The 70,764-nt window shown below is 49.7% G+C and overlaps 2 protein-coding genes and 1 long non-coding RNA gene across 3 annotated transcripts; all 3 read left to right on the plus strand.

Annotated features, from left to right (window-relative positions):
* Window positions 1-29,341: 29,341 nt before the first annotated feature.
* LOC309679127 lies at window positions 29,342-32,550 on the plus strand. Its single transcript, XR_014269811.1, has 3 exons — window positions 29,342-29,358; window positions 30,752-31,054; window positions 32,529-32,550. It is a non-coding gene; the product is annotated as an uncharacterized lncRNA (long non-coding RNA).
* A 675-nt stretch (window positions 32,551-33,225) lies between these two features.
* On the plus strand, window positions 33,226-45,615 carry LOC309679050 (NACHT, LRR and PYD domains-containing protein 12-like; the record flags this gene model as incomplete). Its single annotated transcript, XM_082492280.1, has 5 exons — window positions 33,226-34,874; window positions 39,415-39,507; window positions 40,554-40,724; window positions 41,294-41,467; window positions 45,594-45,615. Coding segments are annotated over 5 exons (2,088 nt in total). The 3' UTR covers window positions 45,595-45,615.
* A 20-nt stretch (window positions 45,616-45,635) lies between these two features.
* Window positions 45,636-56,076, plus strand: LOC309679052 (NACHT, LRR and PYD domains-containing protein 12-like; the record flags this gene model as incomplete). The annotated part of the gene is made up of 7 exons (XM_082492283.1): window positions 45,636-45,763; window positions 46,160-46,330; window positions 46,700-46,870; window positions 49,510-49,680; window positions 52,245-52,415; window positions 53,752-53,922; window positions 55,902-56,076. 7 exons carry the CDS (start codon window positions 45,636-45,638, stop codon window positions 56,074-56,076), a joined length of 1,158 nt encoding a protein of 385 aa, XP_082348409.1.
* Window positions 56,077-70,764: the final 14,688 nt, after the last annotated feature.

The raw sequence follows: 70,764 nt of genomic DNA on the forward strand, positions 1-70,764 counted from the left end.
GAGGCTCAGCCCGTCGACTGATCCCAGAAGTCAGGGGTGGTCAGCGATGGTATTTCCCTGACTGTTTTGGTATCTTCCCTGACATCCCTCCTCTCTTAAGCTACTTTTATACTATTTTTTACCTTTCAGGTGGAGCTTGAGGGACTCTTGTCATACCTACTTTTGTTATGATTGGTGTAAAATTCTCCCACTTCGCTTTTAAAGGTATAGACTACAAAAAATTCAGAGCACAGACTCAAGGAGGAGTGGTCGCACCTTGGAGGCCGGGAGCTTTTGGGATGGAGGTGTGTTTTGGTATTATAATGACATTACAATGAGCAAAGTTCACCCAAAGGATAGTGTTTTGTCAAAAAATGACAGATCGTTGGCTCAGGGTAACAATTAGACAGGTTATCAATTCCACAAGACCTTCAAGGGTTCTATTTGACCCTCAAGTTTCCATTGTACCACAGAGTTTGGCCATGGTGTCTCCACTCCGCTCCATCCTCCACACCATTTTTCTTAGAGTTAGCGCACCGGACTCCCCCAACATCATTAACATCTAAGGTTGCTTAGGGAACCTTTGTGAAATGTATCCTTTGCACACCAGCTGCACTCTGTCCCTGGAAGATTCATTAATGCTGTATTTATCTTCAAAATGTGAATATAACAATTTCTAAGTCACCTCCAGCAATTATCCCACATAATCCACCCTGTGACTATAGTCATTCAAGCTTCATGATATTTCGAAGGAATTGGGGGTATCCCATATGTTAATGGGGTGAGGACTTTCGAGTACATACACATGTTGTGGGGATATCAAATGAGTTAAGCATTTCACCATAATCCAAAGCATTTCATCCAATCCAAAGTACAGTGTGATTGTCAAGATAAAGCACAAGATAGTGAGGGTTAGTAAGACAACAACAGGGTGAAGTGTTCTGTTGATGATTCCCGTATCAGCTGGTGACCATCCAAAGAAGGTGTCCCATCATTCATGTCCTCTGTCTTTCTTTACTCTTTCCAACACGCAATGTATCTCCTCTACATTGTGATGGACAGTAATTAAGAGTTTTTTGTCCATTTTTCTTGAACTTCCTTCAACAATCGCTTCAGGTCTTTGTGCCGTAAGAGTTTTCCCACCAAGGTGAGATTCATCCCAATGGGGGTATGCAATAAATTTTTGCTCAAGGTGTAATTAGATCATAACAATTGATAAGATGTTAACAGGAGCTAAGTAAGTAAAGTCACATCCCATAATTCTAGTAAAGTTACAAACACAAATATTTGAGTGATTACTTGTATCTACGGTGAAATTGTACCAGCAATCTAAATTTGGTTCAGTTATTCTGTAAATGTATTGTAGTCTTTTAGTCTGGAAGAGTCAGCATAAATTGTTTTAATTTCAGTTGGCCTTTGGTAGGTAGATCCATTAATTACTCGGCAGCTGATTTGTGTTTTCTGCCCCAGAATGGCTTGGAGTTTAGTCATCTGAAGGGAGTCACTCCAACTCTTTTTCTCTTGAATATACTTCATTCCCATGTATAACTAGAATGGAGAGGTTTAAGCCTTTTTTGTGTTGTGGTGTTCCAACAATTGCAGTGTATCTTGACAACGCATGTTCCCAAGGATCACCACCAGGTGTTGTGGCAAAAATGGGCACATTCCTAACCTTACGTGGTAGTATGTTTTCTGTGTGGGCACCAATAGGTGTTTCAGATGGAGTGTGTGGGACTAGGTTATACCATGTAGTTGGGTCAGGCCTAATCGCATCTATTTTGAACTTAAATGACAGCCCTATACTGTGTTGTCGCCAATCACAAGCGACAATAGTGGGCTGCACTAGGATGAAGTTATGCCAACAATCCCACTAGTCAGTGACACAATGCTTTGTTACTATTGGGTCGGAGAAAATGTTGGCTGTTATAATTCCATTGATCATTCTGCACCCTATTTGGATTTCTTCTCCTGTTTTCCCCCTCAGGAGTGGAAGCCATCTGTTATCATTGTTCCACTCATGTCTTGGAAACACCTCAGCTCCATGCATAACCACAGTAGCTAAATTCAGGTTTTCTTTGAAGGCGTGTGTTCTCAGAATTTCAGTGTACTTATAAGCTTGGGATCATGGCCATTCTGGGTCTTTCTGGCTACAAGTCAAAGGAAGTTGTATTAGGATTAAGGCAAAACACTGCATCATCAATTCGACTTGATCACAATTTAAATGTACAATGACTCAGCAGCATCCTGAGTGTAATTCTTTAATTATGCTTTAAGATTATCTTCAAAGGTCTTTTAATTCATCTGTTCATGTGCAGTTCTTTCAGGATTCCTGTGAACACAGAAAAAGAAAAAAAAAATATGCTCGGCCATATGCAACATAAGGTTAGAAGGTAGGTACCACCCCATCAATGCCTGACTGCGTGTTTGCCAGCAGTGGGTATTGTCTCACATTGGTAAATTCTGATTAGAGGGCCACTGCATAGATAACACCCTCTGGGCAGGATGGCTCACTGTACTCCCCGGGGGCCTAGGTTTTTTGGCAGTGTATCTTTCATGTCAATCAAATCCCTCTGTGGCACTGAGGGTGTGGGTTTGTCAGGGGCTAAAGGCCTCCCTGGTGACTAATTGTGACTACACACAAAACAAGAAGCAAAATCACAACCTTAGACTTCAGGAGGGCTAACTTTGATCTCTTCAAGAAACTGCTTGGGGAGATCTCGTGGACTAGAGCTCTGGAAGGCAAAGGGGCTGGTTGGTATTCAAAGACCACTTCCTCCAAGCTCAGGATTAGTGCATCCCGAAGAGCAAGGAATTGGCCAAGGGACGCAGGAGGCCTTCCTGGTTGAGCAGGGAGCTTCTGAACAAGCTCAAGTGAAAGAAAGAAGTTTACACTCAGTGGAAGAATGGCCTAACCCCTTGGGAAGATTACAAGAATGCTGCCAGAATGCACAGGGATGAAACAAGGAAAGCCAAGGCCGCCTTGGAACTAAACCTGGCAAGGGATGTCAAGCTCAACAGGAAGGGCTTCTTCAGGTATATTGGAGTCAAAAGGAAGACCAGAGAAGCTGTGGGCCCACTGTTGAATGAGACAGGAGCCATGGTGACAGAGGATGCGGAGAAGGCGGAGTTATCGAATACCTTCTTTGCGTCGGTCTTTACTACCCGGCCGAGCCCTCAGGAGTCCCAGGCCTTGGAGAAAGTAACGGGGAAAGAGGAAGACTTCCCCTGGGATGAGGAGGATCAAGTGAGGGACCAGTTAGGTCAATTAGATATTCACAAGTCCATGGGCCCTGATGGGATGCACCCGAGAGTGCTGAGGGAGCTGGCAGAGGTCATTGCTGGGCCACTCTCCACCATCTTTGAAAGGTCCTGGAGAACAGGCGAGGTGCCTGAGGACTGGAGGAAAGCCAATGTCACTCCGGTCTTCAAAAAGGGCAAGAAGGAGGACCCGGGGAACTACAGGCCGGTCAGCCTCACCTCCATCCCTGGAAAGATGATGGAACAGCTTGTTCTGGGCGTCATCTTAAGGCACGTGGAGGAAGAGAAGGCTATCAGAAGTACTCAGCATGGATTCACCAAGGGGAAATCATGCCTGACTAATCCGATAGCCTTCTATGACGGTGTGACTGGATGGATAGAAGAGGGAAGAGCTGTAGATGTGGTCTACCTTGACTTCAGCAAGGCGTTCGACACAGTCTCCCACAGCATCCTCATAGGGAAGCTTAGGAAGAGTGGGTTAGATGAATGGACAGTAAGGTGGATAGAAAACTGGTTGCAAGACAGAGCTCAGAGGGTTGTGGTTAGGGGCGCAGAGTCTAGTTGGAGGTCAGTGACGAGTGGTGTTCCCCAGGGGTCAGTACTGGGTCCAGTCCTGTTCAATATATTCATCAACGACTTGGATGAGGGGATAGAGTGCACCCTCAGCAAATCTGCTGATGAGACAAAGCTGGGAGGGGTGGCTGACACACCAGAAGGCTGTGCTGCCCTACAGAGAGACCTGGACAGGCTGGAGAGTTGGGCGGAGAGGAATCTTATGAAATTCAATAAGGGCAAGTGTAGGGTGCTGCACCTGGGGAGGAATAACCCCATGCAGCAGTACAGGTTGGGGGCTGACCTGCTGGAGAGCAGCTCTGTAGAAAGAGACCTGGGAGTCCTGGTGGACAACAGGATGACCATGCGCCAGCAATGTGCCCTTGTGGCCAAGAAGGCCAATGGCATCCTGGGGTGCATCAAGAAGAGTGTGGCCAGCAGGTCGAGGGAGGTCATCCTCCCCCTCTACTCTGCCTTGGTGAGGCCGCACCTGGAGTACTGTGTCCAGTTCTGGGCTCCCCAGCTCAAGAAGGACAGGGAACTGCTGGAGAGGGTGCAGCATTGGGCTACCAAGATGATTAGGGGACTGGGACACCTCTCATGAAGAAAGACTGAGGGAATTGGGTCTCTTTAGTCTGGAAAAAAGACGGGTGAGGGGGGACCTGATCCATGCTTATAAATACTTAAAGGGTGGGTGCCAGGAGGATGGGGCCAGGCTCTTTTCGGTGGTGCCCAGTGACAGGACAAGAGGTAACGGGCACAAACTTGAGTATAGGAAGTTCCACCTAAACATGAGGAGGAACTTCTTTACCTTGAGGGTGGTAGAGCACTGGAACAGGCTGCCCAGGGAGGTGGTGGAGTCTCCATCTCTGGAGACATTCAAAACCCGCCTGGACGCGTTCCTGTGCAACCTGCTCTAAGGTGTCCCTGCTCTGGCAGGGGGGTCGGACTAGATGATCTCCAGAGGTCCCTTCCAACCCTATGATTCTATGATTCTATGATTCTATGATTCTATGATTCTATGATTCTATGATTCTATGATTCTAATCTCCCTTTAGCAAGTCAGTTCTCCTGGTCAGCAATTTTACCAGAGCTCAGAGATCAGCAGTGGATGAGCCGTGTAACAACCAGCGAGGCACTCCCATCGCAACAGCCCGTCCCCAGAGGTCATCGTGCTCCGTATCAAATTTAGGTTTGACCTCGGGTTTTTGGACTTGACAGACTCAGTGCTGGGGGTGGTTGTGCGGTCTCTCAACGGTCGAACCAACCCAGCCAATCCTGTGTCTATAATCTACCAATTCCTGCACAAAATCCCCCCAAGTAGTTACACAAGCCTGAACAAGCCTGTTCTTTCTGTTGTGCACCCCTCTGTTGCACAGCATTGTGGGTGGCTTGTATGTGATCTTGAACATTTGCCACATACATCTTTAGACTATCTTGGAGTCCACAGATAAGGGGAATTGATCTAGCTGGGTCGATAGGGGCTAACATCGGCGATGTCCTTAACAAGGTCCACTCATACATTGCCTGTATACAGGCTGCTTTTTCCACAGACACAGACAAGTCAGCGAACACTTGAGGTCTTTATCACACGGGGGTCTCCCCTATCTTGTGGGTCTCCCCGAACTTGTGGGTCAATACCACTGGCCCAATAAGCAGCCCGTGTGGTCAATGAATAATTACGATCACCCAGCATGGTGGTTAAAAATACTCCAGGAACCCAATAACCTCCTGCTTCTTCCTCACTTAACAAAATGTTATCCCCTCCTGTCAGGGAGACACGCTGCACATATTCAGTCTCAGACTCCCCTGGATGCCAAGAGTATTTTTCCTACAGCTTTGCTAAGTCAGTAGGAGACCATGAGATAGTCTGCATAGTAGTACAAACATCATCCCCCCCTCATTTGTGACCTTGGTTTTCACAGAATCACAGAATAGTCAGTGTTGGAAGGGACCTCTGAAGATTATCTAGTCCAAACCCCCTGCCAGAGCAGGGGCACCTACAGCAAGTTGCACAGGACGGCGTCCAGGCAGGTTTTAAATGTCTCCAGAGTGGGAGATTCCACAACCTCTCTGGGCAGCCTGTTTCAGTGCTCTGCCACCCTCAAAGGAAAGAAGTTCCTCCTCATGTTAAGATGGAAATTCCTATATTCAAGTGCGTGTCCATTACCTCTTGTCCTGTCACTGGGCACCACTGAAAAAAAGACTGTTCCCATCCCCCTGGCACCCTCCTTTTAAGTATTCATAAGCATTAATAAGATCTCCCCTAAGTCTTCTTTTCTCTAGACTAAAAAGACCCAAGTCCCTCAGCCTTAATGAGTGGCTGTACAGATACAGGCTCTGGGGTATAATCATAACTGAAACCCCTCTCCGGTTCACCATAGTTGTTTTCATCATACCAGATATCTCCATCCCACATTTCAGGGTTAGTATGCTGAGTGATTTTGCAGATCTGTACTGTGGAATCACTCACTACCTGTCAGCACTGATTCCAGCACACAGTGCAACTTTTCCCAATACCGATTTTCTATTGATTTTTCAGCAACAGCCAACAATAGTGTCTTAAGCAACTCATTTTCCTTTTTTAAATTTGCATTTTTCTGTAACAATTCATTGTATGACTTTAAAGCAACATGTTCCACATCTGGAATTCACTCAGGAGACGGGGATTCCTTAGCATCCCTCTGCGTGAATGACAAACAAGCTTTTAAAATCACACCAACAATTCCTTCACCCTTGCCAACTTTAACCTTCTGCTCACTCCTGCATTGCTCAATGCGTTCTACCACTTTTTCTTCATCCTTCCAAAACTTGGAAAACTTGGCTGTCAGGACGTGCCCCAGAAACAGAAGTTCAGTGCGAGAAGATCCCCATCACCTAATCTCATAGAAATAATTCTAGCTCAATGAAATGATTCTTGAAAACGAAACACACAGAACAGCATCCACCATCAAAACTTTTTCAGTGGTAGTTTTAACTGCAGCAGAGCTGCAGGGTGATGACCTTACTATCACAGGACCCCCCAAAAAATAATAACTAGCAAACAGGGACTCTTCCCATAGCCCATATCTGTCTTGTCTTTACAGGCAGAATAGTTCAGCCTACAACTCTGGAGGTATAGACCAGCCTAGACTCACATCCTGTGTCTACCTACTCAATGATCTGTCTAGAAAGTCAAATCATAATTAATTACCTTTGAAAGAGGATGGCACTGGGGGAGTAAGGGGTGGAGAAAGAAAGAAATTAGAATCATAGAATCATAGAATTGTCTAGGTTGGAAGAGACCCTTGGGATCATCGAGTCCAACCATCTACCCTACTCTACAAAGTTCTCCCCTACACCATATCCCCCAGCACCACATCTAAACGTCTTTTAAACACATCCAGGGATGGTGACTCAACCACCTCCCTGGGCAGTCTATTCCAATGCCCGACCACCCTTTCTGTGAAAAATTCTTTCCTAATGTTCAGTCTAAACCTACCCTGTTGGAGCTTGAAGCCATTCCCTCTTGTTCTGTCATTAATTACCTGCGAGAAGAGACCAACACCAACGTCTCTACAGTATCCTTTCAAATAGTTGTAGAGGGTGATGAGGTCTCCCCTCAGCCTCCTTCTCCTCAAACTAAACAGTCCCAGCTCCTTCAACTGCTCTTCATATGATTTGTCTGCTAGGCCCTTCACCAGTTTCGTTGCCCTCCTCCGCACTCGCTCCAGCACCTCGATACCTCTCTTGTATTGAGGTGCCCAAAACTGGACACAATACTCACCAGTGGTCTCACCAGTGCTGAGTACAGGGGCACAATCACCTCCCTACTTCTGCTGGCCACGCTATTTCTAATACAAGCCAGGATGCCGCTGGCTTTCTTGGCCACCTGGGCAGACTGCTGGCTCATATTCAGCCGCTTGTCAATTAGAACCCCCAGGTCGCTTTCTGCCAGGCAGCTTTCCAGCCACACCTCCCCAAGCCTGTAGCACTGCATGGGTTTATTGTGGCCCAAGTGCAGGACCTGGCACTTGCCCTTGTTGAAACTCATACCATTGATGTTGGCCCAGTGATCCAATCTATCTAAGTCTCTCTGTAGAGCTTAAAATTGCTAGAAAAAGGGAAAGTGTAGCCACACAATTTATAAAGAAAGGAGACAAGTTATCCTCAACTAAGTTTCAAATTATGGGTTTCCTTCTTACACTAAAATATGCTTCCATTTTCTCATAGGAAACAGCCCGAAAGACAGAAGCTGAAGCAGCATGGTTATTATAGTTTTCAATTTTTTCAACTGTGGTCTAGCCGAACACTTAGTTTTAAATGGTTCAAGCGAGCTGAACCACTGGCTATTTTTCATCCCTGCACAATTCTGTGTTGCTATGACTTTACCAGCTGTCATCATGGACTCTGGGCCTGTCCTGTAGTGAGGTCAAAGCAGGTATTCAGAACAAAAAAGAGTGCTTTCTCAAAACGTTTAAGAGACAGAAGGCAACAGCTGGTTGTGGACAGGTGGGAATATAAAGAACCGGGTAGCGTCACTCAGAATGAGAATAGTGATCTGGGTACAGACATAGTGTGGCAGTTTTCATTGCCTTGAGCAGCCCAGCAGGCAGCAAGGATGGATGCCAGGTGTACGTTAACAGCTCCTCCTGAGTTTGAAGATGGGTAGAAGAGGGGACAGTGCTGTTCCTCTTGGTGTATAGCAGGGCACCATTGTGGAAGCTGCTCTCCAGACATTTGATTAAGAGCTGTCATCTTGGTACACCCGGAGGGTGACGATTCCCAGGGAGTGGAGCTGTAAGGTGAAGCACCTGAACTCCCAGTATGCTGCAGGGATGACAAGCTCAACTCAAGCTGTTGGCTGGAAAAGCAAAAGCTGGCAGGTGGAGTCGCACCCTGCACCATCTGCAGCCAGAAGTCTGCAGAGGAATACGGTGAGGTGAATGCCAGGGCCAGGAGCAAAGGGCAGGAATCACTCTTCTCAGGGAGCCTCTTCTGCTGGCACCAAAGCCAGACCTCTTCTCCGCACTCCTTGGAGGCCTCTCTTCCCCTTGTGTTGCTGAGAGATGACCTGCACTGTGCAGGCTTCCAGCTGAGCAGGTATGCTTTGAATGCAAATGGCATTGACACCACTGAAACTTGTCTTTTACTCAGAGAGTACAAGGGAGCAGAGGCTTGGCACAAGCACCAGTCTGGGAGACACAGCCCCTTCCCATCTGATCTGGACAGAGTGGGAGTCTCCGCCAGCCAGCACAAACAGGGCAGATCCAGACCTTCCCTTTACAGCTTCAGTGTGGTTTGAAGTGGTTTTGGAAACAGAGATGTAAAGCAAGGAAACAGTCATGCGACTGATTTCTTCTAATGAACAAATTTACCAATCCCTTGGGCATTTTTAATACTACAAGATAAGAGAGAGCACAAATCAGTGGGACCACCCTTTTCCAGTCCAATATCAAGGTCTGTATCATTGAAGAATCAGAGGTGTCACAGATGAACAAAACCCTTTGGCTGATGAGGTTTGATCCCTCCTTTGATCCCGCCAGGGTGCGGCTTCGCTGATGTTGGGGAGCACTCGGGGTCTGCCTGACTTCAGCAGCCCGTCAAACAGGCAGTACAGTCAGGGCAACAGGTTTCTTGTCCTGCTTCAGGCTGCACTGGGCAGGTACAGGGCTGCTGGGCTGGGACCCCCAGGCATCCCTGGCTCATTTTCAGCTGCACCTTCTATCCTGTCTTTCCCTCTTTTTCCTGATGCTCTGCTTTCATCTCTTTTGTCTGGTAGTTTTCCCCCTTATGTCTTGCTAGTTTAACCCCATGCCAACTAGATTTCTCTTTTCCTGGTTGTCCTGGTTTGAGGTAAAACAGAACCAGTTTTCTTTTCAGTAATTTTGCTCTGCAGCTAAGCTTCTTACTAACTAACCTGGGTAACTATAGACCGGTCAGCCTCACCTCCATCCCTGGGAAACTGATGGAACAGCTTATCCTTGGTGCCCTCTCAAGGCATATCAAGGATAAGAGGGTTATTAGGGGCAGTCAGCATGGCTTTTCCAAGGGGAAGTCATGCTTGACCAACCTCATAGCCTTTTATGAGGAAATAACGAGGTGGATGGATGATGGCAGAGCGGTAGATGTGGTCTACCTTGACTTCAGTAAAGCATTTGACACGGTCTCCCACAGCATCCTCATGGCTAAACTGAGGAAGTGTGGACTGGATGACCGGATAATTAGGTGGACTGCGAACTGGCTGAAGGAGAGAAGCCAGAGAGTCGTAGTCAATGGGGCAGAGTCCAGTTGGAGGCCGGTAACCAGTGGAGTGCCTCAAGGGTCGGTACTGGGGCCCATATTATTCAATATATTCATCAATGATTTAGATGAGGGAATTGAGTGTACTATCAGCAAGTTTGCTGATGACACTAAGCTGGGAGGAGTGGCTGACACGCCAGAGGGCTGAGCTGCCATCCAGAGAGACTTGGACAGGCTGGAGATTTGGGCAGGGAATAACTTAATGAAATACAACAAGGGAAAGTGTAGGGTCCTACATCTGGGCAGAAACAACCCCAGGTTCCAGTATAGGATGGGGAGCTACCTGTTAGAGAGCAGTGTAGAGGAAAGGGACCTGGGGGTCCTGGTGGACAGCAGGATGACCATGAGCCAGCACTGTGCCCTTGTGGCCAAGAAGGCCAATGGCATCCTGGGCTGTATTAGAAGGGGGGTGGTTAGCAGATAGAGAGAGGTCCTCCTTCCCCTCTACTCTGCCCTGGTGAGACCGCATCTGGAGTATCGTGTCCAGTTCTGGGCCCCTCAGTTCAAGAGGGACAGAGAGCTGCTGGAGAGAGTCCAGCGTAGGGCAACCAAGATGATTAAGGGAGTGGAGCATCTCCCTTATGAGGAAAGACTGAGGGAGCTGGGTCTCTTTAGTTTGGAGAAGAGGAGACTGAGGGGTGATCTTATTAGCGTTTATAAATATATAAAGGGGGAATGTCATGAGGATGGAGCCAGGCTCTTCTCAGTAGCAACCAATGATAGGACAAGGGGTAATGGATTCAAGCTGGAACACAAGAGGTTCCACTTAAATTTGAGAAGAAACTTCTTCTCAGTGAGGGTGACAGAGCACTGGAACAGGCTGCCCAGGGAGGTTGTGGAGTCTCCTTCTCTGGAGACTTTCAAAACTCGCCTGGACGCCTTCCTGTGCAACCTCATCTAGGTGTTCCTGCTCTGACAGGGGGATTGGACTAGATGATCTTTTGAGGTCCCTTCCAATCCCTAGCATACTGTGATACTGTGATACTGTGATACTCTAACTGAATTGTCTGAAATTAACATCGTATTTTTCAGATGATATCCACTCCCAGAGTGATGAGGTCTGATGTTTAGAGTTGATGTCAAGGAATGGTATGCAAAGAGGATCTTGCTTATACTTATTGCTGTAAAAACCAAGCCCAGCCAACTTTGTTAGTTGCCCCATTGGAGGGTCAGAAGCAGAAAAGCATAGAGGGGTCGCACCTGCGGGGAGGAGCGGACAGGATGGGTGACCCAAAACTACCAACAGGTTATTCCATCCCGTCTGCCTCATGCTCAGTATAAAGCCATACGATCAAAGGGTCAGTTCTCTTTCTTCAGTGGCCAGCATCCAAGGTGGACTCTGTCTATCTGCCTTTGATCCAAATCCAAGCATTCCCAAATCCACATCTGGAATCCAGTTGCCGTCCGTTGCTGAGTCAGGTCTGGGACTTTCCCAGTGCCTGCCAGTGATGTGATCGTCATCCTGGGAGCTGCATACAGGTTTTGTATTGAAGAGCATGGGACTGGTGAGAAGACCGCAGGTGTAGACCACGTCTTTCCCCGCTGCTCCCGGCAGCCTCGTGGCACTGAGGCGTTTCCCTGAGGCTTCTCCCTCTGTTGCGTTAAAGGGCAAAGTAGTTTTGGCAGAAAATAAACCCCCTTGCATTCTAACAGTCCTCACCAAGGTGGGAGTGTAGGTGCGGGCTAGGTTTAAATTCTGGGTAATGCCCAATTCACCACTATCAGCACAGGCGTGTTTAATACATATTAAACTGTTACAGTTCTGAATACACTAATAGTGGATTACACCTTCAGCCCAGTCATGCTCATGAACTAGCACGGCCATTCTTTGGTCGCGTTCAATGAGAAACCCAAATGACTAGCTGCCTACACGGTACAGTTTATTTAAGCAACAGATACACAGGTTCTTTTGGATTGCTGGTGATAGTAACTGTCTGCAAAGCACCAGCGAATACTAAAGATGTTAGTAATACAGCTCGGTTACAAATGCGCTAAGCTATAAAACCACTCTGTAGAGATCTCTAAGTGTCCCGGGGAAGCACTTGGTATAGCCAAGTGTTTGCATCTTACCCACAAGCGTCCTTATGGGGGGGAAGAGAGGCTCAGCCCGTCGACTGGTCCCAGAAGTCCACGATGTTGTCTTCCCTCATATCCCCCCTTTCTTGGGCTATTTTTATACTTTTTTTTTATCTTCAAGGTGGAGTTTGAGTGACTCTAGTCATAAATACTTTCATTATGATTGGTGTAAAATTTTCTCACCTCACACTTAAAGGTAGAGTTTACGAAAAATTCAGGGTGTAGACTCAAGGAGGAGTGGTCGCACCTTGGAGGCAGGTAGCTTTTGGGATGGAGGTGTGTTTTGGTATTATAATGACATTATAATGAGCAAAGTTCACCAAAGGACAGCATTTCATCAAAAAAATGACAGATCGTTGGCTCAGGGTAACAAGTAGGCAGTTTATCAGTTCCGTAAGACCTTCGAGGGCTCCATTTGGTCCTCAAGTTCCCAGTTTATCACAGTTTTAGCCGTGGTGTCTCCACTCCGTTCCATCCTCCACACTGTTTTTCTTCCATGGTGCCATCTCATTCCCATGTTTGCTGGATTATCACAGGGTTTGGCCTTGGAGTCTCCACCCGACTCCACTCCCCGTGTTGCTTTGCAAGCAATATTGTACAGGGAATCGCAAATGTAGCAGATTCTTCACATACCAGCTGCGGCTGTATTCTACCCCAGAAACCTTTTGATTTTATATCTTTCCTTAATGTGTGACCGATGCTGTATTATTGATCATTTTAGTAATTATTCCACGCCCTCCCCACCCCAACCCTTTCCTCAATCCCATAACATGGCGCAGAGACCTCCCACCCACCCCAGCATTTCCTTGGAGGAGATGGGGGCTCTCCAGGAGAGTGGCTTTCCACTGGAGCCCTACGAGGTGTGCATGGTCCCGCCAACTGCAGACTGGTGAGCGAGTGGCCTCCGGGCTGGGAGTGGGTCGGGGCCAGTTAGCGCACCCATTTCGACGCCAGGTTCCCATTTCTCCAGCATGCCGGCAGTGAGGGTCCAGTGGCCATGAGGCACGGTGGAATGTTGGGTCAGCTCAGGGATGGGCACCAGCCCCAGCACAGCCTCACGCAGGGTATGAGAGAACTTCTGCTCTGGGGCATGGGCAGTGAGAGGCAGCTGGGCTGCCAGGAGGTGGCCATGCTGTGAGACAGGGACCCCGCCAGTCTGTAAGGACATTCCTCAGGGCTTTCCCCACCACGTCATGCTCCAGCATCGCAGCCCTTTTGCTGGTCAGCCTCGAGCCAGGACACCTCCAGGGCTGCCTACTCCTGGCTGGATGGAGGGCAGAGCTCCTTCTTTTGCTCTCTTCTGCCTTGGGGCCCTCTCTACAGCCCTTCCTGCTCTCGTCCTTGACTACATGGCAGCTGATTAGCTGTCTGTGAAGAGGAAGAGGATACCATGCACTGCATCCAGGCTTTTCTCAAGAGCACAGCAAAGGTAACTGCAGCCATTTCCCTGGCAGTTGTGCCTGCATCTCCTGATGGCCCCTGGCTCTGCTGCCTGCTGCCAGTTGGGCAGAGTAGCTCCCCCCAGGTCTGCCACAAGGCACTGCACCCCCAGTGCTCTGGTCATGCTGGACACGTGTTTTCCCCTCTCACGCTCCCACTTTGGCTTCCTGTCCTCAGGCTGCCAGGAGGAGGCCCAGAGATGCATTTTCTCAAGAGCATCAGCATGCTGTGCAGAACCAGCAGGCACAAGGTCTTGTCACATGGCCTGGATGTCTTCTGCCACAAAGACGATCTGGCAGAGAATGTAAGGGTGGGGGGGACACCCAGCGGGTCTGGGGAAGGGGGCAAGGCCCCCGGGCACTGGCACACTGTGAAGACAGCGCTTAAGTGGGGAGAGGGCAGTGGCAACCATGTAGGGACACCAAGCCGCCCTTAAGGGGAAGCGGGTGCTGTGAGGGACCTCTGTCAGCAGAGACCCCAGCACTAGGGGTGGAAAGGGGTCATTCTGGGGGCTGGCACCAGGGTGAGGGAAGAGGAGCTCCGCCAGCCCCACCAATCAGTGTCACATCTGCTGGCACTGGGTGTGGGCAGCTGAAAGCTCCCATCCCGGTTGTGCTCTGCAAGCGCTGCTGCAAGAGGAGCCCAGGGATCATGTGAGCAAGGCTCGCCAGTGCTGCCTTGAGGTGCCTGCCCAGCCCCTGCTTTGGATGGCACCTCTCCACAGCCAGCGGCCCTGGGCCAGGCTGCGGGGCACCCCCCATCTGGGCAGAGTCAGATGGTACCGTTTGCAGGGCCTCTGCTCTCCCCTGCTCAGGGCTTGTCTGGAGGGTGGGAGACGTCAGGACTGTCCTCTGGCTCACACCAGTGTAAAGGAGGGAGGAGGTGCCTCCAGAGAGGGCTCCCCCCACAGCCACCATCCTTCCCAGGGACCAGTTCCCCGGAGGTGCCTCGAGGCACCACTTCCAGCACCTCCCAGGACCCTCTCTCTGCAGCTCAGTGGAGACGATGCCAGAGGGCACAAAGAAGCACCTCTTACACACCTGCTTCAGCAGTGTCTTCTGGCTTCCTCCAAAAGAGGACATGCAGGACCTGGACACTTCCCTCTACTGCAAGGTAAGTGTTGGAGCTCTGAGGTCCCTAGGGTCCCCCTGGTCGCCCTGTGCCAAGGGACAACTGGACATGTATGACAGGGCAGGCTCTCGGCTTTGCTTTCCCACCCTTGTTCTTCGCCCCCTTCCCATGGACCTGGCCATATCCAGTGCTCCAATCTGTGCTCCCCACAGCAGCTTTGCTGGCCTGAGGCCTCTCCCAGGCACCGTGAGGCAGAGTAGGTGTCCTCCCTTTGCACAGGGAGTTCAGATCTGTCTCCTGGGGGTGAGAGGGACTGCTGAAAGATTGCCACCACCCTTTGTCCTCCTTGCAGGCCCTGCATGCCATGGACATCATGCTGCAGATGTTGGTACTCAGCTCTCCTGCCTCCAGCCTCAGCAAGGAGCTGCAGAATATCTTGCAGGTCTGGCACAGGCAAAGAGCTGGGTGGGCAGGGGCTGTTCTCCACACTGGAGGGCAGAGTGTCCACTCTTGAGCAGACAGACCCCACCCCAGTGCCATGCACAGACCATGATGCAGGGAGGGTGCCCACCTCCTGGGCGGGGGGGAGGGGGGTAGGGGGGTGGGGGGTGGGGTGCGAGGGGCTGCTCACCATGCTTTTCTGGAGCCCGGTGTAACCTGGCTGCAGTCAAAGTCCCTTTCCCCTCTACAGACTCCTCATGTCACAGCAAAGCCTTGTCCATGGCACTTCTGGGACAGCTATGCCCCACCAAGATCCCCTTGCACCAAAGAGTGGTAGGAGTTTGACCCCTTTGATATAAGCATCACTATGTTGACAGCTAGTCCCTGCTGTCCTCCTTCCTGACAGTCCCTCGTGCTTTCCTTCCCAGGCTTGAATGGGTCAGAGACCCACTGGAGATTCCCTGCTCTGCATGGGGAGACTGGCCCTGAAGCTCTCTTCTGGCTTCCCAGGGGGCCATATCCCCATCCCCCATTACAGACACCCAGGGAGGCCCCTGCCTGCGTGGAGAGTGACACAGGGCTGTGTCTGGGATAGGGCATGGAAAGGAACAGAGGCAGTACTGGAGGTGGTATCTGCTGACTTGCCTGGCCCCCAAGGTTTGTGCCAAACCTGCCAGGGACGCTTGGGGCAGGAACCTCACGACAGGCTTTGCTCAAGCTCAGAGGAAGCCTGGAAATGAAAACGAAATGAGTTCAGCCAGGAGTTGCTTCTGTGTTGCTTCTGCTGGCCCAGGCCTCATCTCCCAGGGTGCACCAGCAGCTTCTCTCCTCCCAGATGCTGCTGACCTTCACCAAGTCCCAGAGCACAGCAGTGCATGAGATAGCCATAGGGAGGATTGGGATGTTGAGCTATTTTCTGGCAAGCTATTCCTCATGGAAGTAGGAGCCAGGCCCCCTCCAGCCAGGCCATCTCCCCTTCCATGCACTCCGGAGCAGCCAGCAGCTCAGGGTTGCCTGTCAGGCAAGCTAGGGCACAGGTTAGGGCACTCAGCAAGGCCCTGCTCTGAAGTGGGGTCTTGGTCCCTCCTTTCCCCATGGTCTTCTCTCCCCAGTCCCCTCTCTGCCAGGAGCTAGCTCTGCCCCCAGTCCTGCACAAGACAGGAGCACGGTGGGAGCCCAGGCCTGGCAGCTCTCCCTGCGCAGGGATGCTGCCCCACTTTAGCCGCTTTGGGACCCAGGGCCAGCAGGGCCCTGCAAAGCTCTGACTCCCTAGGCATACAGCTGGTCCTGCACAGACATATGGTGTGGGCGAAGTGCTGGAGTGATGACATACAGGCATGCTGAAAACAGATCCCATCCCACTTTCTGTAAGTCCCTACAATGTGATTTCCCTTCCCTTGTGTTCAGTGAGCATGAGCTGGGGAGAAAAAGGGCACTCATGAGCACAAACCACGACACAGGTGAAAGAGGAGCACTGTCAAAGGGTCTTGAGTTTGTGACCCACTGCAAACCTCTTGGCTTCATGGCTTTGGCCCAAGCTGCTGCCCCTCAGCCCTTCTGATCTTCTGCTTCCCTCACCCAGGCCTGGAACTCCTTTGAAAGAGGGGAGAACAGCCCTCCCTGCTAGAGAGGCATCCATATCCCCGTCAGCTACTGGGATGTCTCGTCCTTCTCGGCTCTTGCAAGGACAAAGAGACCCACTGTGCAGCTTTGGATGCTTTTTACCACCTCTGCAGATTCTCGCTGCAGAAAAGATGTAAAAGAAGCTGTGGTGGGCTGTGTCCCTCCACATGCACGTATTTCTTGATATGCCTGCTTGTCTTAGTGAGCATTGCAATGGACTGTTCTTGTGCTTACTGGAGGCCGTCCATGAAAGTCAGCCAGCTTCCCTGACCACCTTTGCCCTTCACAGCTGCTTTCTGTAGGATCCCAACTCTATCATTCTCCTGCAGAAGCTGGATGCTTACCTGAAGTCCAAGATCTGTTCTCTGCTTCTCTCCTTCCTCACCCCTTTCAGGATCTCAAACCTGGCTGTTTCATGGGCCCCGCAGCCAGAGGTACCATTGATGACCATGTTCCAAAACCACTTTTCCCCTTTGAGTGAAGAGCAGTTCCAGCTGGGCATCATGCCAGCTGGTCCGTCCAGTGCCTGTAGCAAGAAGCTGTCCCTTCTCCTAATCCTTTTCCATCATTCCTGAGGAATGTTTCCATCTTGTTCCCATTGCCCACCACCCTTTGTTTTACACACCTGCCCACCACCTCCCTCCTCTGCCGTTCCCAGTCCAGTTTTTGGCAAAGATGCTGTGTCCTAATGAATCTTCAGCCTTTCTCCTCTGTTTCAGCATTGCATGGCTAGAGGATAACTCACAATGCCAAAGGATTCTGGAAGATGCCAGCACCTCCTGTCTTTCTTTGCCCAGCACCAGTGACATGACTGGGGTAATGAGTCCCTTGCTGGGACTCTTGTCCATGGCATCAGCAGGGGACTTGTGTGAGCAAAGGGACCCAGAGTCAGTGGGGCTGGCATGGCCTCAATGTCCCTGGTGAGAGTGTTCCTGTTGTCCCTGAGCAGGGGCTATGCAAGGGCAGCACTCTAATGTCCCAGCAGCAGCTCCAGCCCTCCTGGCCACCAGCAAGCCCTCACTGTCTGTTGGGCCAACACACCGTCCCTATAACCCCAGCCCTCCTCCTTCACCCTGAGGGCCCTCTCTTCTCATCCTCCCCGGCACAGTGACTGCAGCCCCTGCCTCCAGCTTTCCTGCGGGCACTGCCACAAACACTGTCAGGCATCTCTCACCAGGGCTGCTCGTGCTGCCCAGCTGAGCAGCACCATCAGGGCACTCAGTGTGATATGTCTTTCCTCCCTTCCTTGCTTCCATAGGGGTTTGGAAACCTGGGGTGTGGAGAGCACTGGGAAGGGAGATGCAGCTGGCACTGGACTGGCCCTGCATACCAGGATCAAAGTTCAGCCCACCTGGAGCCTGGGCTTGAAGGAGCTGGGGCAGCCCCAGCTGCGGAGCCAAGCGTCCTGCTGGTCCATGGGAGGTGGTGCTGGCCCTGTCCTGCCCTGGTGTCACTGGGACTACAGCCCTTGCTGCCTACAGCCATGGGCCCAAAGCTTCTTTGCCTTTCACTCTGCCGCCATCCCTGGTGGCAGCTCAGCAGCTCCTGTGGATGTCTGTTTTGCTGGCTGGCAGCATGAGATACCTGAGGTGGTGGCTAATCCGTGACCCTGCCCTGGGCACTGAACCCAGTTCAGACTCAGGTCCCTCACTGCCTCTTCCCAGAACACGCTGGGAACAGCTCGGAGCCTGGCCAAGAGGAAGCAGACACTAGGGCTCCTTCATAGGGCTGTGGTGACATCTCCAAGCCTCTGCTGTTCTGCAGGCCTCTGGGGTAGCCTTCCTTGCTGTAGCAGAGCTCCTCAAGTGCAAACAGCTCAAACACCTCACCCAGATGGAGAAGGCATGGAGGATTGGAGACCACTTGGGGAGGACAACCCCCAAGCCCCAGGGCCAGGCTGGACGACAGCTGCCCCACGTGCCCATACTGAGGGCTGTGCAGCTCTGCCTCACCTTCCCTGCTCCAGCCCACAGCCTGGAGCTGCATCCTCCTTCCCTGCCCTCAAGCACAGAGCCCACAAGGGCGCTTCTCCAGGCCCCTCTCCCCTCCCTACCCCCAGGGTACTGAAGGAGACCCTGGCCCATCTGGGGCCTAGCAGCAGGGTGGAGGGGTCTCAGTATCTCCAGGCCCCCTCTGCGTGTGGCTCTCTCTGGACCTCAGCCCCAACAGGCTCCAGGCTGGGTCACAGGAAAAACCTGGGGGGAAGGGGATGCTAGGAGGAGGGACTGGTCTGGATGACTGGGGAGGGTCTGTGCCAGCCCTGTGCCCTTGTGCTGTTTCCAGCTGGTGCAGGACAGGAGCAGGGTGGAAGAATACTGTCATCAGAGCATGCCATACTAGAAGAACTCTCAGGCCACCTTGCAAGAGGTGGCCGTCAGGTTCATCGGTGAGCCACAGACCCCGGGGTCCCTCCGCTGGCAGCCTGGCCCCCGTCCCCACCACTGCACGGGCAGCGAGAGGCAGCCCTGTGGCTGCCAGAGCCTCGGTGCCCCATGTGGGGCCCACCACGCAGGTGGGCTTGCTGAGAGCCTTGCTCAATCTCAGTGCCCTCAGGTACTATCCTTCCCTGGGGTCAGCTCTGCTAAGGGAAGGAGGGTGTGTGGGCCTGCTGGCAGAGCCAGGGGCTGTGCTGCCAGGAGCATGCTGGGGAGCAGAGGTCTGACAGGAGCTCTGTGCCTAGGGCTTGCCATGCAGCATCTGAGGGATCAAAGTGAGAAGAAGCTGCATAAAGTCTGTGAGAGTGAGTGGGGGCGGTGCTGGTGGGGATGGGAACAGAACTGGGCAGGGTGCTGCCATGCCTGGCCCTGCTGCAGAAAAACACTTCAGGGACAGGGGAACATGAAGTTCAACAAAGCCAAGTGCAAGGTCCTGCATGTGGGCCAAGGTAATCCCAAGTACAAATACAGGCTGGGCAGAGAATGGATTGAGGGTATCCCTGAGGAGAACGACTTGGGGGTGTTGGTGGATGAGAAGCTCAACATGAGCCAGCAATGTGCACTCAGAGCCCAGAAAGCCAACCGCATCCTGGGCTGCATCAAATGAAGCGTGGCCAGTAGGTCGAGGGAGGGGATTCTGCCCCTCTACTCTGCTCTCAAGAGACCCCACCTGGGAGTACTGCATCCAGCTCTGGGACCCCCAACATAAGAAGGACATGGACCTGTTAGAGCAAGTCCGGAGGAGTCACACCTCTGCTGTGAGGACAGGCTGGGAGAGTTGGGGTTGTTCAGCCTGGAGAAGAAAAGGCTCCGGGGAGACCTTAGAGCCCCTTCCAGTCCCTAAAGGGGCTACAGGAAAGCTGGGGAGGGACCCTTGATCAGGGAGTGGAGCGATAGGATGAGGGGAAACTGAAAGAGGGGAGATTTAGATTAGATCTTAGTAAGACGTTCTTTGCTGTGAGGGTGGTGAGACACTGTCCTAGGTTGCCCAGAGAAGCTGTGGCTGCCCCATCCCTGGAAGTGTTCAAGGCCAGGCTGGATGGGGCTTTGAGCAACCTGGTCTAGTCGGAGGTGTCTGCGCCCATTGCAGGGGGGTTGGAACTCAATGATCTTTAAAGTCCCTTCCAACCCAAACCATTCTGTAATTCTGATTCTGTGAACATCTCACAGTCAGGGAAAGAGACGGGTGGGTCTGGCATGTTCTGGAGAGGATGCCTAGGGATCTCTGCAGACATGGGGGGTTTCATCTCTGCTCTATTTCTTTCTGTCGCAGCCCTCAAGCCCTTGGAGGAAGACATTGAGCCCTTGGTCTGTTCGCTGGCAGCTCAGACCATGTTGATCATCAGTTCTCCGGGGAAGCGGCCAGCATCAGGATGGACCAGGGCCCTGTGCTGCTGGCACTGCAAAGTTAGGGAGAGGTGAAGCTTTCCTTGGGAAAATGGAAAATTAAAGCTGCATCAGCCAACCTAGTGCCGTGGTGTCCTTGACACAGGGAGCGCCCTGAGCATGCAGAGCAGGCAGCACCATTCCTGCTCTCTCCCACTGTCAGCGGGACAGCTCATCCCTCAGCACACCGTGGCCACAGCCTTGTTTGATGAGTTTTCCCCTTGGCCAGGGTTTCTTCCAAAAGCAGCTGTTTTTTCACCCCTGTGGAAGTCTTTTCTTTAGGGGGGCAGATGGCAAAGGGGTAATGGCAGCACCCGGAGGAATCAGGGTTCACAAAAACCTGGAGCAGAGATGCAGTAGGCAACCTGCCTCCTTCTGAGACAGCCCCGGGCATGAAAAGGCACCCATGCCCTGCCAGGCTGGTGAGTCGTCATTCGTCCTGGTGTGCAGAGGTGGCCACCTCCTGCCTGCTCTGGGCTGGCACAGCCTGGCCTATGACCGGGGAAAGTGTCCCTATCCTTGAGTCCAGAGTCCCGCCCCATACGCTGCACCCTGGGGCAAAGGGTAGCAGAACTAGTAGGTTCCCCTCCTTTGCATGGTCCAAAGTGTCATTTGTAGCATCTTGCCCAGCCTTTTGAATGCCCAGAGCCTCATGTATAGGGCCAAATTCCTCATTTTAGGGTAAAAATCTGTCTTACATGACCCATAGCCTTTTTTTAGGGCCCACGGTTTCATTTTTAGGGTCTAAACCCTTCTTTTGTCAGGCAGAAAGCCTTAGTTTAGGGCCCAAAGCTACAGTTAGTGTCCAAAGCCTCACTTTTACTTTCCAAAGTTGTAGTTTGGGCTTCAAAAGCCTCACTGTAGGCTCTAAACTACCATTTTCATGCTCCAAAGGCTCAGTTTCAGTTTGCAAAGTCTCCCTTTTAGAGTCCAAAGCTGCATCTTGACTGTCCAAAGCCTCGTTTTCAGGCTCCAAAGCATGTTTTTTGTGATCCAGCCAGTCGTTTTTAGGGTGCAAGATGCATTGTAAGTGTCCAAAGCCTCATTGTTATGGGCCAAAGCACTCTTTCATGGCTCAAAGCCTAATTTTTAAGTGCAAAAGCCTCTTTTTTGGACTCCAAAACTTTGATTCTAGGGTTGAAGACCTCATTTTTAGGGTTCAAACCCTCACTTTTAGGGTCCAAGACCTCATTTATAAGTTCCAAGCCCCACTTTTAAGGTCTAATGACTCATCTGAAGAGCCAGAGCATCTTTTTGAAGGCTCAAATTCATACTTTGGATGTCCAAAGCCTCAGTTTTAAAGTCCAAAGCCTTATTTATAGAGTCCAAAGGTTCATTTTCAGGTGTAAATCTGCATTTTTACCTTCCAAAGCCTCTTTTTTGAGGTCTAAAGCCTCCTTTTTAGGATTCAATATACAGTTTGGAGGGCCCAAAATCTCATTTTGAGCCTCATTTTGAGCCTCCAAAGCCCCATTTTTAGCATGTAAAGCCTCAGTTTTTGGTACTAAACCATCATTTGAAGGCATATAACCTAATTTCAGGGTTCAAAGCTTCAATTTCCTTTCCAAAGCCTCAGTTTTAGGGCCCAAATCCTCAATTTTAGGGCCCAAACACATCTTTTATGACTCATAGCCCTTCTTTAGGGCCCACAGTTCCAATCCAAGAGTCCAAACCCTGAAGGTGGAGGTTGCTGCCTGGTAACATCCACCTGCCCATCTGCAGGGACTCCGTGGACCCTAGACAGCCAGTCGCATTTGAGGAGACGGGGGCAAGGCACACAACTGATATGTAACCAACCAATCAATCCTCAAGGCCTGCAGGAAACATGGCAAGAGATGAATCATAGAATCAGTGAGGTTGGAAGGGACCTTTAAGATCATCAAGTCCAACCATTAACCTACCCTGATAAAAACACCACCACTCCTAAACCATGTCCCTAAGCACCTCATCTACCCTTTTCTTAAACACCTCCATGGATGGTGAATCCACCACCTCTCTGGGCAGCTTATTCCAATGTTTAATAACCCTTTCAGTGAAAAAATGCTTCCTAATATCCAATCTAAACCTGCCCTGACATAACTTGAACCCATTTCCTCTTGTCCTATCACTTGTTGCCAGGGAGAAGAGGTCAGCTCCCATCTCTCTAAAACCTCCTTTCAGGTAGTTGTAGAGGGTGATAAGGTCTCCCCTCAGCCTCCTCTTCTCCAGGCTAAACAACCCCAGATCCCTCAGTCGTTCCTCATAAGGTTTGTCCTCCAGACCCTTCACCAGCTTTGTAGCCCTTCTCTGGACACGCTCCAACACCTCAATGTCCTTCTTGTAGTGAGGGGCCCAAAACTGAACACAGTACTCGAGGTGAGGCCTCACCAGTGCCGAGTACAGTGGATTACTTCCCTAGTCCGGCTCACCACACTATTCCTGATGCAGGCCAGGATGGTGTTGGCCTTCTTGGCTGCCTGGGCACACTGCTGGCTCATGCTCAGCCGGCTGTCCACCAACACCCCCAGGTCCTTTTCTGCCAGGCAGCTTTCAAGCCACTCCGCCCCCAGTCTGTAGCGCTGCAGCTTGTCACTGTGTGGGGGCAGGGCACGTGGGCTCCACCAATCACAGCTAGTGGTAGAGCAGCACACAGATGACTGATAAGCTTTCTGACCCATCATTTGATGGGAGGAGCAAGGGAGAAATACCAGGCAGCCAATCAGAGGAATCATCACCTCAGGGAAGGGTGGGCCCCACACCTGGCCAGTGAAAGCCCAGGAGGACAATCGGAGAGAGCATCACCTCAGGTGAACTGCACCTGGGCAGCCTGACCACCTGGAGGACAATCAGAGGCTACCCTTAGGGAAAGGGTAGGGCTCAATCCAGGGCAGTGTGACAGCCTAGGTGACCAATCCAAGGCAGCATCACCTCAGGTGAAGGGTGGGTGCTGCTCCTGGGCAGCCTGACCACCCAGGAGGAGGGCAGTGGGGTGGATCAGGATGGTGGGGGGTGATGCTTGTGGTGGCGCCCCCCGCCATCACCTCACCCACAACCCTACACCACAGCCCAAGTGACCCCACAGCAGCCTGAAGGATGGTGAGGAGCGGGAGTACACGCCTCCTGAGACAGTGCGTTGAGTGGGGGGAGATGGCGGGTCTGGGGTCTCCCCCTCAAAGCAGTGGTTGATGCTCTCACCCCATCTCTCCTCACAGCTACTGCACATTATCTCCTTCCTGATGCTGCCCAACCTGCTGAGGCTGGGCCAGACCTGCCACTACCTCCATGAGGTATGCAACAGCGAGGCCACCTGGTGCCACCTCTGTACCCCTCTCCCCTGCCACTGCCAGCGCCTGTCCCTGAAAGAGGGCAGCCGTCCTCAAATGTGAGTCTGCCATTGCCAAGGGGGATGTGTGTGGATGGCACCTTGTTCCCCAGCTAGTGACAATGTCCCTGTGTCCTCCCTCCAGACACCAAGGGGCTGTACCTCCAGAGCCTGGGCTGCCAGCAGCAATGAGCGCTGATGGCTTCCATTCTGTCTCCCCACTCTCACAGCTACTGCAAGCTGATGCCAGCCCAGCAGCACCTCTTCCTTCTGGATTATGGCAGGACTGTCCTCCTCCATGACTTTGGCTGCTGTGCCTGCTACTGCCAGGCCTTCTCAACAGCATCAAGAATGTACACTAACCACTGACCCCACCTTTCCCCCATGTCCCTGCCATACTAGGTAACCGTCCCCTCCTCCCCATAGGTGACAGTGGACCCCAGTGGGGATCCCACCCACATCTGCATGCTGACGGAACAGGAGCAGTGCAACACCCTGGAGGTGTTTGACCCCACTGACAACCAGCACATCTTCTGCATCAGCTTCCCCCCCTCCATTCGCTCCAGACAGGTGGTTGTCACCAGCACACAGGCAATGTGGATACTTCTGCTGTTTACAGGTTTGGGGGGGACACTCAAGGGATGGGGAGAGCACCTTGGGGTAAGGGGGGACACACGTGCCAAATTCAGCCTCCTGAATGCCCATCTTTGAATGCAGAGGGGAGGCAAGTATATAACCTGTGGCTGACCCTATCCCTGACCTCAGTGTCATCCCTGTAGGTGCCATGTCCCCATCGCTGTCCCCACCGGTGTCCTGTCCACATCACTGTCCCCAGCCTTGTCTCTGTCCCTGCAGGTGTCTTGACCCCCTGTATGTCCCCACAGTGGCTGTGTCCCCAGTGTCATCCCTACAGGTGACCTGTTCCCACAGGTGCCCCGTCCCCAGGACTGCGGTGCCCACGGCCGCCTTCCAAGCTGGCCCCATGGCAGTGTCAACATAGTCCACCTTTGTGTCGCAGGGAGACCAGGGGACACTGATGACCGCACTGCGTACCCCACCAGGGGCCATGAGGGGCCCCTAGGCGCCCCTCTACCCTTCCCATCCCCAGGTCCCCCTGCTTGGTCAGCAGCCTTAGCACCTCTCACCATTGCCTCCTCCTCTGCTGTGGCCACAACATCAAGGGGCCATGGCTCTATCAGAAAGCACGGTAGGGGCAGAAGCAGCTACGATAGAGCCAGTGGCAGAGGATGTGCCAGAAATTGATGAAGGTTGTGCTGCTCCACTGCGCCATGAGGCAGCATTAGAGGAGTTGGTACTGGCACAGAGCTACTGCAACTTCCTTCAGCCCTCCCCCAGAATGGGAAGCCATCACCTTCATGGAGGTGACTTGGACACTTCTGCTCCTCACAGGTTTGGGTGGGGAGAATGTGGACATGCACACACACGCCAAATTCAGCCCACTGATCCCCTCATCTTTGAACCCAGAGTAGAGGCAGGTTTACCACTTGGTATGTGTACCACTTGGCCCCACACCTCATTGGCCTCCACCAACCTGTCTGCACCACGGTCGCTGACCATGGCGCTGTCACCTTCCACACTGGTACTTCCCCTCCAATCCCCAAAATCCCCTAAATTCACCCAAAAACCCACCCCCTCATGTGAACCATGATCTCACGCAGATATAGACTTGTCCACCCCCATGCCCATCCCCCTGCTGCTGCCGCCCAGCAAGGTAAAGGGAGGGTCCCTAGGGTGTTCCTGTCACTTTTTAGGGCTCACAGTTTCCATTTAAGGGCCCAAACCCTCACTTTTAGGGCAGAAAGCATTGCTTTAGGGCCCAAAGCTCCATTTGTACTGTCCAAAGCCTCATTTTTCCTTTCCAAAGTCTTAGTTTGGGCTTCCAAAAGCTCACTTTAGGCTCCAAAGCATCGTTTTTATGGTGCAAAGGCTCAGTTGTAGTTTCGAAAGTCTCCTTTTGAATCCAAAGCCACATTTTTAGTTTCCAAAGCCTCTTTTTCAGGCTCTAAAGAGGCGTCTTTAGGATCCAGTCAGTCGTTTATAGGGTCCAAGATGCATCTTGAGTGTCCAAACCCTGATTTTTATGGTCCAAACTCCTCTTTTAGGGATAAAATTCTGATTTATAGGTTCCAAAGCCTCACTTTTTGAGTCCAAAGCTTGGCTTCTAGGATTGAAAGCCTCCTATTTAGGGTCCAAAGCCTCAGTTTTAGGGTACAAACCCTCATTTATAAGTTCCAAAGCCCCACTTTTAAGGCTCCAAGACTCGTCTTGAGGGCCTGGTCGTGCATTCTGCACAAACTTTTGCAGCATAGGTCATTTGCATGGCATTTCATCAGGGTCTACAGTCATTCGCCAGTCACCATAAATCACCTCTCGCACAGCCATTTCTCTGAGGCACTTAAAACCTTTTTCCATGGCGGTCCATTTGCTCTGGCAGCATTCAATATCATCCTTAAAGGGATACCTGCCCTTTACGGCCGACACCAGTCGCCTCCAGAGACTGAGAGTGTTTGTCTTTCTCCCAATCGCTTTATCGATACCTCCATCTCTCGCCAAGTTCCCCAACTGCCTGGCTTCTCTACCTTCTAAATCTATGGTATTGGCCCCATTATCTCAGCATCAGAGCAACCAGATATTACGCGTCACACCTTGACGGTGGCTAAAATCCTTTCTCATATTTTGCAAGTCTTCCATAGAGAAGGATTTAATGATTACCTCTGCATCTGATTTCTCCTCCTGTGTTGATGCTGCCTGAGAAGGACACTTTTCTGTTTCTGCTTTGGAAGCGCCCTTTCCTTTGTCTGCTTTAGAAGGACCCTCTCCTTGATCTTCATTGGAAGAATTCTCTCCCATGCTGTCGGGCTTGATCTGGTCTTTGTCATAAGGGGCAGGGGAATGAGCTGACCTCCTTTGCTGCTTCCTGGTCACCAGGGCAACTTGTACCAGTTCTGACAGAGTTTGAGTAGCAGTGATACTCGTCAAAGCAGCTGGACTAGTAATATTGTTTGTTGTTGAGGCTGTAATAGCTTGTGCTGTTGGGGGCGGTGGAGTGGCTTATGCCTCTCTTTTGAGGAGTGGAATAGCGGCAGTGGTCATTGTCAGAGCAGCTAGAGCAATGACGGTACTCATTGTCAAGGCTAGAATAGTGGCAGTTATCGTTCTCAAAGCAGCTGGAATAGCGGCAGTGGTTGTTGTCAGAGTTGCAGTAGTGGTGGTGTTCATTGTCAAAGCTGGAGTGGCTTGTGCCGGTGCGGGCAGCACAGTCGCTTGTGGGATTTCAGTAGCAGTATGTTGTGTAATACCAACTCATGCACCGATTTTTAATAAGAAACCACCCCTGCAACACATGCAGGGAAACTGACAATAAAATAATGATTTTAAGAAAGTAACATACATTTTTTAAATCAAAAAGTTTCCATCCTCTAGCATGGCATGAGCATTAAAGGGTGAAGTAAACTTTCACCAGGTAAAATCAAAAGTGTAATTAGTAATAGAACCCATTATGTGATGCCTGAGATATGCAGGTAAAATTGTTATCCAGGTTATCGTGTTATAGATCTGTATCCCAAACCACAGCAGAACAGTACATTTAAACCACCGCACACAAACACAAAGAGCAAATAAATCATACAAGACATTCAGCAGGTTAACCAGCGTTGCATCAATTAACTTTAAACAAAGCTTTCTAAAGGCATGATATAACATTTTGCTTAAGAACAACATGATGTGAGCTGTCTGTTTTAATTTCTGAACAAGCTGGAATTCTAACTATTCAGTCAATCTACCAGAGCCCCGGTCATGCCCCATATTGGGTGCCAATAAATATGTTGTGGTTTGGACCAGACTGGCCATTGAAACTACAGATGCTTTCCCCCACCTCTACCTGAAGGGAGAGGAGGAAGAGAGAGAAAGAGCCTTATGATTTTAAAAAGAAACTAAACTACTTTAAAGAAAATATTAATAAAATAGTAAAAAGAAAATAATGAAATATATACAATATATACAAACCATATCAAGCTCCCAGGGTGATGATCACGTCACCGGCAGGCACTGGGAGAGTCCTAGACCTGACTCAGTGTTTTACCTCAAACCAGGGGACACACTTCATTTGCCATTTTTCCTTTTATATTCTCTAAGTCCTTCCTGCTTTCCATTTTGTTTAACATTGATTATTTTTATCCTGACTGCTCCTACTTCTCCTCTCTGGGTTCTCCGCTCATTCCATGGTGATGACTTGAAGTCCTTGGAGCCTAATCCTAGACATAGCCCTGGAGCTATGCTATCATGCACTGCAGCTGCCATAAATGCAGTTTGGTCATTATGCGCAGCTTGGCTATATCCTGGATTTACAAGGCAGAACCTAACAACTTTCTCCAAGTCAGATGTGATTCTCCACTGCCATTTGTCTTGTGCTTTTCTGAGCAATACCTTTTTCAATTTTACATTGTCCTTTAAAAGCTCTCATAATACAAGGCTTCCACTGGTAATGATTGCATGTCCCTGTAGAGGTGAGAATCATTGTGTCACGCCCCATATCTCGGTATCCCATGACTTGGCATCCCATTGAAAAAGTGTTTGACTGAGAGGAACCTCAAGCAATCCCAGTCCTACCAGTTTGATGCCGGTGCCAGCAATAGACGCCCAGAGCCTGGAGAAGGATCACAGGTCAGCAGAAGAGCACCTAGAGTGCAACTTAAATGCCTCTATTCAAACACATGTAGCACGGGGAACAAACAAGAGGAGTTAGAGGCATGCACAAGCCTGCAGGGCTATGATCTTACAGGCATCACGGAGATGTGGTGGTATGGCTCCTATGACTGGAGTGTTGGAATGGAAGGATACAGGTTCTTCAGGAAGGACAGGCAAGGGAGACGAGGCCAGCACTGCTCAGTGGTTCCACCATTGGCCTCGATTGTGGAGCTGGCTCTTGACAGATGCCTTAGCATTAGTCTAGCAAAGGAACCCAGTCTTCCCATGTCCAGATTTGAGGTTAAGGCAGTACCTAGAAGAGCTAAGAGGTCTTCTGCAGGGGGAGAGATGCTTGAGGAAGAGAGTAATGAAGATAAAAAGTAACATTAGCTGCCGATTCTTGATAGCGGTTTGTGCCTTTTCCTTTTTTTCATTACTGGTATGTGCTGAGAGCCCAGGTCACAACGGGGTGCCTGGGACAGTAGAGTGCAACTTCTGTGCCTCCATCAATCCATCACAGCAAGATTCGAGGGAATTTTAGAATAAGATTCCATGGGAACTCAGTGCCACAGACTACAGCTGATAGTGCTGAGGCATGTTTTGCCCCTGCACGCCATTCCCTAGAGTACAACTCTTCACTTTTATGAGTTACTTGATGCGGAAGGGAGTAAAAACCTACGGCAGCGCATCAGCACCGGCTGGCGGCACCGCGCGGTTACTGCTGGGACTGGCCCCAACCGCCCGCCGTAGCTGCCCCGCCCCGCCCCGCTCCGCCCCGCCCCTTGAGGTCCGTCCAGCTGCCTTGAGGTGGGGGAAGAGGGGTTCTGCGGGAGCGGGGTTGTAGTCCTGGGAAGCGGAGCTGGGGGGCTCGGAGAAGCAGGTGTGGGCAGGGGGGGTGACCCGGAGAGCTGGGTTGGTGTGGCCAAGCAGCTGTGGGGAGCGGAGCGGGGCTGGGGGGTTTCCCGGGAAGCGGGGCTGGCGTGGTCCTGGAGTTGGGGGGAGCGGAGCGGGGCCGCATGGTGTCCCGAGGCTTGGGGAAGCGGGGCTGGGGAGATCCTGGGACTCGAGGGAGCACAGTGGGGCTTCACCAGCGGCTGGTCTTCCCGGCCCTTAGCAGTGGAGGGGGCAGTCCCACCAGCCGCCGCGGGGAGGAAGCAGCCCTTTTCTGGAGGAGGGAGGCAAGTGCTAGAGCTGGGCCCCGAGTCTGTAGAGCAGCTGCAGTAGGGCAGAAGCCAGCCCAAGTGCCGAAGCACAGATGCACAGCCAGCTCCTGTCCCTTCTCAGCCTCGTAGACCCAAGGGAAATGCGTGTGTGCTGGGGGGGGGAGTGGCGCAGAGATGGTCCCCTGAGGCTGCAGCTGCGCTGGAGCAGGTGCTGTTAACTGAGCCTTGTGAGGGGCATGACTACTCTCCCCCTCCATGTTTCTGGTTGAGCCTTTAGCTATTCCATTCGCCCTTATTTGCTCCTTACACAACACACAGGCCTGCAAGGGTAGCAATAGAGGACTGAGCTGAAGGGCAGAAAGCCAAGTATTTGCAGCCTGTAGAAACTGAAGAATGTGAACCTTATAATGAGGTGATGTGTTGGAAAGGCTCTTTCACTCAGCACATAGTGAGTTCCTGGGGCAAGACTATGCGGGGCTTCTCATTGGCTTGACAAGTAGATGAGATGTAAAATTAAAAGGAAGAAGAAAAAAAAAAGAGCCCACTTTTTGTGCACTTTCACTTAGGTTCTTTCGTTACAAGTTCCTCATGAAATACTTCTGCATTGTACCTGCAGGAAGGGGCTTCACATTCCCTGGATGTCACTCTTGTTCCTGTGAGGTGCAGAGCTGCAAGCAGGCAAACGCTGTGGATGCAGTGAGAGCTGCAGTGGCTCTGCGCTGTGCGTGGGTGCATGATCTCCTGAAGGTGGTAGTACTGCAGAGATAGCCACTGTCCACCCACGCTAGCCACTGTCTCCAGAGATACAGAGGGTGCAGTCCCAGCTCTGCCGCCGTGACTAGCACGGCAGGGGGCCCAGGCTTTCCTCAGGTACCCTGGTTGCTGTCTTTGTTTCTGTGTGGTGCATATGGAGATACTGCAACAGCGTTTCTTCATATGTCAGCCCTGTGCCTGAGGCAGGAGTTGCAGGAAAAGACTGAGAGAAGTACTGTGGTCTCAAGGGGAGAATGTAGCTTTGAACATCTGCTTTTTTCCAGGGTATTTTTAGCATAGAGTGATGGCAGGAGAGATGAATTCCTGGGACATCCTTTTGGAAGCACTGGAGGATCTTGTGTTGGACATGTTCAATAAGTTCAAGCTTAAATTATCACATATTGACTATGAAGGAACACCTAATCTATCCAGAGGTTTACTTGAAGAAACCAATGATGTAGTCAGGCTTGCTGATTGCATGTGTGAGCACTATGGACCAGACAGTGCTGTGGAGGTAGCCATCTGTGTGCTGGAAGGGATCAATCAAAGAGACACTGCAACTAAACTGAAGCAGAAGAGACAGCAAGGTGAGGAAACGGGAGGTTATGAATTTTTTTTTCTTTCTTTCTCTTTGACTGCTCCCTGGAAAAAGTGCAAGTGACTTCTTAGCAGTGGTGAGACAGAACACATTTTTTTTGTCCTCAAGAGTAGGAGAACCTCTTGGTCAGATGGGACAGGTTGTGGCCCCATGTGGGAGCTGGGGTTCCTTGGTAGGAGAGGGGTTCCCTCCTCATGTGAAGGTAGTTCAGTGGGTGTCTGCTGCCTTCACCCCTGTCTGTCAGAGGGTTCTGGGGTATGGGATGAATGGTAAGTGTTAGGACATGAACCGACGTACTTTCCCTTTGGTTGTGTCTGAGGAGGCTCTGGTTGTACCTGCGTGGGGCCCTGTGCCGCAGGAGTCTGCGGGAACCCAGGGATTATGCCTTTGGCCCCAGGAGCATAAGCAGAGAGAAAAGAGGGGCTGTAGGGGATCCCAGACTATTGTGCTCAGCACAGGTGTGGATCCTGATGCAGTGTCAAGACAGACCAGGACCAGACTTCCTGGTTTGGGGTCTTTATAACCTTTATGGCCTAAAGCCCAGGGCCCTGATGCCCGTGGGAGCTCCTCATGGGGTGCCTCAGGTGAATGGCTTATGAGAAGATGCACTGCTTGAATTCTATTAGTCTCAGTAGCCCAGTCTTGTGGAAGAGAGAAATAGAAGTTCCCTGGCCTTTGTGTTCTGAGTGTGGTAGGAACACAACACAGTATGGTTTCAGGCTTTTGTTTTTCTTTGAAAGACCAGAATTTGGTGCTCTTGGTTTTAACTAGAGAACTCGAGTAGGGAGAAAGGTCTAGGGGCTAATCACAGCCCAAGACATGGAGGGAGGACTTAAGCAGTGGAAGCGGAAGAATTTTGGCTCAATGTTTTTTCCTGCTCATTTCCATAAATGACTGCAGTGTCCCTTTTACTGGCCTTCCTTTTGTTTCTATCGTGTCTGCCAGCCTTGCATGCTGTGTGAGACTCGGAGGCTAGACTCTTTCCCAGACGTTCAATTACAGAGCAATTTAGGTACCCGCTGTGTGTCCAGCACACAGGTGCACCTGCATAGGCACCTTATACAAAGCCCTATTGAATGAGCCAGCGTGGAGGGCTTCATGCTGAGCCAGCAAGAGTGGAGAGTTGCTCATGGAACTAAGTAAGCTCTTAGAGCAGTTCTCAGCTGAGACCTCCAGGAAAGGCAACATGGAGCAGACGTGCCAGGCTTGATGTTTCTTGGAGAGAAATACTGGCAAGTTGAAAGAAGAACTCTGGGATCTGCCTGGATTTTCAGGGAGTGGGGAGCATTCATGGTGATGATGTGCCAGTGTCAGGAGCAAATCACTGACTTTGCAGTGTCCTCTGGGATTTTAGGCAAGCTTAGGCAAGGACTGGGCCCTGGAGGAATCCGCTGCCCCTAAGCATTGTCCATGGGATGCTGCTGCATGAAAATGCTAATATCCATGTTCAATTCCTATTTCAGCTCTGGATACTGGAACGTCAGCTGAAGGTAAGTGCCGCTTCAGCAGAAACCGTTGCAGTATATGCTGCGCTCTTAGCTAGGAGCAAACAGTGCACAATCATTTGCCCATATAGGGAATGCAAAGGACACTTCAGATTATCCTCCCCTCACAGAGTTTGAAAGTAGAGGTGATTTGATGGGTGATAGCTAAGCAGCTTTCATTATTGCCTATTTATTGCAGTGGAGATTGGCCAGAGCACTGTTAACCTTTTGTCTTCCGTGAGAGAAATTAAATTGGAAGTCTTCTTTAGTAGAGGTGCCACAATGCTTTATAGAAAGAGGAGTATGCTTAGCAACTCTATTCCAACTAAATCCTCAGCAGTTTTCCCCATGAAAGCATTCTTCCCCGATGGGTCCCACGCTCCCAACCTAATGGAGATGTGTAAAGAGGAGCTGTCACGTCCTGTCCCGTCCCCCCCACCTGCCTTAAGTAAAACATAAGAGATGCCTGTTCAGATGGGTGTTCACCATGAGCCATTGTTAAGGTCTTTGGAAATCACATAAAACAAGTGCAGTGCAGAGGTAGTGTGTTGTTGGAATAGTTTTAATAATAAGGAGCTAATGGGAAATATGCACTTACTAGGGACTTACACTTATGTTTCTTACTGGTTTAGATTACCGACAGAGATACAGAGACCATGTAGCAAGAGAGTTCCATATGTTTAAAGAGGTGAACGCTTGTCTGGGTGAGAATGTGACTCTAAGCAATAGATATACGAAGCTGATGATGGTTACAAACCCTCAGGGGAGAAGTGAACTAGACCATGAAGTCCTGGGTCTAAGAGAAAGACATGCAGAAGTCGGAAGAGAAGATACTCGCTTTGCAGTTACTGTAGAAACACTTTTTCATCCTGATGCAAGAGGTCAAACTCCACAGATCATTGTGCTAGTGGGTGGTGCAGGGATTGGAAAGACAGTGACAGTAAGAAAGATCATGCTAGACTGGGCAAGAGGAGCCATTTATGCACAATTTGACTATGCATTCTACATAAACTGTAGAGAAATCAACCTTTCCCAGGAGGCAGATATGCTGAGTCTGGTGGATCTGATCTCAGCTTGCTGTCCTTGTGGAAAGGCACCACCTGAAGCAATCCTGGCTAGTCCCGAAAAACTTCTGTTCATCATTGATGGCTTTGATGAACTGAGGTTTCCCTGTGATCAGCCAAAAAATAAACTGTGTTCTGATTGTGGGGAAAGGAAGCCAGTGGAAATCATTCTGAGCAGTTTATTTCAGAAAACTCTTCTCTCTCAGTCCTCCTTGCTCATCACTACAAGACCAACAGCTCTTCAAAGGCTGGGACAGTGTCTAAAGGAGGAGCATTATGCAGAAATAATGGGCTTTTCGGATGCTGAGAAGGAGGAATATTTCCACAAGTTCTTCAGGGATGAAGAGAAAGCAATAAAAGCTATTACCTTTGTCAAAAGAAATGACACTCTGTTTGCCATGTGCCTTGTACCCATCATGTGTTGGACCATCTGCACTGTCCTTGAACAAGAACTTAATGAAGGGAAAGATCTTGCCCAGACTTCTAGAACAACCACAGAGCTGTACATGCTGTACATTTTCAGCTTACTCAAGTGTAGGACTGACCATCTGAAGCAGGATGTGAAGAAATTCCTGAGCAGGCTTTGCTGCATGGCTGCTGATGGAATCTGGAAGCGGAAGATCCTGTTTCATGAAAAGGAGATTGAGGTGTATGGCTTAAATCACCCAGTCCTCCTCTCCCTTTTTCTGAATGAAAGTGTTCTAAAAAAACGTATGAAGTGTGTGAGTGTCTACAGCTTCCTTCACCTGAGCTTTCAAGAGTTTTTTGCAGCATTGTATTATGCATTGGAGGACAATGAGGAAACAGGAGAATTGGGGATGCCAAGGAAGGATATAAAGAAAGTGTTAGAAAAGTACACTAAGTATGATACAAATTGGATATTAGTAGTACGATTCCTGTTTGGCCTGTTAAATGAGGAAACAAGTAAGTACCTGATAGAAAGGACTGGGTGTAAAATCTCACCTAGAGTTAAGAAAGACTTGTTGAAGTGGATTCAAATAGGCCAAGGAGTGATTGACAACTTGAACGTATTTCACTGTTTGTTTGAGATTCAAGAAGAAATGTTTGTGAGCAATGCATTGGAACATTTCACTGGGATAGTTCTGAAAGACTGCATTCTGAGCCAATACGATCAAATGATCCTTGCGTTTTGTGTCAAACAGTGGACTGGACTGGACTCCTTTCATCTTGAATGTTGCTCAGTTGCACCGGAAGACCATGAAAATGAGTTTGTTCCAGGACCTCCAGATAGGTCACATCAGTAAGTATTGTTCGCAACCACAGGAGTGGAGTTTCTTGATCACATAAATTGGTCCTCTCCCCTGTTTTAAAAACTAAAAACTAAAATTGGTTGGAAGTTTTCCGTTATAAAAACCAGCGTGAAGCTAATGCTATGGTGAAGAGAATCTTCTTGCTCTCATACTAACAAAATTCCCCTGCCTCCATCCTGTATCCGTGTTACTTATTTTTTTACTGATTCACTAAGCCTGTTGTGGACAACATGTATGGAGGCAGGACATGGTGTGTGAGCAGCTGTATAAAGGAGGAAAAGAGTAGTAAATTCAGATGTCCCTTTTCTCTTCAAAGCCTTTGCTCCTAGGTGAAGGCAAATACTAGCCTGGGGTGATGTTTTTCTGCAGGAAATTCAGGCAGCTCTCTTCCCCATACTGTTTTTACAGGGACCTATTCTCCTGTGCAGAAAAGGGTTTTAAAGGTATGTTAATTTGCCTGTCCAGTTTGCTTATGCTGTGGAGGACTTCTTAGGACTTGGGTAAAACATCACTGGAAAAGTGTAGTTTTTCTTTATGCCCTTCTTATCTGTGGGGTGCAACCGTCTCATTGTGGGGAGGCTTGCTTGTGATACTGGATGACTGTCAAAGCACAATCGTCTATTCTTTGAAAGGAGAGAGGCCTATGACTGTGGAGCTGTCAGCCCAGGAGGAATGGTCCTGGTGTGGGGATAGAAACTGTCTTTGAAAATTACACCTTTGCTCAGAATTGTCCAAAGGTGGAACTTGGGCTGAGGCAGAGCTGAAAAGAGGCAACTTGGTGTGTCTAGAGGAAGGAGCAGTACGGTTATTTGATGTGTGCTATTTCATCAGTGTGCTCTTTCAAGTAATAGGGTGGGGTTTTTTTTGTTTTCTAAAGGACAGTTAATACTGAGGCCAGTAACAGAGGCAGTCTCCTAGGTTCACACAACCCAGTGTATACAATGTCAATGAGATACTGAAGACAAGTGCTGAGAAGTTTTTCAACTTTGTTTTTTCAATGTCTTGCATATAAGGAAAGGCTGAGAGAGCTGGGACTGTGCAGCCTGGAGAACAGAAGGCTTAGGGGGATCTCATCAATGTACATAAATACCTGAAGGGAAGGCGTAAAGAGGAGAAAGCTAGGTTCTTTTCAGTGGTGACAGGACTGAGGCAGTGGGCACATAGGAGGTTCCCTCTGAACATCAGGAAACCCTTTTTCACTGTGAGTGTGACTGAGCACTGGCACTGGTTGCCCAGGGAGGTTGTGGGGTCTCCATCCTTGGTGATATTCAAAAGCTGCTGGCCATGGTCCTGGGCAGCCTCCTTGAGGTGGCCTGAGCAGGGGGCTTGGAGCAGATGACCTCCAGAAGTTGCTTCCAACCTCAAACATGCGGGTATTCTACGATTTGTGGTCTTTCAGAGACCCACTGTCCCACCACCACCTGCTTCTGGCTGAAATGCTGCGTTTTGCAGCAGATTTGTGGTAGTGCCCAAGGACATTCTCAGCCCTTCCACCGTGAAGGTGTGGTCCTGTCATTCACTCTGCTCTTTGAGGCTCAGTTTGATTGATTGCATTCAATGAAGATGACTTACTGTTGCAGGTTTCTTTCAAATTAGGGTGATGTCTGTTAAACAGGAAGAGCTGCTGCAGCTTTAGGTGTGGCATTGTGAGTCTTCCACTGGAATAGGGTGCTTCAGAGACCTCGTATTCTAACTAGAAAGACTTGTATTGCAAAGCATAGCTAAAGTTAATGCATTTCTGAAACAAATAATCTGTACTAAAGATGCCCTTTGAAGTCTTCAGAAGGCCTTTCCTTCTAAGCTCAGCTCAGGCTATCTTGCACTGAGTTTGCAGTGCAGATCTATAGTCAGTGAAGCCCAAGAGCAAGCAGTCTCTTGTAGATATGCTTTTTCTTCCTTCTTGCTGCCCTCTGAGGGTGTTGTCAATCTTTCCAGCACGTAGGCTCCGGCTCTGTTCCTTTCATCCAGGTTCCAGCTGCTAGACATGAAATTGATGGTTTGTGTGAGAACCTAAATTTATTCAGTGGATTTTTTTGCTGCTCTAAAAGGTTTCTTTCAGTGAAAAGTGTCTCTTAAATGGGAGAAGCTGCTGTGATCTGGGGCCTGGCATTGGGACTGCTGCACTGGAAGAGAGTGCCTTAGAGGGGAGTTTTTCTTCAGAGGTAAACTTTTGTGCAACTAACGTGCTTGTATAAGTAACGGAGTTCAGAAAGAATGTTCTGTGCAAAGGATGACCTCATAACCTTTCCAAGGCTTTTCACCCTGAGGCTGTTTCACATAAAGGCTGCCTGGTCAGAGCTACAGCATTGACTCCTGTCACTGAGGGTTTTAAGTCAGTCTTAACCAGATTGATGAGTCCTGTTTGTCCCGTGGGTTTCTTGCATATCCTCATTCTGAACAGGGACATACTGTGCACTGCACCATGTGAGCGACAGCGCTGCTCAGGACCTCATGGCTCAGGGGAAGGGGTGCTGAGCCCATAGCTTTGCTTTCTATTTCTGTGCCCGGCCTTTTTAAAGTCCCTATCCCCTATCTTGCCTCCACCTGTCATAAACTCCTTCCTCTCACTGTGAGAGCTAAGCTTAAGTGAGAGGCCATGCAAAGCCAGGCTGTGCTGGAGGGGTCCCCAGGCTCAACACTGTATAGAGGTATCCAATTCACTCCCTGCCCTTTGGATGCAAAAGCCTGAGATACGGCTTTCTGCAGCCCGTGATTACATGCTCTCCACTTCTCCCTAGGGGTGCTGTTTTCCTGCTAAAAGCTCTCATGGGTAATGTGACTTTGCCAGAGTTGATCTGTGCTGTAGGATCCACCAGTGGCATCTGGATACCTGCTGTGGAGGCTCAGCTTATGTTTTATCTTGCAAAGCAGCTGTGGACCTGTGACTTGGATGGTGCATGGGTCTCTCTTCTGTATCTGTATTTCCACTGTCAGTAGTGTGACTGGTAAGGAGTTTGGAAAGGGATGGTGGTGGTACTCTCTGGGTGTTTCCCCATCAGTTTTAGAGTTCTGGTGTTCCCTCACCACAGCTAAGGAAAAAATGTGAGGAATCCCCTGGCAGCACAACTCTAGCACAAGTGGAGTGGAAAGAGCAAGTTTATTGTCCTGCTCTAATTACACTGATCAAGAGCCTGTCTGTCCAACAGGTAAAATCATAGAAGAGCTTGGGTTGGAAGGGACCTTTTAAAGATCATCTAGTCCAACCTACCTGCCACGAACAGTAACATTTTTCACTACATCAGGTTGCTCAATGCCCCATACAGCCTGCCCTTGAACACTTCCAATGATGGGGCATCCACAGCTTCTCTGCACAGTCTGTTCCAGTGCCTCACCACCCTCATCATAAAAAATTTCTTCCTTACGTCCATTCTAAATCTACCCTCTTTCAGTTTAAAACCATTGCCCTTGTCCTGTCACTAGAGGCCCTGGTAAACAGTCTTTCTCCATCTTTCTTGTAAGCCCCTCTAAGTATTGAAAGGCTGCAACGTCTCCCCAGACCCTTTTCTTCTCCAGGCTACACAACCGCAGCTGTCTCAGCCTTTCTTCATAAGAGGGGTGTTCCAATCCTCGGATCGTTTTCATGGCCCTCCTCTGGATCTGCTCTAACAGGTCCGTATCTTTTTTTGTACTGGGGACTTCAGAACTGGATGCAGTGCTACAGGTGGGTTCTCACGAGAGCAGAATAGAAGGGCAGAATCAGCTCCCTTGATCTGGCTGCTTTCCAGATCTGTGCAGTTACAGCCCTGAAGTAGGTTCTTGTTCTTATACCAGGGCACTGGGCTCCTGCTTATAGTACAGCTGGCATTACCCAATGGGCTCAGCTGGACTTGGTCCCTTGGTTCCTGTCTTTAGGAGTTCAGTGCTCAGTGGGGACTACAATCACCCTTTTCCAAACGGTATTAGTTAATGCACAGAGAAGGAACACAGCTTCTAAGAAGGGGTTGACACCAGAAGTGAAGGCTGTGAATGTGCTCCTGTTCCTGTCTCCTGCTTGGAGACATTGTTAGCTCTCTCTTGCCTTCACAGCTGGGGCAGTTTCTCTTCTTCAGTCCCTGAATTTTCAAAAGAATCTCCTCTGGAATTCAAGGAACAGTGTCTTTTGATCTGATCAGAGCTGAGGCAGTTTTGGAGACCTCTATTGAGGCAGCCCAGCGCATTGCTTCTTGAAGGTTTGCAGATGAGAGTGAATCAGCAGCCCATCTTCCCTGGGAATGCTTCTTAACAAACTTGATCACAGCCAATGCAATCTGTGTACATAGACAGCAAAACCAGACATGTCTCAGGTAGCCATGTACAGTACAGCATTTGTGATTACTGTGAATTTCATGTAAATCTGACCTAGAATTGCACAGTATGAAACACCTGTTTTTTGGTGGTTTGGGGTTTTTTTTGCAGTAAACTGGAGGTGCTTACAGTTATGCTTTGAGTGGGGTGTTATGCTCCCTAACATGCTATCTTGATATTTTTAAATTTGTAACAAATTCAGCTTGCATCCTGTAATGCAGATCATGTGTTCTCTGACTTTTCTAGGCATGCACCCCAGGCAGAGGAGGCTAGTTCACCGCCTGTGTCCCTGCTCTGTCAAGCTTTAGGAAATCCAAGGAGCAAATTAAAAACCATCAAGTGAGAAAACTATTCTGTTCCTTAGAGACAAACAAACAAAAATGGCAACCCTTAGCTCAAATACGCAGCTCACTCTGTTTACTTGAATCCTGCTGTTGAGGAAATCCCTTTGTTTGATGCTGTTAAGCCTGCTGTCTGTGACCGGGTGTTGGAGAGATGGAGTGGAGTCCTTTCGCAGCCTGATAGAGCTCATGTTCACAACCCTTATACCATAGACTAATATCCAAGGGCCCTGCAATGCAGCATTTAGGGAAGGGAATTTTCCATGGCTTCACTGGAACCTGACACTGTCCCTCTGGGAACTTCAGCTAAGGGTGAGGAGGGGGGTGGAGAAATAGACCTTGATGTCAGATCAGGAGTCAAGATGCTTAGGAAGCAAGGAGGAGACTTGCTCTTCTTCTGCTCTTCTTTACTTCATTAGAGACAGGATAAAAGCACATCAGAGATATCCAAGTGGTTTCCCACCCCAGAGAAGGGGATAGCAGAGCACAAATTGTACATCCTTGGAGGGGCATCCACAATAAAACCTAGGCCCAAGATCAGACTGTAGTGAATCCAACAGATTCTTGTGGGTTTCCCTTCGTCCCCAGGAGCACAGTCCAAAGGCAGGGCTGTGGTGGCTGAGGCAAGACCTGGCAGCTGCCCCCTGCCCAGGCCTGAGGGCAGAGCTGGCCTTTGCAGGGGAGGGGTGACGTGTCCCTCAGAGCGAGTGTGGGGCTGAGGGCTCCCAGCAGCCTGCAGGGAGCCAGGCACAGTGCCAGGGCAGGGTAGCCCCATGACCACCCGCAGACTCGGCCAGCTGGGATTGGGCACGTCCCTGTCCCTGTTCCATCAGCCCTGGGCTAGGTCCCAAAGCAGAGCTGTGCAGCTGAGGGGCCACTGGGTGCCTCCTAGGAGGGAATTGACTGAGAGAAACGGCAGTGGCTATGGTGCTGGCCCATCATTGGCTGTGGGGTAGGCATGTGGTGACTGTGGGCAGGGGTTGTAGTCTTGGGCCTGGTGGCTGTGATGACCCCACAACTTTTCTCCCTGTGTCTTCCCTGCAGGTTGTGGTGGTGCCGACTCACCAGCACCATCTGTGGGGACCTGGCCACAGTGTTCAGCACCAGCCAGAGCCTGAGGGAGCTGGACCTTGGTGATAACGAGCTGGGAGACCTTGGACTGCAGCTGCTGTGTGAGGGGCTGACACATACTTCCTGCCAGCTGCGGACACTGCGGTGAGGGACATGGGGGCTCCTCAGGGCTTTTCCCAGACCCCTTCCCACTCCAAGGTCTCCTTTAACTTTTCTTGGCTCAATGGGAAGGCAGCACTTCCCCCTTCAGTTTACAATGAGCTGAACCCATTGTGTTTAAAAGGTGGCTTTGCTTCTCCCAACTGGCATACTGAGGGAGAGGTCCCCGCGGGAGGAGGACTGAAGTGGGAGCTGCTCCTGGTTCTAGCCCCAAGAAGAGCACTGTGCAGGTGGAGCAAGTGGCTATGCCCTCGCCATGCTCCTCACCCAGCTCTTTAAGGAACCCTGAATGCAGGGCTGCCTGTCTGGTGTGCATCTTCTCAGCTGCCACTGCTGGGGGAGGCAGGAGTGAGGCTGCTGAGGCAGCACCTGGCAGCTGCCCACTGGCTGGGGCACTGCTGTGGGGTTGAGAGGTACCTTCATGGAGGGTATTGGTTGTGGGTTGGGCACTGGTGGGGTTTGTGGCCATGGCTTATGGTTGTTGGCCCAGTGAGGGCCTAGTGGGCAAAAGCATCCGTCCAGCTGGCTGTGACAACTCTGCGGATCTTTTTCAGATTGGTGAGATGTCAACATGCCGGGGCTGTCTGTAGGCACCTGGCCACATTGCTTAGCACCAAGCAGAGCCTGAGGGAGCTGAACCTGGAAGGAAATGACCTGGGTGACCCTGGAATGCGGCTGCTGTGTGAGGGGCTGAAACATCCTTCCTGCCAGCTGCAGACACTGCGGTGAGGGACACGGGGTTCCTTGGGGCTTTTTCCAGCTGCCCTATGGGCAACACTCAGTGTAGCTTGCGGCTGGGACAGGGCAGCTCCTGCCTGCGTGCAGGGATGGCAACAGGCTACCAGTGAGGTGCATCTGCAGGGCGAGGTCCCTGCCCATCCTGTGCTTGTTGCCTGCCCTGCCAGGAGCTAGCAGGGCTCATTTGGAGAGCTTTAAACTAGATTCGAAGGGGGATGGGGTTGTTACTGAGCTTGCATTGGTGGGGCAGCACTCCAGAATTGATAAAGGCCAGGAGGCCTCCCATACCCATAGGGTGAAATTGGTGTGCTCAGCTCGCTCCCTGAAATGCCTGTACACCAATGCACGCAGCATGGGGAATAAGCAGGAAGAGTTAGAAACTTTTGTTCGGTCAGGAGATTATGATCTGGTGGCAATTACAGAGACATGGTGGGACAGCTCACATGACTGGAATGTGGTCATGGGTGGCTATGTCCTTTTCAGGAAAGACAGGCCAGCCAGGCGAGGTGGTGGAGTTGCCCTTTACGTGAGAGAGCAACTACAATGTACTGAGTACTGTCCACGTGCAGTTGAGGAGCAAGTTGAGAGTCTGTGGGTGAGGATTAAGGGACAGGCTGGCAGGGGTGACACTGTTATGGGTGTCTATTACAGGCCACCAGATCAGGGGGAGGAAGTTGATGAGGCCTTCTATGGGCAGCTGAGAGTGGCCTCACAGTCACAGGCCCTGGTTGTCGTGGGGGATTTTAACTTTCCGGATGTTTGCTGGAAGGACTACTCAGCCAGCCAGCCTCAGTCTAGGAGGTTCCTCCGATGCATTGATGACAACTTTCTGATGCAAATGGTGGAGGAGCCGACTAGGAGAGGTGCACTGCTGGATCTCGTCCTCACTAACAAGGAGGGTCTGGTGCAAGGAGTAAAGGTTGAAGGCTGCCTTGGCTGCAGCGACCATGAGATGGTGGAGTTCATGATCTCGGCTGGTGGAAGCAGAATAGCAAGCAGAATTGCAAGCCTGGACTTCAGCAGGGCAAACTTTGGCCTTTTCAAACAATTACTAGGGGAAATCCCGTGGACTAAGCTGTTTGAAGGTAAAGGTGCCCAGGATAGCTGGTCAGCATTCAGGGACTGCTTCTACCAAGCTCAAGATCAGAGCATCCCGACACGTAGGAAGTCAAGGAAGGGAGCCAGGAGACCTGTGTGGCTAAACAGGGAACTGCTTGGCAAGCTCAAGTGGAAGAAGAGAGTTTATAGATCATGGAAGGAGGGGCTGACCGCTTGGGAGGAGTACAGGGCTGCTGTCAGGGGATGTAGAGAGGCAACTAGGAAAGCTAAGGCCTCCTTAGAGTTGGAGGAAAGCAAATGTCACTCCAGTCTTCAAAAAGGGCAAGAAGGAGGACCCGGGTAACTATAGACCGGTCAGCTTCACCTTCATCCCTGGGAAACTGATGGAACAGCTTATCCTTGGTGCCCTCTCAAGGCATATCAAGGATAAGAGGGTTGTTAGGGGCAGTCAGCATGGCTTTTCCAAGGGGAAGTCATGCTTGACCAACCTCATAGCCTTTTATGAGGAAATAACGAGGTGGATGGATGATGGCAGAGCGGTAGATGTGGTCTACCTTGACTTCAGTAAAGCATTTGACACAGTCTCCCACAGCATCCTCATGGCTAAACTGAGGAAGTGTGGACTGGATGATCGGATAATTAGGTGGACTGCGAACTGGCTGAAGGAGAGAAGCCAGAGAGTCGTAGTCAATGGGGCAGAGTCCAGTTGGAGGCCGGTAACCAGTGGAGTGCCTCAAGGGTTGGTACTGGGGCCCATATTATTCAATATATTCATCAATGATTTAGATGAGGGAATTGAGTGTACTATCAGCAAGTTTGGGGTCCTGGTGGACAGCAGGATGACCATGAGCCAGCACTGTGCCCTTGTGGCCAAGAAGGCCAATGGCATCCTGGGCTGTATTAGAAGGGGGGTGGTTAGTAGATCGAGAGAGGTCCTCCTTCCCCTCTACTCTGCCCTGGTGAGACCGCATCTGGAGTATCGTGTCCAGTTCTGGGCCCCTCAGTTCAAGAGGGACAGAGAGCTGCTGGAGAGAGTCCAGCGTAGGGCAACTAAGATGATTAAGGGAGTGGAGCATCTCCCTTATGAGGAAAGACTGAGGGAGCTGGGTCTCTTTAGTTTGGAGAAGAGGAGACTGAGGGGTGATCTTATTAGCGTTTATAAATATATAAAGGGGGAATGTCATGAGGATGGAGCCAGGCTCTTCTCAGTAGCAACCAATGATAGGACAAGGGGTAATGGATTCAAGCTGGAACACAAGAGGTTCCACTTAAATCTGAGAAGAAAATTCTTCTCAGTGAGGGTGACAGAGCACTGGAACAGGCTGCCCAGGGAGGTTGTGGAGTCTCCTTCTCTGGAGACTTTCAAAACTCGCCTGGACGCCTTCCTGTGCAACCTCATCTAGGTGTTCCTGCTCCGACAGGGGGATTGGACTAGATGATCTTTTGAGGTCCCTTCCAATCCCTAGTATACTGTGATACTGTGACAGCAGTAATAGCTGTGACAGGTGTCTTGCCTAGGGGCCTTCTGCCCCAGTCCTGGTCTCTGTAGTACCCCAGGGGGGATGTGTGCCTCTCTGGGCATGCTTCCCTCTTCTACTGCAGCAGAGAGGCTTGTGGGCAACCAGCGGAAAGGCAGGGCTATCCTTTTGACCTTTCCAGGGGCAGTGAGCTGGAGAGTGAGTCCTGGTCTCCCGCATGCACAGTGTCTGCCTTTGCACACTGTGCCCGTGGCCACGTGTCGACACGTGTCCCGGGGTCACTCAACTGCCGTTCCAGTCTTTCCCTTTTACTCACATGGCTGTCCGAGCTGCCATTCCCGCTGTCGGGGTCTTGCATAGGTGCTGTCTCATCACAGCGCGCCCCAGGTGGATGGTCGAGTCCTATGGGGTAGGTCCCATGGCACTGGGACCCTCTAGGCAGACAGTGAAATCCAGCTGTGCACACCCTCATGGTGCAGTGGGAGCACTAGTGTGCCTGCTGATGTGACTGTGTCTGGGGAGAAAACAGAGTTCACAGAAATTCCCGCTTGCTGTCTCTAGCCTCTGGAGGTACCCAGTCAAGTGGGGAAGAAGGTGGGAACGGGTGGGAATTAATCAAGAACGTTGGTGGACTGTAAGGCTCAGAGTCCCTGCTGAGAGAGTAGTATCTTGTGGTTCTTTGGTGTGGGAAACTTCAAAAGCCAGCCCAGAAGAAAGGTCTCGTTTCACAGTTAGTGCAGTCTTCCCCTCTTCCCCTTTGGTTCTCTTTTCACTAGACTTTGCTGCAGCCAGTTTGAACCTCCATCAGGGCAGTAGTACCTGGGAGCTAGGGTCGGGGGGCACACAGGCAGACATACTGCAGTTCTGTGCAACACACCTATCAGAAATATATAACTGGCAGGTATTGCCAAGCCCTGCTTAGCATGTTGGAAGCTTTGTTGTAATGTTTCTTCAGTCTCTTTGCCAGGGCTACCTGCCAGGTGAAGGGATGCAGGTCAGCACTATTGTGGCAGTTCACTGCTGGCAGCGAACGCATTTCCAGGGTGACCTACTGCTGTGCGGTGTTGGGCCTCTGTCCCTCCCTCCACCATGATTCCTCTCCTCCATTTTCATCTGCCAAGTGATGCTCACCCCTCACCGTCCTGCCTGAAGTGCTCTCCATTCAGTTCCCATAGTTTTTGGCCATACGTGGCTTTGTGGGACTGCTCCTGGTTGTGAGTGACCATATCAAAGACACTGTTGGCTTTCATGCTGTTTGCTGTGTCCTGACTTGTAAAGATGACTTCCTACCGCTTTGGGTGAAGCTGTTCTTCTGTATGCCATGAGAAAGGGTAACAATGCAGTTCTCCAGACTTTTCCCCTGGGCTGTGGAGAGAGAGGCAGAGGAGGCAGCCCTCTGAGATTTCTGAGGTCTTTTGGTCCCTTAGCTGAAGAGGGGGGTGATGATGGGCACTTGTATCCTAGACAGTGTGGGGCAGTGTTTTTGCCCATTGTTCATGAGTATTGGCCTGGTGAGCGGGTCTGTCTGTTATTACAGCAGTGATAAGCCTCCTGGCTCATCTCCATGTGCCTTCATTGCAGGTTGTTGAATTGCAAAATCAGTAGCACTTGCTATGGGGATATGACTGCTGCACTCAGCACAAACCAGAGCCTGAGGGAGCTGGAACTTATTGATGACCTGCGAGACCCTCGATTGCGGCTGCTGTGTGAGGGGCTGAAACATCCTTCCTGTCAGCTGCAGAAACTGTGGTAAGGAACAGGAAGTTCCTCGGGTTTTTCCCCAGCTGGCCTGTGGGTAGCGCTCAATGAGGCTGGGGCTGGGAGGCTGCTCCCTGCAAGAATGAGGAGGAGGCCAGGTGAGTCTGCAGTACTGGGTCCCTGTTCATCCTGAGAAAGAAGCACTGTGCAGGTGGAGCCGATGGCTGTGCCCTCCACAGTGCTCCTCACTCAGCTCTTCCAGACACCTGGTTGCTGGGGTCCCTGCCTAGTGTGTGTCTTCTCTTCTCCCTGCTGCTGGGGAAGTGTGGGGTAGGATTTGTGACAATGTCTTATGGTCATTGGCCTGGTAAGGGGCTGGCAGGCATTACATCTGTCATTGGGGCAGTCATAAGCCCTGCAGCTCTTTTCCGTTTGTCTCCCCTGCAGGTTGCAGTGGTGTCAACTTGACAGCGCCTGCTGTGGGGACCTGGCTGCAGTGCTCAGCACCAACCAGAGCCTGAGGGAGCTGGACTTGCAGGGAAATACACTGGAAGACCCTGGAGTGCGGCTGCTGTGTGAGGGGCTGAAACATCCTTCCTGCCAGCTGCAGATGCTGCGGTGAGGGACAGGGGTCGTCTTGAGGGTGTTCTCAAGCATCTTTGTGGGCAGCAAATGATGGGGTGTATGGCTGTGTGGATCCCTTCCCAGGGGTGGCTCCTGCATGGAACAGAGCTGTGGGGCCAGGGGCTCTTTGGCGCCTCCTGGGAGTACGTTGGCTGAGGGAAGGCCATGGGCCTGTCCTTGGATTGGGCAGTGGCTGCAGCCCTGGTCCCTCACTGACCATGTGGTGGGTGCATGGTGAGCATGGGAAGGGTTTGTTTGCCATAGCTTACGGTCATCAGCCTAGTGAGGCACTGGTGGGCGGTTACATCTGCCATTGTGGTTGTGATGATCTCCACAGCACTTACGGATGTGTCTCCCCCGCAGAGTGTTGCGGTGTGAATTTACCAGTGCCTGCTGTGGAGACCTGGCCACAATGCTGAGCACCAGCCAGAGCCTGAAGGAGCTGGATCTGGAAGAAAATGAGCTGGGAGACCCTGGAGTGCAGCTGCTGTGTGAGGGGCTGAAACATCCTTCCTGTCGGCTGCAGACACTGTGGTGAGGGACAGGGGGCTCCTTGGGGCTTTTTCCCAACAAAAATCATGCACTGCTCTTCCCTCATCCATCCATCCAATCATTTCATCATTGACAAATTGGTCAGACATGATTTGTCCTTTGTAAATTTGTGCTGAGTGCTCTCAGTCATCTTTTCGTCCTTTGTATGTTTGGATATGGTTTCCAAGATTATTTTCTTCTTCACTGTCCCAGGGGGGAGGTGAGACTGACCAGCCTGTAGTTCCCTGGATCCTACTTCTTGGCTTTCTTGAAGTTAATGGTGATATTTACTTTCTTGCTGTCCACAGGAAGAAAGCCTGATAACCTTCACGGTTCAAAGATAATTGAGAGAATCCTTGCAGTGGCAATGACTTGCTCCCTCAGTGCTCATGGACGCATCCCATCAGGCCCCATGGACTTGTTTATATCCAGTTTGTTTAAATATTCTGTAATGTCATCCTTTCAACAGAAAATGAGCCTGCCCTTGTCCTAGACTTTTTCATTGGTTTCAAGGAGCTGGGACTGCTGAAGACTGGTCTTATCAGATAAGACCAAGGTGAAGAAGCCACTCAGTACCTTGGTCTTCTGCATGTCCTTTGTGACCAGTTTCCTGTTCCCATTTAGCAGTAGGTCCACATTTTCCCTAGTCTTCCTTTTGCTGCTGATGAACCTGTAGAAAGTTTTCTTCTTGCCCTTCATCTCCCTTACCAGATTAAACTCCAGGTTACCTTTTGGCTTTCCTAACTCCATCCCTGCATACTTGGACAGTGTCTATATTCTACCCCAGTCACTTCCACCTCCTTTTTACAACTGAGTTTTGACAGAAGCCATTCATCCATGCAAGCCTTCTGACATTTCTGCTTGTTTTCCTCCTTGTCAGGATGGAATATTCTTGAGCTTGAAGGAAGAGATCCTTCAATATCAGCCAGCTCTCCTGGATCCTCTTCCTTTCCAAGACAGAAAATTCTTCCTTGCAGATCTCTGAACAGGCCAAAGTCTTCTCTTCTGAAGTCCAGGGTTATGATCTTGCGCTTTTTTTTTTGTTTGTTTGTATTTTTTTTTTTAATTTTTTTAACCAGTCAGGTCTTTTTAACTTTCCGTATCCTGACTTCCATCATCTCATGGTCTCTACAGCCAAGTCTGTCCCCAGTCTGACGCCTGATCAGTTCTTCCTTGTTTGTAAGCATGAAGTCCAGCAGAGTGCCTCCGCTTGTCAGCTGCTCTGTCACTTGCATCAGAGAGTTGTAGTCAATGAGCTCCAGAACCTCTCATCTTGGTTTTTTCCTGCTGTGTTGTCCTTCCAGCAGATATCAGGTTTGTTCAAGTTCCTCGTGAGGACCAGGGGCTTCCAATTCCTGATCAGGTGGTCACCTACCACAGTCTTACCCCTCTTGATCTGTCCTTTAATCCTTAACCATAAACTCTTAGCTGGCTCATTGTCCATCTCCATGCATCTCTGCTGATCTCACATAAAACACAAGTCCCTCTTTTCATATTCCAGGCTTATTTCTGAAGAGCCTGTATCCATCTATTGCAGCAGTCCAGTCACGTGAGGAATTCCAGCATGTCTCTCTGACTCCATCGAGATCATAGACCTGCTACTGTATGCACACATCTAATTTATCTTTTTTGTTCCCTGTGGTCATGCATTAGTGTACATGCACTTCAGAGATACGCACAGCCATGCTGATTTCCAAGAAAGGATTTGAGAGCTTTCCCGTAGTTCTGTCTTGTAGGCAGTTCCTTGTGTATGTGGATACACTTGAGGTGGGCACCCCTCAGCCCTGGTTTCTTGATTAGAAGGTCTCCGAGTTTACTTAATCCCGAACACTTTGCTTGCCGACCTTGTCCAGCAATTCCTCACTTGGGTTTCGATCATCTGCTCCATTCCTGGTTGTTCCTAGTTTAAAGCTCTCCTTGGGCAGCCTGCTGTCAAGAATGTTTTTTCCCCACTTAAGCAGCTGGATCCCATCTATTTTAAAACACTTACCAGTCGTCAAAGATGATACCATGATTGTAAAACCCAAAACACTGTTGTCAACACCTGTTGCGCAACCTATTGCTGACCCATGGGATTCCTCCACACCTCAATCCTTCCCCCTGACTAAAGGATCAAGGAGAAGATCACCTGGACCCCCATGCCCCTGCCTGTTGCCTCCGGACTCATGTTTGATACTTTGGAGTTGTACAATTGGTGCACACAAGGAAAAGCCGTAGAAGATAATGGTCAGAGGGCCAGATGAGCCTTGCTTTATCACGGCTGCTGCGACTGGCCCAGTCCTGAGTGGGTGGGACAGGGTGGGCTATGTGGTGCCATGGTTGGCTGGGATTGGTGGGTGGAGCTGTGGTGAGGCCTCCCCTGGGTGGGTCCTGTGTGGCTGGGGCAGAGCTGTGGAGTGAAGGGGCCCTTCAGAGCTTCCTGGGAGGGCACTGGCTGAGGGGGGCCTCTGAGCTGGGCTGGGAGTAGGCAGTGGCTGTGGTGCTGGCCCATCATTGGCCATGGGGTGGGCATGTGGCGAGTGTGGGCAGGGTTTGTGGCCATGGCTTGTGGTCATTGGCCCATTGAGGAGCTGGTGGGCAGGAGCATCTGTGTGCATGGCTGTGACAACTGGGTGGATCGTCTCCATTTTTGTCCTCTACAGGTTGTGTCGTTGTCAGCTCACCAGCACTGTCTGTGGGGACCTGGCGGCAGTGCTCAGCATCAGCCAGAGCCTGAGGGAGCTGGACCTTTCTTTTAACAGCCTGGGAGACCTTGGACTGCAGCTTCTGTGCGAGGGGCTGAAACACCCTTCCTGCCAGCTGCAGACACTGCGGTGAGGGACATGGGGGTTCCTTGGGGCTTTTCCCAGCTGCCCTACGGGCAACACTCAGTGTAGCTTGTGGCTGGGGCAGGGCAGCTCCTGCTTGCGTGCAGGGATGGCAACAGGCTACCAGTGAGGTGCATCTGCAGGGCGAGGTCCCTGCCCATCCTGTGCTTGTTGCCTGCCCTGCCAGGACAGCAGTAATAGCTGTGACAGATGTCTTGCCTAGGGGCCTTCTGCCCCAGTCCTGGTCTCTGTAGTACCCCAGGGGGATGTGTGCCTCTCTGGGCATGCTTCCCTCTTCTACTGCAGCAGAGAGGCTTGTGAGCAACCAGCGGAAAGGCAGGGCTATCCTTTTGACCTTTCCAGGGGCAGTGAGCTGGAGAGTGAGTCCTGATGTCCCAGCATGCTAATGTCTGCATTAGCACAGGCTGGCCATGGTCATGTGTCGAGACATTTGCTGGGTCATTCAGGTCCCTTTCCAGTGTTACTGAAATGGAGTCGGTTGCATTTTTCTTCTCGTTAGTCCATGGGAACTGGAAAGAAGGCAGCAGAAATAAACACTAGCTAAAACTCCTTTTTATTGCCAGCAATAAAGGTACCTCTTTGCATGGAGCATGAGAAGGACACCATGTTACAACTCGTCATTCCTTATACGCAATCTTAACTATTTACATATTCATGTTTACATTTTACGTAACGTATTGGCTTTGGCCACAGTATCATCTGTTGCTTTTAATTTTTGAGTATTTGTACATGACCCCTGTGTGCAAATAGGCTTAATGCTTAGTTATTAGCTGAGTTTGTATGATTTTTTTGCATCTTTGCTGCTTTCAGCTGGTCTGATTTGGTTTATTCTACCAGCAAACCCACTTGTATAGGTGAGGTCACTGTCAGTCAAGTTCTGTTGCATATGTCTTTGAAGCCATCTTTACATAGGAGCTCTTTCTTATGTAATAAAGTCAGTCCCTTTACCCTCAGAGTCTTCTGGGCATCCAGCTCTGTTCGCCCATTTTCATTTCTTAAGCCCTGGGTGGCTAACCTGGGAACTTTGGTTTTGGAAATGACACTCATCAGAGGGAGGAGCTGGGCAGAACTTGTGAAGGGGAGGGAGTAGTATCTGCTTTTCCAAGGTCATTGTGCAGATCAAAGTGGTACTAAGCTTGTGGTCCCCACTGTTATACTGGAGCATAGGAGCAATAGTGTGGGAGCTGGGAGAGTTGTGCAAGAATGTGTGGAGCCATGCAGGAGGAAATAGATCATGAAACGTGCAGTTGGACTGCATTAAAATGGTCTGGCCTGCTCTCCTACCTGTGCATGTGGAGAGCAGCTGGACAGCAGAACAATGCAGGGTATAGACTAGCAGAGATCTTTACGTCAGCCTTTGCTTGAAGACTTTGAAATGTTGCCAGGAATGAGTAGCAAAGATTAGATTGACTGAGTAGTAGTAATTGATGCTGGGTTTTTTTGTAAAAATCTTGCATCCTTGGGTTTAAATTGTGAATGTAAGGAGGGTCTGAAGACTTGTCTGAAGGTCTCCACAGACCTGTTTTCCAAAATGCATGTTGCTTTTCACATTTGCAGAAGGGTGGTTAACCAGACCCTAGGTCATCTTTTGCCAAGGTAATCTGCTTTCTGGCTACTTATGGCCTAGCTTGTCCTCTTGGGTGGAATTATGACATGTTTCATGGTCACATTGTCTTTCCAGCAGACACTATTACTGAGGATGTCTCTTTCTTCCAAGTGCTATCAGCGTTCCCTCAGTGCTTAGGGTATTTGCTCTCCCTTCTAATTTTCAGACTTAGTTAAGCAAGAACTTACCTTACTTCTTCTCTAGCTTTTCCCCTGCTAAAACTCTAGCCCCTTCTCCTCACTCTCTTGTACTTGCTCCTCATCTCTGACAACTCATCAGTGTCCTTATGCCACAGAGTGCACCAGATGTGGGCTCTCTGTCTTTCTCCTAGCTGGGGCTGTGCTGTCCTCCTGTGCTCTCCTCCCTGCAATTGTATACTTCAGAGCCCCATTCATCAATATTTCTTTTGATTTTCAGGTAATTTACATAACATTTTGGTTTGGTGTTGAAATGAGAAAGCTCCCTTTTCGTGGCTTCATCATTAAGCCATCTGTAGGGTTATTTCCCTATCCACTCTATAAATACATGAGGGGCAGCTTGCTGTAAATCGAAGTGGGGAGTACTGCTTTTCCATAAATCAGAGCAAAGATAAAAAGAGGCGTTGCACTGGGAGAGGCCCTAACAAGGGAAGATTTTCTTGCTCATGGCGGAACAAAACACGTATAAGATCTCAAAGCATAAGCAAAGAAGGCCTGTTCTGAAAAGCTGCCAGCAGTACCTGGAATATCTTGAGCAAAAACCAAAGGGCCTAAATGGACATGGTGGTCTGTGGCCAGGTGTCAGAAGCGAGTCACCACAAGCCGGGGTGGGTGGGTGGTGAGGGTGGATAGGCTTTGCGGCCATGGTATGTCATCATCAACTTGGTGATGGGCTAGTGAGCAAGAGCATCTGTCCTAGTGGCTGTGACAAATGGGTGGATTGTCTCCATTTTTGTCCTCTGCAGGTTGTGGCATTGTCAACTCACCACCACAGTCTGTGGGGACCTGGTGGCAGTGCTCAGCATCAGCCAGAGCCTGAAGGAGCTGGACCTTGGTGAAAATGAGCTGGGAGACCTTGGACTGCGGCTGCTGTGTGAGGGGCTGAAACACCCTTCCTGCCAGCTGCAGACACTGAAGTGAGGGACACGGGGTTCCTTGGGGCTTTTTCCAGCTGCCCTATGGGCAACACTCAGTGTAGCTTGCGGCTGGGGCAGGGCAGCTCCTGCCTGCGTGCAGGGATGGCAACAGGCTACCAGTGAGGTGCATCTGCAGGGCGAGGTCCCTGCCCATCCTGTGCTTGTTGCCTGCCCTGCCAGGACAGCAGTAATAGCTGTGACAGATGTCTTGCCTAGGGGCCTTCTGCCCCAGTCCTGGTCTCTGTAGTACCCCAGGGGGGAAGTGTGCCTCTCTGGGCATGCTTCCCTCTTCTACTGCAGCAGAGAGGCTTGTGGGCAACCAGCGGAAAGGCAGGGCTATCCTTTTGACCTTTCCAGGGGCAGTGAGCTGGAGAGTGAGTCCTGGTCTCCCGCATGCACAGTGTCTGCCTTTGCACACTGTGCCCGTGGCCACGTGTCGACACGTGTCCCGGGGTCACTCAACTGCCGTTCCAGTCCTTCCCTTTTACTCACATGGCTGTCCGAGCTGCCATTCCCGCTGTCGGGGTCTTGCATAGGTGCTGTCTCATCACAGCGCGCCCCAGGTGGATGGTCGAGTCCTATGGGGTAGGTCCCATGGCACTGGGACCCTCTAGGCAGACAGTGAAATCCAGCTGTGCACACCCTCATGGTGCAGTGGGAGCACTAGTGTGCCTGCTGATGTGACTGTGTCTGGGGAGAAAACAGAGTTCACAGAAATTCCCGCTTGCTGTCTCTAGCCTCTGGAGGTACCCAGTCAAGTGGGGAAGAAGGTCAGGGATGGGAACTGGTGGGAATTAATCAAGAACGTTGGTGGATTGAACGTTGAGCCATAAGGCTAGATGTACAGGGCAGAAGCATGAGGGCGTGCTGTTCACACTCTGGATCTTTCTGGTGCTTTCCCTTTGGCTCACCGTCAGGGAACAAGACTTCCGGTTGCCTGCAAGGAAAGGGCCATGGCCCTGAGCTGTCACTGCCTGCTGCCGCAATTGGCCCAGTCCTGAGTGGGTGGGACAGGGTGGGCTATGTGGTGCCATGGTTGGCTGGGATTGGTGGGTGGAGCTGTGGTGAGGCCTCCCCTGGGTGGGTCCTGTGTGGCTGGGGCAGAGCTGTGGAGTGAAGGGGCCCTTCAGAGCTTCCTGGGAGGGCACTGGCTGGGAGTAGGCAGTGGCTGTGGTGCTGGCCCATCATTGGCCATGGGGTGGGCATGTGGCGAGTGTGGGCAGGGTTTGTGGCCATGGCTTGTGGTCATTGGCCCATTGAGGAGCTGGTGGGCAGGAGCATCTGTGTGCATGGCTGTGACAACTGGGTGGATCGTCTCCATTTTTGTCCTCTACAGGTTGTGTCGTTGTCAGCTCACCAGCACTGTCTGTGGGGACCTGGCGGCAGTGCTCAGCATCAGCCAGAGCCTGAGGGAGCTGGACCTTTCTTTTAACAGCCTGGGAGACCTTGGACTGCAGCTTCTGTGCGAGGGGCTGAAACACCCTTCCTGCCAGCTGCAGACACTGCGGTGAGGGACATGGGGTTTCCTTGGGGCTTTTCCTCAATTACACCATGGGCAATACTCAATGGGGCTGGAGCTATTGGCTGCTTCCTGCAAAGATGAGAAGGTGCTAAAACCCAGATATCTTCAGCGCTGGTCCCTACTCACCCTGTGCTCCTTCCCAGCCATGCCAGGAGAAGTGTGTGCAAGAGGTGTCCCTCCAGTCACCTCCTGCTTTGGCCCAGGTCTCTGCAGACTCGGTGTTGCACGGGCCTAAGTGAGCGAACAGTGGAAGACAGCAGAACATCCCTTCCCATGAAAGGTCTCTGCTGTCAGGCCTGACTCCTCCCTCCAGTGTGTGTGAATCTGTGGCACCCTACGGGGATGTCCACCCCTTCTGGATGTCTTTGTGTCTGGCAGTAGTGCAGAGAAGTCTGTGTGACCAACTGAAATGTAGGGATCTCTTCTGGGATTGGTCCCACGGGACTGAGCTGGAGAGTCAGTCCTGTAGTCCTTGCATGTACAGTGTGTGCGGTACCTCACTATGGCCATGCTTGCGAATCAGTATGCGCTGGGTCACTCAGCTTTCTTTTTAGGGTTTTGATTTTCTCACATAGCCCTCCAGTAACCCATGTGTTGGCCCTGTGTTTAGTCTGCAAGCTCCGGATTGCTATCTAAATGTCCCCTTTGTCTTAAATGAGACTGGATCCTTTTGTTATGACAATGGCATTCAGCCAAATGTGACTGAAGTGGGAGTAGTAGCATTGAGCTCCCACCCAGAAATCACAGTGTGAAAAACCATAAAGCATGCCTTTTTCTTCTCAAGTGATCTCCAGCACTCATCAGAATGGACAAGGTCAGCATGGACTGAGGCAGGGTGGGGGGAAGGAGGCTCAGCACTGGAAGTGTTTGGGAAGCTTCTTATTGAGATCCTCTGAATGAGGAAAGACAACAGCCACAGGGCTCCCTGGAGGCGCTTGACTGAGATCCTGCACAGAGACAGTCTGTGTCAACTGAGATGACCTGCAGGGTGCCCTGATGCCCATCTGCTGATGCTGAGGGGCAAAGGTAGGCAAAGCTTATACTAGAGAAGAGAGTGGGGGACATCTAAAGCAGAAAGGGGCATTTTCCAATGGGTAAAATGCATGAAGCAGGGGAAGTCATACATCACTTTTTCAAGGTCATCAAGGAGAGGAAATTGCTGCTAAGCTTTTGGTCCCCACTTCTGTAGTAGAATTCAGGAGCGATACTGTGGAAATTTGAAGGGGTTATCTAAGGACGTGTGGAGGTAATGCAGGAGGAAGGGGATCCTGAAACACACACAGATGGATGAAGTGGCCAATTAACATAGTCTTGTCAGCTCTCCCACCTGAGCCAGGACAGTAGCTAGGCAGTGGAAGGATGCAGGACAGAAGCTAGTGGAGGTCTTTATCTAGAGATCTGAAATGTTGCCAGGAATGAGCCGGTCCTGCAGTAAGGATTAGACTGGCAAAAGCAGAGTTCCTGTTACCATGTTTTCTATTGAAGGAGTGCATCCTTGTGTTTATATCATGAATGCATGGAGGGTTCAAAGGACCATAGCAGTGTCTCTACAGACCTTTTTTCCAGCCTAGAAGGGCTGTCAACAAGAAGGGTATTGCCCATACCCAGAATCGTAACATGATTTAGGTTGCACCCTCTCTGGACCCTTGGTGAACACACTCCTGGTTAAGAAAGTTTTCTGAAATCTAATTAGTTTCCTGTGTTACCCAACTTTTGCTTATTGACTCTCATCCTTCCACTGTGCATCTCTGAGAAGGGGCTGACTGAAGGTTGACTACAGGCTGGACTGAGAATGGGTAGTGGCTCTAAGTGCTAGTCACCCCATTGACAAAGTGGTTGGCGTGTAGTCAGTATGGATGGGGTGTGGAGTGGGGTAGGCTTACAGTCATGGGCCATGTGAGAGGGTGCATTGGTTGCCACAGCTATGGTGAGCCTCACACCTCTTTTCGATGCGTCTTCTGCAGGCTGCTGAGCTGCATACTCACCGGTGCCTGCTGTGGGTACCTGACCACAGTACTCAGCACCAATCTGAGCATGAGAGACCTGGACCTTAGTTTTAACGGGCTGGGGGACTCTGGAGTACAGCTGCTGTGTGAGAAGCTGAAACATCCTGACTGGCAGCGGCAGACACTGCGGTGAGGACACAGGGGTCCACAGGGCATTTTCCAGCTGCCCGGTGGGCAGTAGTCAATGGGGTGTGTCACTGGGATTGTGTTGCTGCTTCTTTCAGAGAAGGCTGCAAACAAGCTTTGTTTGCAGCACTGGGTCCCTGGTTATCCTGTGGTCCCTGCAGGCATCTCCTTTCCTAGCCCTGAGTCATACGGTCTGGCTAAGTGCCAGGTGTACCTTAGGAAGAAAATGAATTCTCACTTGATTCCCAATGAACTCTTTTTGATAGCTGGACAAAAGCAATGACAGATATCTGCTTCAGGCATTGTTACTGCCCTCTTTGAAGAATTATATTGCATTTCTAAAATTACCAGTCAGATATCAGTCCCTTCCTTAACGTTGTTGATGTCATAGGAGTCAAACTGGTTAGAGTTACTGCTTTGTTTTCTCATGGTATAAGATCTGGGGTTAGAATTATGTGGCTATTCCTTGTAGCCTCTAAGGAGCTAGGACTCTATCTCTTAAACCCTTGGAGATCCTCACGTTGCAGTTTTTGGTGGATTCTGTCTCCTTTCAGTGGAAGGAGTGTTTTATAAAGCAGGCTAGGAGACCCTGCAGAGACCACGAGTCTACTGTAGAGAGCTGGATCATTCCTAGGTCTAGTGAGGTGCTTTTCAGAACAGCACAGGTCTCACACTGTGCTCTACAGCTGAGGAGGCAGCTAAGATGGGCACCCCACTTGTTTCTTCTGGCTGATACACAGTTAGGTTTGAATTACTTGTAGTTAAGTGTGTGCTGAATGGTATTTGTGTGTGCTGAACAAGAAGAAATTGCCTTGGTCAAGGGCCTTCATGGGAACAGAAAGGCTTAGACCAGGCAAGGCTTTTTGATTCTCACTGCCTTCCACGTGATACTTCTGGGCTATGAGAGCAGCAGCTGGGGAATGGGGATGACAGCAAGACTGGGGTCTGGAAGGCTCAGGAGCCTGATGCTGTGAAGTTGGAATGGTATTTGCCTCGAGTTGTACAGTGCGCTCAGGTGTCAGGCAGTAGTCAATATTTGGGGGACATTTAACAGTTCTTTCTACTTCTTTCCGAAGGTGGACCAGGTCACGATTAAATGAAGAAACACAACAGAAGCTAGCTCCCTGAGAGAAGAAAAGAACAGATGGAATAAATGCTACGTTTCCTGAGCTGGGCTCTCTGCAGCCAGGCTTTCTGGCCTAGTGATGCCATCACTGATTTTCGAAACTTCCTATGAATTTATATGGTATGCTATGTACTTGATATTTTGCTGGATTGGATTCCCTAAGAATGAGCCAGTCACAGATTTTGGGAACGGTGAAGTTTACAAATAGATGTGTTCTTTAATAGAAAATCTGGTGATCATAGCAAAAACTTTTTCAGTAGAAAAGAAAGAATATACTTGCTGTCATGCAGTTTTTACATTCTCCTGTGCTCAGGACTTGCTTCAATATAAGAAACACCACTGCACGAAACAAAGTTGGTAAGACCCTGTGATATCTCACCTGGCTTGTGGCTCTGTTTCATTACAATGAATGTCTCCCATAGGCCCTGTATTATGCCTCCTAGTCCCACACAGATGACTGTCGCACCATAAGTGTCTAAAAAGGCCCTTATGTTCAGACAACTTAACTTCTCCCCAGCTGGCTATATCTCATATACTTTTCTAGACTGTCCTTAGCAAACAGGAATAAGAACTGCTAGAACATGATCTGGGTAACCTGTTTTAGACATGGTGAAACCACGCCTTAGAAATTTCTGTTCCTGTTCACTGAGTATAAAGGATGACTACAGGACATCTGTATTGTACAGGCCTTAGGCTGTGTGACAAGTTCCATCATCAGCTGCTGATGGTGAAATTAGGTTTGAATGTGTCTTAACACATGGAGAACATAATTACACAACTACATGTGCCTTACAAGTGCATGATTGAAGGAGAAAAACAGGAAAGTGTATGACATGTTTGAGTATGATGTGATGTGATGTATGTAAAGAGGAACATTAACTGAATACTGCTTTTTGAACAGATGTGAGGAGCCTGATTAAAAAAGGGCTAACAGTCCCGTTGTTCTAGGTTTTGAAGTGATATAGCTCACCTCTCCTGTGCTAAGGAGACTTGCAAGTCATGTACACGTGACAGGTACCACCATAAAGGCAGCAACATCACGCACTTCAACTTCCGTTTAGATACCTTTATTTCCAAAGGTTCCAACCACCCTTCCTTTTCACGTGCCCAGGACATGTTTGTCTTAAACTTTATGTCACCTTGCTTAAATTTCGTAGTTAATGGACATGAGTGAATTCGAATGCTCATGCCAAAAGCTGCCTTTATAGATGGAGCAAAGTCCGTCTCAAGTCTGACCACCCTTCTGAAGCACTTCTCTTTTGTTGCTGGTACAAATGGCAGCCTACAGTGACTCAACCTGAGACAGGATGCCCATGAACATTGTCCTGTAAGAGCCCAGAATTCACTGTGAATAACGTAACAGACTTTCTGCAAATCTTTCACTAATTAGGTTGCTCAAAGCCCCATCCATCCCACCCATGAAGACTTCTGGGTTTGGGGCACCCACAACATGTGGCGTGTTCCAGTGTCTCACTGCCCTCATAAAAAAATTATTCCTTATGTCCAATCTAAATCTACCCTCTTTCAATTTAAAACTATTGGCCCATCTTTCTTAGAGGGGCTTATAAGTATTGAAAGGCTGCAACAATGTCTCTCTAGAGCCTTCTCTTCTCCAGACTGAACAACCTCAGCTTTTCTTCATAGTAGAGGTGTTCCAATCCTCAGATCGTTTTCATGGCCCTCCTCTGGATCTGCTCTAACAGGTCCGTATCTTTCTTGTACTGCGGACTCCAGACCTGGGTGCAGTGCTACAGGTGGGCTCTCATGAGAGCAGAGTAGAAGGGCAGAATCAGCTTTCTCGACTTGCTGGCCATGCTTGTTTTTAGGCAGCTGTACATATGATTGGCTTTCTGGGCTGCAAGTGCACATTGCTGACTTGTGTCCAATTCTTCTTCCACCAGTATCCCCAAGTCCTCTGCAATGCTGCTCTCAATCCATTCATCCCCCAGTCTGGACTGATATTGGGGATTGCCCCAACCCGAGTTGTACTTCATGGGGTTGACAAGGGACCACTCCTCAAGCCTGTCAAGGTCCCTCTGGATGGCATCCCTTCCCTATAGCATATCAACTGTAGCACTCATCTTGGAGTTGTCTGCAAACTTGTGAGTGCACTCAGCCCCACTGTCTATGTCATTTAGTAAATAGTATTGATCCCAGTATGGACCTTTGGACATTGAAGCCTTCACTGTGTAACTCTTTGGATGTGGCCATCCAGCCAGTTCCTTATCCATCTAATAGTCCATTCATCAAATGCGTATCTCCAATTTAGAGGCCAGAATGTTCCAGTAGGAATTACTATTAACTTTCCTATCCATCCTTCTGTAAAAAGGATAGAACTATAAAACAAGTTTCCTCTGCATAGGCTACAATGGGATGTACGTGGTAGTCTAGAATATTTTTTGTGTAAGCCCTTTGTGACCTTTATTCTTTTGCGTAACTCTTATGACCAGGTAGATGATTCACCTGTTCTAAGAACTGTCATCAGGGCATCCTTAACCCCTCTGTTTCTCAAGCTTTGTATCTCAGGCTTCCCTTGTTGACAGGGGAAGGGAGCGTACTGAGTCTGGATGGGATGGATTTAGTTTTCTTCATAGGAGTCAGGGTGCTATGCTTTGGATGTGTGACTAAAACATTGTTGATAACACACCAATGTTTTGTCTGCTGCTGAACAGTGCTTGGACAGTGTTCAGTCTCTCTTTTTCACACTCTGCCTACCCAGCAAGTAGGCAAGAAATTGGAAGAAGACACTGACGTGCGGAAATGAGACTCCAGAGACTCGACAACCGAGAAGGTTGTGAAGTAGGTATGTTTATTCAGCGCTGGGCAGCATGGGGGGTCGCCCCACCACAATCGTGCGTGCCCAATGCAGTGGCCTTCTCAAATATATATAGTACTTAATTACATAATCATAAGATTTCCCAATATGCCTATACATATGCATAACCTGTCCCCGCTTTGTATTAAAATTAGCTCTAAGAAGTCATTTTCATAAACTCCTCCCAACTGCGCTTGTGCAATGCCTCCCGGTGGTGGTCGCTGAGGGTCGTGACGATGAAGGCTGATGATTCCTCTTCATCACTGCAAGTAACTTTTTGTCCCTGCGCAAACTCAGTTCTTCTTTGGTCTTTGTCCAGACTGCAGGGTTGGTTTCAGCCGCTTTTCAAGGCCTACTCTTATTCATTATCAGGACCTGTCCTTGGCAATGTCTCAAGACTTCTTGCTTCGTCCATTTTTTATCAGGCCTGTCCTTTAGGTTATGAATCACTACTAGTCAATCAGTACACAATGTGTTACTGTCTCTATCATATACCCCTGACTCAACACATCCATGACAGCTGACCCAAACTGGCCAAAGGGAAATTGCATACCATATGGTGTTATGCTCAGCAATAAACACTAGGGAAGAGGAAGGAGCAACTGGAGGGGAGGGGGGGCACGTTGTCTTCCAGGCTGGCTGTTGCTCAGACTGGCTGGACATCATTCTTATGGTGGGAGGTGATGAGTGATTCCCTTTGTATCACTTGAGGGTTCTTCCTCTTTCCTTCACCTATTGGAAGTATTTTTATGTCAATCCAAGAGTTTTCTCACTTTTGCTTTTCCTCTTCCCCCCTGTCACTGCAAGTGTGGGGAGGGAGGAAGTGAACAGGCAGCTGTGTGAATGTTTGGCTGCTGGCCAGGGTCAGCCTATTACACGTTTCAAAGATGATGAAGAGCAGCCTTGCAATGATACCAGCCAGCTCCCTTAGCACCCTGGGGTGAATCCCATCAGGTCTATGGTGTGTGTCCATCTGGCATTAGTGCTTCCCAGTTGTATCAGTCTCCACTGTGGCTGAAGCTTTACTACCACAGACGTTACTAGAAAATTTCACTAAATCACAGAATGGTTGAGGTTGGAAGAGACCTCTGGCGGTCACCTACTCCAACCGCCCTGCTCAAACAGGGCAATCAATCAAGAGCCAATTGCCCAGAACTATGTCCAGATGACTTTTGAGTAGCTGCATGGATGGAGACTCCATAACCTCCCTGGGCAACTTGTGCCAGTGCTCGTTCACCCTTACAGTGAAAAGGGTTTCCTGGTGTTCACGGGGAACCTCCTGTGTTTTTAGTTTGTACCATTTGCCTCTGGTCCTGTCACTGAGCACCAATGAAAAGAGCCTGGCTCCATCCTCTTTGCATCCTCCCCTTAGGTATTTTTATACATTAAATACATTGATATATATTTATATAATACATATAGGTATCCATATATATCTTTAATATTTGGGTGCCAGGGAACCCTGAGGGCAGCTATTCCCCAGGAGAGACAAGATAAAGAAGAGCAAGGAGTTCCTCGGCATTTTGGATGTCACTATGCCCCCTGAGCAGTGGGACCATGTTTCCCTTAGCTCCCCAAGCCTTCCTTGTGCTGCTGATGCTTGTACAGAACCCCTTTCCATTGTCTTCCCCATCCTTCCCTTAGTTCCAGCTTCAGCTGAGCTTTGCCTTTCCTAGCTCCATCCCTGCACCCAAAGGCCATTCCTTATATGCCTCCTGAGTAGCCTGTTCACCCTTCCACACTCTGTGCACGTCCTTCTGGAGTCTGAACTTAGTAATTCAGGGAGTCCCTGTTCAACCATGCCGGTTTCCTGCCAGGCCCTGCTCAACTCCCTGCAGATCAGACTGGTGTGTTCGCTAGCTTTGAGGATGTTGTCTCTGAAGATCCAAGAGGGCCCCATAGCCCTTTTGCTGTCAAGGACAGTCCAAGCAGGTCCTTAACTAACTGTGAACAGCTCTTACGCAGTCCTGGGCTATGATTCTGGGGGCAAACATCATGGCTTTTTGGTTGCATTATCTTCCCAGCGCTCCAGTTATCCTGCAGAGCCCCTGTTCCTGGGACTGGCTACAGCTGGAAATTTTTTGTCTGTTTTCTGCAAGTACAATTTAAAATAATAAATAAACCTGATTAAAGTTTAAGAATGCCTCGTGTTTCCAAATTCTTGTTTGAATTAATTGATTTTTTTATTAAGCAATTTTTTTATTAATCAGGTTTTTATTGATAGTTTTTAAGATTTTTCCCTTTAAAAATTGATTCTTGATCCTTTAGGAGTTATCGATTCAGTAAGAAGTAAATTTCAATAGTACTATTCTGGCCTGAAAGTCTCCCCATCAAATTGACTTATCACTTTCTCTTTGCCTAAGTAACTGACTGTATTTGACATATTCTTGTGGTGGGCTTTTTCCAGCATTCACTGTCCATTTAGAAAGGGGGCCTCATCCTCAGTCATGCATGCTGACATGTATCAGTTGTGCACAAAACAGTTCCTTGACATCCCTGGCTATGGAGACACCCTCTCTTAGCGGCTGACAACAGGCATAAAGGCCGCCTTATGGCACTGCTCAGAGCCCTTGGGTGTGGGCCCAGAAAGCCTTTGGGTTACGTCTATGAGCACTGAGCATCCTGTGTTGAAAGGTGGCTGTATAGGGAATAGGAAGGAGTTTGCCTTAGCAGAGCCCTGCAGAGAAATGGTGTGTGCCAAGCTGCTTAACACAATAGCAGAGCGGAGCCTTCTGGTTCCTTCCTATCTACTTAACTCCCATGTGGGAGACCTGAATAACTAAGAATGAACTCAAAACATTCCTCCCCTTTCTCCCTTGTTAAATTACATCTCCAGCAACAGCAAAAGCACCACAAAAAGTTCTTAAATAAGAGTGTTGGCACAGAGGGCCTGAAGAAATTTCACCCTGTACTAGAGGGTGTCTGATGACCCCATTTAGGATTTGATTAGAAATCTTCTACAGGAACCCGCCTTTGATTCAGATCCACAATTTGCCTTTTAGCGGGTTCAAAAAGGAGATTTATAACCCCAAAGCTTCCCCTTCTGCCCAGGAGCAGTGTAAATTTCTTTTAACACAAGCGGTGGCATAGACATATCTACTAACACACTGCTACTGTCATAAAAAAATAAGCACTAGAAAATAAATTTAACTCAGTTACGGAGAAAATTTACTGACAGGGTATGAGGGGAGTTGGTTCCTAGTTAGACTTTTCCAGACCTTTTCCCTTTTTTACTTGAATGCCACTTTTACTTCTGTGCCCATCTTATTTATTGAGCTGCTGCCAGCCCAAACTGTTACCGTAAATCAGTGGAAACAAACTTTCTAAGACTTAATTTAAGTTTAGAAAGCAGGCACTTCTTTATTACGGCGCCAGACGCACAGGGGACAACTCCACCTGGTGTGCGTACTGAGTTGCTCCACTACAAAAAATTACATATAATCAAAATATACATATTCATACAATTTCTGAGAATTCATTAATATGTGTAGATGTCCATGACACGTGCGCCTTCAGGTACACTGGTGGTCGTCCAGGGTCCTCTGGTGGTCGTCCATAGTCTTCCTCACTGTGTCCGCTGGTTGAACTCGATCTTTGCGCATGCTCAGCTTGGTCACAGAGTTCCACCCTCCCTTTAACCTTGGAACCTCCAGAAGATTTTCTCAGTTTACTAACCAGGCCTACAACTTACCACTTTCTTGACAGGTACTTGAAAGCTACGTTGTTCAACAGTTAGTTTAGGTCATACCTAGTGATCAAATGCATATTATGGGTTTGATTTTCATTGATTGGTCCCTTGATTATACATTACTATCAATACCCATATCCAAATAATCAACAATTATTTCTATTAATATCTATTAATTTGGTTCTTGATATGTAAATCAAGATGGGAAGGGTAAGGGGTTTTCTAAGCATCATCACTGGTGCATAACAGGTTTCTATAATTACTAGACTCAAACAAAACTTATCTATTCTATTCTTCCTTGTTTCATCTGGGTTCTACTTGTTCCTTGATACAAAATAATAATTACCTAGTGAGGGTTCTATGGTTACGAGTTTCAGAACACACAGTACTCTAACATTCTACTTCTGGCGATTTTATAACAAAACGGTAACGCAGAAAAGTCCCAGCACATTCCTGACTTCTCCACTCTGTCAGTCAGCCAGAGAAATGTTCTATAAGGTCATCAACCTAAGGACAAGGAAAGATAAACAGCACCAGCCTGCACCCGTGATGATGTTACAGGTCGCTGTAAGATGCCCCACAACCATGGGGAAAGGGAGCTCCCCCACCACGACCTTCCCTCTCTCTGTGACACTGATCTCAAAATTCAAAGACCCATCAGCCAGTTCTTTTTCTTTTTTTTTTTTTTTCATTCCTTTTGGGTCTTTTCCTTTTTGTCCCCACACACATATTCTGTGTTGCAGATTGTGTGATTCACTTCACTTGTAAGCAGCAAAATATTTATTGACATAAACCAGGGATTTAAAGAAGTTTGATAGTAAATGTGACAGTGTTCAGTCTTGGTGCAGCTGGATCCAATCCCAGTCCCAGACATGGTCAACTGTGGGGACTGAGGCAAAAGAAGGGTTAAGTGTGGTAGAACTAATAGGGAGGAATAAGCAGCTGCAGCACTGTTTTGGCAGACGATGAAGTTGCATGAAGCTACTCCCTAGATAAGGAGGTGCTGTTCACACGGAAGAGAGATTCCCTTTTCGGTGGGAACATGATCTTTTAGAGTACGCGACGGTGTAAACAAGTAAAGTAGAAAATTACTGGCCTTGGTAGAAAAGTATATAAAGAGCACGCTCGCTCAGTAAAGTTGATTTCGATCCCGCATATCGGAGTCCATGCCCCTTCATCTCCGACAAATGGTGACCCTGACGTGATAGGGTCGGGACGCTGGGGCGCCGGGAGACCTCCAGCCAAACGATGTGCTACCTGAGCACATATACCTGGGTCAATCGCCTCTCCGTTTGAGTGCAGGTGAGGGGCTGGATAGTCATTAAGATGGGAGCGTGTATGTCTGCAGACGAGAAAGCTACAGTACAGATCTTAATTAAGATATTGCAGAATCGAGGTATTAAGTATGATGAGTATAAGATAAAACTCACGTTAAAATGGCAAAAAGCCAATGGCAAAAAGCCGATTCAGTCACCGCATTTGAAATTGAGACATGGGAAAAAGCAGGGGAAAAAATCTGGGACGCCGCATCTCGTGGTGACTCTACCGCAAAAGACATTATGACTGTCTGGCGATTAATTCTAGAAAGCTTAAAAGACAAAAAAGTGGAATGCAAGGCATTAGGGACAGCAGTTGCAGCACTCCACTCGAAAGAGGGAGAACCACGAACCGAGGGGGCGCGCTCTGAACATGCCGAGCATGATTCGATCAACTTATCGGGACTTAATATCAATCCCACACCCAAACCTCCTTTGCCGGCTTTTGACGAACCATCTACGGACTTGGAGGAGTATGAGGCTCTGACACCGACTGCCCCCAGAACTGGATTCAACCCAAGAACCCGTTGAAGAGACTTGCAGCAACAGGCACTAGACAGCAGAGATACAGAATTTGGAAATGCAATAGCGCGTCCCATCATACGACAAACGGATCAGCCTAATGAGCACTTGCCTTTTCCTTATGAAGTAATTAAAGACTTGAGACAAACTGTTATACAAAATGGGTTAGGTGCGCCACATACCCAGAGTCTGTTGCAAGCAATATTTTTGGAAAATGAATTAACACCCTATTATATATGGCAAATTACGCATTTAATACTTACTCCTACGCAAATGGTATTATTTGAATCAATGTTGAAATCTGCTTGCCAAGTGGCAGCCCTTGCAAATTTGGAAAGGGCTGACGATGATCCTGTAAGGGGAGTGGGTTTACCACAATTGATGGGGGAGACGCCTATAAAAAACGCCATAATTGCGAGCGCGCTTGGCTCCGCAAATATTACAGCAAACAACTACACTAGCTTATCAAGCCCTTCTGAAAGTCCCTGATACTGGGAAAGCTGTTGCATCTTATGTGAAAATAAAGCAAGAGCCGCAAGAGTCTTATATGCAGTTTATCAACAGATTGAAGGAAGCGCTTGATAAGCAAGTAGCGAATGCTGATGTGAAAGACTCTTTGTTAATGCAGCTTGCTGTGGAAAATGCTAATTATGATTGTCAATGTGTATTATTGGACTAAAAAATCCAATGATTTTTTTAGTCCAAATGATTGAGGCATGTCAAAGAATTGGTTCTAGTTATCATAACATGGAGATGTTGACGACAACTTTTGCTGCGGCGGTGAAAGTATGAGGAAGTTGAACAAGATCCGAAATTGCGGCAAAGAAGAGACCAATCAGACTGATAATAAGGGCGCATGAACGAACAAACTAAGCCTAGCAGAAGACAAAGCAGGACTGTAACATTCGCGCGAACATGCAAAATAACTATATAACACTAGCTTATTAATGGATGTAGATTCGGTTAGACATGCTACTTTGCAGAACCGCGCTTTATACCATGCCTTTTACAATGCACGCAGAGAATGGTGAAAAAATCAATAAACACAGTGCTAATGTTCAGCAAAACAAAAGTGTTTTGTTCAGCAAAACAAAAAAAGGGGGAGATGTGGGGACTGAGGCAAAAGAAGGGTTAAGAGTGGTAGAACTAATAGGGAGGAATAAGCAGCTGCAGCACTGTTTTGGCAGACGATGAAGTTGCATGAAGCTACTCCCTAGATAAGGAGGTGCTGTTCACACGGAAGAGAGATTCCCTTTTCGGTGGGAACATGATCTTTTAGAGTACGCGATGGTGTAAACAAGTAAAGTAGAAAATTACTGGCCTTGGTAGAAAAGTATATAAAGAGCACAGTTGCTTGATAAAGCTGATTTCGATCCTGCATATCGGAGTCCGTGCCCCCTCATCAACCGTTTATGTCTAAAGGATTACATATGCACAATCAACCCTTTTATATCATTTAGCTAAGATTTCAAAGTTTAGCATGCTAGTAACCTCTTACCGAGGATCTGTTGTGGCAAGGAATTTCTTAACCTCAAGGAGTAACTTTGAGAAGCATCCCTACTCAAGGGGAGATCCTGGCGTGCAGCCCGCTGCCATGCAACAGAGCTCAACAGGCCCTGGGCTCTTCACTATTTATAGAGCAAGATGATTGACCTATTGTCATATTTGCATAGCAACGAGACATCTAGGTCCCTATTCCAGAGAGCGTTTGGCTATATTGTCGTCCATCCCCCAAAGTCTAGGTGCAACACATCACAACCCCCACTGACAGATACGGCTTGAACAGGAGCCAGAGAAGGTGGGGGGCAGCGGGGGAGGAGCACACTGCCACATTCTGAAGATGGCATTTTGGTTTGGTTTTCTGTTTTTGTAGACAGCATTGCCTGTTTCTTGCAGCACTGTGCAAAACCCAAAGTCTGCCCCAGCAATACTGTATGGTCATCCCGTAGGGCTGGGACTGGCAGGGGCTGCTGAGTACAACTCACAGGACTGGCCTCTTTGCACGTGACAGGATTTGTTGCTGTTTTCAAAGGTGAAATGCATCGGTTTTCAATTTGAGCGAGTGGCAGAAATCCTTTAATGTCCTATTAAGTGAGAGCATAACACAACTCTTTCTACCTCAAGGCCAGCAGGCAGGCAGCGCTGTATCCATGCTGACCTGAGCTTAGATTGGCTGTCCAAGGTCAACTGCCTAAGTGGGACCTCCGAGAAGTTTGGGTTTTGCTGAGGCTGAGCAAAGCTGAGGGGAAAGGAGAGAGCATGCCTCTCTACCTAACTCAGCAGGCTTGGAGTGCCAGCTCTGGGCACATGCTGGGAAAACCTCAAGGGCAGGAGGCAGCCAACAAGGGCCTGACTGAGTTCCCAAACACCTTCCCCTTGGCGCTGAGACTTGGCAGGAGGAGGCTGTGAGAGGGGCAAGTCTGAAGAACAAAAGTGGATCACAAGTCTATGCATGCTCCTCCTCAGCCACCTCCTTGTCAAACCAACTGGGGCAATCTCATACCTTTAAAACAAGAACAAAAAAGCCCAAGTCAGGAAGACTGCACTCCCCAGCACTTTGGATTTATTGTCTGTTTTTCTGCTTCAGCTGCTTCAGGGCACTTGGTGTAACCAGCAGCGCAGAGCACTGGCAGATGTTTCCCTGGCTTCTTCACAGGTATTGTCAGCCTGATAACTTCTATTCAATCTACCTTTCCTGTGACAAAAGTTCTTCTGTCATGCAGCCCTGCTCTCATCACATGCAGAAATTGTCCTGCTTCAAAGTGTGTGTGTGTGTGTGTGTGTGTGTGTGCGTGCACATGTGTGCACACGCACGTGTGTGTGTGTTGAATAGCTCCCCTTCTTTGCGTGCACTAGTATTCCAGCAGAGAGGCACAGAATGAAGTCAGTGTCTAATGGGAGCAGTTAAAGCTCATCTGTTTCAAACCTTGCCTTGTGAAATCTAGAGCAAGCAAGGAGGTTGTGCTCTGTGGGGAAGGTGAAGGACGCCGCCCTTCACATCTATGAAGGGGACTAAACTGAGCAACAAAAGAGGGATTTCCTGTGGTTACTTTTTCAGTTATTGCGGAAAATACAGCTCAGGCCCCTGCCGTGACCAGTCAGGAGATGTCAGGGGTAATACCTGTGAAGCCATGAGTCCGTGGTACTCACAGGGTTGTTGCTGCTGCATCCTCTACTGCACAGAGCCAAAGCAACAGGGAAAGGTAGGTAGCACTCCAGCCAAAGTGTGAACTGGCACTTGTGTATCACAGCAATGAGAGCAGAAGTCGGGCTGGCAATGGGCTCTGAAGGTCATCTGGACATCGGTCCTGCTCAAAGGAGGGCCAAAGGCAAAGCTTGATCAGGTTGCTGAAGGCCTTGTCCAGCTGAGCTGTGAACATTTTCCAGGGTGGAGGTGCTGCAGTCTCTCTGGGAAGCTTGTGCTCCTATTGATCCGCTCTTGTGGTAAGAGCATTTATTTTCCCATGCCCTTCCTGCAACTTGCAATCACTGCCTCTTGTCCCTTTGCTGTGCACGTCTGAGAAGAGCCGAGTTACACCTTCTTTCTGCCTCCCTGTGGGCAGCTGAGGGAAACCACAGCGTCCACTCCTCAGATCTCTCTTTTGAAGGCTCTACAAACACCCTAGTGGGTGTTTGTTTGTAACTTAAGGGTGATCCCGGGGGGTCTGTCCAAACAGCTTCTTGTTGCATGCCATGCGGTCCAGGCCTTTAGCCGTCTTGATGGCCTCTTCTAGTCACTGACCACTTTGTCAGTGTCCTTATACTGGTGGTAACAGAGCAGCCACAAGACACTGAATGTCATGCTGAGAAAACCCAGAGCAGCAGAGGGGCCAATGATCCCTTCCCTTGACCTGCTGGTTGTGCTCTCTGTTTTGCAGCCACTCTGTGAGTGGCCTTCATTGCTGTGAGGCTGCACCGCTGACTCCAGCTCATCTCCCTCTTCGCCAGGATGACTCAGATCCTTTCCTGAGGGGCTGCAGCCTGGCCAGTCTGGTTTTGTCCTGCCCCATTCCATGGGGTTGCTCTAAGTAGGCTGCAGGATGTCACCTCTGTGTTGTTGAAGTGCAGCGTCAGTAGCCAGCCCCGATTTCTCAGGGCAGCTGGTGAGATCATCAGGCAGAGTCACACCATGCACAAGGCACCTGTGGCACTGCTCCCTGCAGGTTTCTGTGGGGACTGGAGGCCCCTGTGGGGGGAGCAAAGGGAGAGGGCACATGTGGGTGTTTCAGAAGAGTGATCTGACTCTCAAGAAGGAGAGTCCCAACCCTCCCCTGGGCCACACACGTGACCCCTGGAAGCAGGAAAGGAGATGGAAGGGTGGTTACATGGAGGGCGGACACAGCCCCAACTGGGGCTCCCTCATGGGGGTGGGACAGCCAGGCCTTCCCTGTACCATCCTCAGTCCTCCTTCCCTACTTCCTTTGGGCACTCGGGGAGTGAGTTTCCAAGCCCAGGGAAGGGCTCAGTACCACTTGCTGTGAGTGTCTACACACCTGTGGTGCCCACCTCCTTTGCCCCTCAGGCACGCTCCTGAGCTCCCCCGGCAGGAGCCCTCTGCCCCTCTGGTGCTCTCAGGCTGTGCCGTGAGTCACTGTTGAGTGCTCTAGAAAGGCACTGGCACTCGTCCCTTCTCAGCTTCTCCTGGCATGTGTTTTTGCTGGGGTCTGCCCCCCTGGGGCAGGGTAGCTCTCCATCCCTGAGGGTGTGCTCTCGCCCCATCTTGGTGCTCCAGTGCTCAGGAGTTGCGCTGCCTCTGCACCAGCCTGAGCTTCCGTCCCAGCCAGGGGAAAGGGTCCTGTTGCCATGCAGGATTTCACCCTTCTCCTCTGTGAGACATGCTGCCCAACCTTCACTCAGGTGTCACAGCCCTGTCCCTGGTGTCAGCAGCCTTTTAGGCCTGTTGTCTGCAGGTTGGTCTCTTGCTCTGATGCACAAGAAAAACAGCTTCCCAGGTTTTTGGTCTTTGGGCTGGGACAGACTGGGGAAGGCCTCTGCACCTTCCCTGAAAGGGGCTTAGTGCAGCAGGGGAGCACATGTGTCAGGATTCAGCTCTGCCCACATGGCCCTCACAAGCGGGACCCTGCTAAACACACCTTGAAGAGCAGCACCCAGCTCAGCCAGTCCTCACTGGCCCCTACCACGACCCTCCTGCCTTCACTTCAGTCCCCCCTTGGAGGCCTGGCTGGCTGCTCCCTCCTCTTGGCTGCATCTTGGCCCTCACTGCATGC

Source organism: Vanellus vanellus (genome assembly GCF_965231255.1).
Source record: "Vanellus vanellus genome assembly, chromosome: 17".
Lineage (NCBI taxonomy): Eukaryota > Metazoa > Chordata > Aves > Charadriiformes > Charadriidae > Vanellus > Vanellus vanellus.